This window comes from Protopterus annectens, chromosome 12.part0, assembly GCF_019279795.1.
Source record: "Protopterus annectens isolate FY-2018-M chromosome 12.part0, PAN1.0, whole genome shotgun sequence".
Lineage (NCBI taxonomy): Eukaryota > Metazoa > Chordata > Ceratodontiformes > Protopteridae > Protopterus > Protopterus annectens.
Window position 1 is genome coordinate 1,209,788,270 of NC_056746.1, and position 72,089 is coordinate 1,209,860,358.

Below are 72,089 nucleotides of genomic sequence, written 5' to 3' on the forward strand. Positions count from 1 at the left end.
AAAAAACATTAGTAGGTCATGGGTTTATATTTGACACTGCTGCCCTTCAAGAATCATAGCAAATGCAGTAGAGACCTAGTTTCCTTCTATGGATGTTACTTCCCAGATAAATTCTGTCTTAAAGGAGATGCTACTTACTTAAGTTTGGACATGAATGAACTGAAGACAAATACTTCTGGTCCATGACAAACTAACAGACAGTCCAACAAAATAAGTGTTAATATTTCAGTCTAAATAAATGTTTCTGTTGATGGACAGAAGGGAATTAGGGCAAGCTACACACGTACTTCTCCCAACATTATATCAAGATTACATAATATCAGAGGAACAGGGCAAACACTTGCCAGCCCTTATAAAAGCATATCTTCATAATGTAATGTAATGATCAGTACTTTGATATTTTCCTAATGAAATCAGTTCATTTAAATGACTTCCAGTTTAACAGTCTGTCTGTTGAATCACCTTCTACCAGACTTCTGTATCAAGTGTATATACAATCAGAAACTACGGACTGAGGGGTGCAGAGGAGAAGCTGGGATGGGGCAAAGGGGCAGCTGCCCTGGGCGTAAGCACTTCAGCCATGTTGACACATAATAAATACAGTATCTGTTGAAGTGCTGAAGTTCATTTTTTGTTTTTTCTTTTCTGTTTTTGCTCTTTACTTTACAGCTAAGAATGTTGGTTCCAGATCGGTGTCAGATAACATAACTGCAGCTCTGGAAGGGTGTTAGTCCTCATGATGAATCCATAAGCAGTTAATAAAAAAAAAAACTGAGTCAAATTAGAAGACCTGAAGGGCCATTACAATTATAATGACATTGTATTGCATGAAGAATTGCAATTTTGCTCTGAAACTGGCAACAAAGGCTTGTAGTGAATAGAGTACCATGGTTGCACTCCAAATCTGGTGATAAAATATAAACTTGTTAAGCACTTCTCTCTAGTGAGACCCAGTTTTGTCACTGCATGAGGGTGCCTAACTAAAGCTTTTTAAGGATACCTGAAGACAGTTAAGATCAGGTCTTGCACTAGGGACTAAGCGTATACACTCCTAGCTGGCAAAGGACAACAGCAAAAGGTAAAACAATGTAAAAGCTGTCAGATACTCCCCTATGCCATACTTATGAACAAAAATTGTGGCAGAATATAGTGTCTCACAGCTTTTAAAGCCATTAGGTCTTCAGGGGCGCTTGGTTCTGCCTGCTTTCCATATTTCTCAGCTCTCCCTGATTTGGAAGAATGCCCATGATTTTTGTTTCGTACTAATGCCTTGTCTGCCATAAAATGTATGATTTTCTGGTAAATCACTGAGGATTACAGTCAGTCAATAATGTCAGACATTAGAGTTTCGTATATGTTATTGTTTGGAAAATGCATGTTGATGTAAAACATGCTTAACTTTTTTTAAAGTGAATTAGAGTAATATTTAAAAACTGTCCCTGATTTTGATCCTTTCTTTTCTTTCTGGATTTGTCAAGAATTCCTAAGCAAAGAAGTTAAAGATACATTGCTGGCTATTTGACAACACTAAGTGCTTCACAGGCTTTCAAAGCTGGTAAAACACTTTGTGATCCTTCACTTTTCTTTCTTACTTTTTCATTATTTCTTTCTTTCCCTGCCACTGGTAGTATATGGAGCACTAAAAGCACCTTGCTCTACAAATAATTATGAGCAGCTCTTGATCATAAACAGCTTTACTCTTTCATGACATGGATGCCACGATTCACCTCTCAAGCTTCACTCTCTAGGTGAATTTCTTGGCATCTATGTCTTGAACATATACCAGCTAGTTATAATTAACTTTGTTTTCTTTAATTTGTAGTTCATGAAGTGGATAAAGCTCCATGCACTAGAAAAAAAAGATGAGGTTTGTCTAATCATAGTTCAGTTTTTATGCGACACAGATATCAAAAATTCACCTCTCGAGAGTCACTGCATTCTGTTCTCAAACTGAATTACTTGACATCCATGTCTTGTGAATACTTGACAACCTGATTATGATAAGAGACACATTCATTATCCTCTATATAGTGTTTAGAATTATACAGTGTGATGAGGGCCATTCCTCTGTCATTCATCCCAATGTTTTTGGAAAGAAAGACTGACCTTCCAAGTGAACTATTACTTTTGTAACTGAGACAGACTTCCAATCCCTTTTATCTACAAAATGGTTCAGATCCGTTATCTAATCCTCTGGTGAAAACATTATTCCATTTCCCCAGTACATCATTCCATTTCCCCAGTACGCAACATACATTTGTTATTTTTCCCAGATATATTTGCCCCTATGCCTAGTAACCATTAAGCCTTTCCTAATCAAACATGGGCCATTGATCATCCCTCAGCTCTGGAACTTTCACTAAAAGCTGAGATGAGAGCTGTTGGTGGGGTGGGGGGTTCACCATTTAGGTAGCCACAAGTGTACTTTGTTCTCTTGCCCACATCATGGAAAAAAGAGCATTTGAATGGCCAAACCCCGCCACATGGCTGAGACAACAATGATCTGATTCACCAAAGAGTCATGTAATTCCTACTACATAGTGATCCTTTTGCCTGCACACATACATTATGAACTTTACAACCCATCAGCAGTTTGGTGTGCCTAGCATCCAACCCTTGGCCATTTATTTGCATTCCAATCACATTTCCAAGGAGTATTATGTAGCGGGATGCTGGCACTGGCCAATCATCCTTCTCAGGATTGCAATGTCTGTCCACCCCTTTTAGCGCCTTCAAATGGCTGAGTGAATAATCAGACTTGGGTCACTTAGAACATCGTCAGGATTTTAGTCTTCTATGCTACCAGCAGTTTGCAACATGATTCAGCTGCAGCAAATTAATTTGGTATAAAGTGAAATAATTGAGTGATGTCCCAGCTTTGAAGTGAGAGAATAAATTGAATATTCACTGAGCTAAGATGAGTACTGCTTGATATAGATTTCATGTGCTACCTTACAAGCTTTAATCATATTTTTGTTTAAATCATAATCATTTTTTAATCAGAGTCCTTTAATTTATACTTCAGATGTTAATGCTTGGCTGATAACTGTAAGCCCAGACCTGCTCATAACAGAAAGTGCAAGTGTTTTACAGTATGAATGTTATTGGCTGTTATGCTTAGTAGGGAAAGAAGTCCTACTCAGTGTGACAACAACTGCAGTTTGTGGTTGTCTATTTGCCTCACTAAGAAAAAGTGCCTGATTTTCAGTTCTTACTTTAGCATGTTATGTTTACTGCCTTCTTACCATTGTTGAGTTATCACCTAATATTTATCTTTTCAGTTAATACTTGCCTATACTCTATGTGTCACAGCAGTAACTATCAACATTTTATGAATAATGATGTATATGTACATTTTAATTGCTTTTCTACACCTTTATTACATTTGTCTGTGGTTTTGGGTATGGGCAGTGATTGAAACTAGTTTATTATATGAATCTATTAATAGTTTCTTCTCTAACAAGGTTGCTGACAATAGATCTTCCCATGCAATCTCTAGACCCCTATGGGCATCACTATAATGTCACCCTGTGTATCTGTTACAACATGGACACTGTTTAATAATGCTGATTATGATGTGTTTAATATCTATAGTCTTACAAAGGCAGGCAACAATCTGCAGCTTGGACCCATGTCCAGCAAGACAAATTCTAACCAGTCTTGATGTTGTGGTTCATTGATTTATCAGATACTAAGTACATCCCTAAAACGTGGAATATTTCCATCAGTCTTGAAACAGGCCATGGTTGTCCCTACACTCAAGAAACCTTGGTTGTAACTTCAGAGCAGTCTAGTCTCATAGACTGCGGGCTCATGAGTCCCATTCAGTCTAGGGTTTGCACTCAAGTGATACTTGGATGACTAGAGACCAATGTTTTAATTCAGTTGTTGTCCTGAATCTTTCAGTTGCCTTTGATATTGTAGAGCGTGGCATTTTGATTGCTTATTAAAATCATGTTGTGGTCCCATATCTATGGTCTTAGACTGATTTGTATCGTATTTCCAAGATCATTTTCAAAGGGTCTGCTCAGGTTTGAACCAATAATCAAAATACCCTTTCAAATGTGAAGTACTACAGGGCTGTGTCTCCCGCCTATTATTGTTCACAGTTTACATGCTTCCATTAGGAGACTTTATTAGGAAGAGGGGACTACCATACCATAGTTATGCTAATGATAGACAACTCTGCCTCTCTTTCTCACAGGATGAAATGACAAAGTGTGTATTCCCTTTCTAACCAATTGCCACTTGAACTGATTTTTCTCAATTTGGCTTCTCAATCACAGGGGGTCCAACTCTTGCCACTTATTCTTTTGCTGTCTTACACAAAAGCTGCATGTCATATAATCTGGCAATTTATTCATAAATGGCCAACAAGACTTATTCCTAACAAGAGATAAGGCTACTAGAATATGTGCAAGTTACTATTTTATTTGTAATCTTCTGCCCAACATAAGCATGGGTGTTGTTATTTGAGAAAACTACATTTCCCTGCATGCACTGCAGTTCTGAAAGTTAGTTTGAGCTTACCTCTCAAGTCTGTGTCAGGAGGTCCTCCTTTAGCTCCTATTCAGCTTGTGAATTTACAGGTATTATTCAATACTTGTTAGGACACAATTTTTTAATTAAAAGCAAGCCTTAAGCACTTTTTAATACATAATACTCAAACTGTGGTAAATGACAGTGAAAAGTGTTTAAACTGTGCTTCTTATTGGAGCATAAACTGCTGGAAAGCTAGTTGTTGGAAAATCTGCTTTCCTCAGCTGCCATTAAATGCTTGAAAGCTGATAAATCATCTTACTTCGCCTGGTATAAGTTGTCTGAAGTTGTGGTGATATTATCAAACCATTCCTCTGTGTGATTACAGCACTGTGCATCTTAACTAAAACCTGGCAAGTCACAGTTGGACAAGTTGGACTGAGTTCACAAAACTATTAATGGAGGAAAGATTCATATCTTACTGCTGCCATCATCTTTACCCGATACATTGATGTATCAGCAAGTTAAAAAGTTGCTCACATCAGTTTATACAGCACCCTACTTCATCATGATATAAAACCTTTTATCTCCTACCTCCGAAACGTACTTCACCTTCTCTTTCTCCTTATCCCCTAACACACTGCCATGTTTAAGTATACAGTGGTACAAGGCGATCGAGTCAGACAATTATTTCATTTCCACACAACAGTACATGTTGACATCCAGTCCTAGTCAGTGTGATATAACATTTCCTATATTAAGTTGCTTAACACATTGCATTTGAGTAATATGCACAGAGGATGCAAAGCTACTGCTCACATTGAACGTTATATTTAAAGCATTGCTGAAAGATGTTGTTTCTAACAGCTGAAGGAAATTAAATCTAGGTGCTGCAAAACATATGCATGTCCTATGTCAGACACATAACTGCTCTGACCTTGGGGAGTGCATTAACAGTTACTGTGCATTGATTATGAATTCCATGTTGGGTGCAAAACTTTCATTTTGCTCATATGTAATATATGCTTGATGTTGCCAACACTTCTTAAATTTGTTCCATGTTTGCTGTTTTTCTTTCTTGTTTTCTTCTTTTTTTCCTGAATAAATACTCATTTATTTATTTATTGAGTTGTACTGTGAGTTGTCATGCAATGCAGGGCAGTGGCTAAATCTTGACCCAATACTGAGTACCAGTTTTGAAAATTAATACATAACTGTTTTGTTTTTGATATAGCAATACAGAGTATATTCTCAGATGATGCCTTATCTGAAATACTGTTAAGTCCAGCTTGGGGGGAAGGGCCAGGAAGGCAGGAAGAGCAAAGCTGGGGAGCCCAGCAAAATGGTCCAAATTGGGCCCCTCAGTTGCACAGGCTGGCTCTGACTGAAGATATGGAAACTCATGCTACTTGAGCGCCCTTCACTTCCAAATTATATTCTACATGAAGTGAATTTGCTTGAGTTTGTTGAAATGGTGCATAATCATGGTGTTATCTTCGAATGCAAGTTGGACCTGCAGCAGTTGCAGTTGTCAGCTGTTGTAAAATCTTTGTGTTTCCATATACAAAACATATATAAGACAGAGCACTTTTTGTTTCAAGATGATATTGCAGTAGTTGATCATGCCGTGGTCTCTTCAGGGCCGGATTACTGCAATGCCCTTTACCTGGAACATTAGAACACTGAGCTTATCAGTTTTCATTTGGTGCAGAACTCTGCTGCCAGGTTACAGATTGGTGCTTGATGTTGCCAACATATTTCTCCTGTTCTGCATGGCCTGCATTGGCTGCCACTTTGATTCAGGATTCTGTATAAAGTTCTGGTGCTGATGCACTTATCCTTGCATGACTTGGGTCCCTCTCACCTGAAAGCGATAGCGGCACCATATTTCTGTCAGTGGGTTCTACGATTGACTAGTCAGGGGATGCTGGTGGTTCCATAGGTGCATCATGCGACATCTCTTGTTTATGAAGCTCCTCATTTGTGGAATCTTCTACCTCAGTGGCTTTGGTTGTGCACAATGTTGGACAGCTTTCTTAGATTGCTTAAAAGATTCCTCTTTGATATTGTATATAAAGAGGTAGGGTAGTTATGATAGTCAATTTAATCCATCCATCCATCCTCAATCCCTTTTGCACATGTGGTCAGGATGTCACTTCAACAGTGACAATCAACTCAAACCAAGGTTTACACCACTGGATGGCTAGTCCAGCTGCAGTAGTTCATCCGTACCACTCACTCACATTTATGGCCATTTTAGAGTATCTAATCCACCTAAGGCATGTTTTTGGAATGTGGGAGGAAACCAGAGTACCTGGAGGAAACACAAGTGACCACAGGGAGAATATGCAGACTCCGCACAAAAGGCACCGCAGATGAGAATCAAACCAGAGAACCTTTTGCTGTGAGGCAACAATGCTAACTGCTGCACCACTGCAGGGTAGTCAATTTAATCTTTTATGTAAATTTAAATAGTATAAATTGCTAATTTTATTGTAAATCATGTTTAGTGAGAAAGCACTTAAATAAAGTGAAGTTGAACCTTATTCTGCATCACTCCATTATCCCTATAAACAAACATTACATAAATAAATTCATTCATTCACTCACTTATTTCTGCATTCATATCATATGTGTAGATACCATACTTTATCAATGGTTTCAATAAAATAAGCTAGTATGACACAATGTAGAGAAATGGTACCTAATTTACATATTGGATGGATATGAGGGGAGTGTTATTGGGGAAATACCATCCATCTGCTTCTGTTGTGATGCCTAGCGCTGCAAGCAGATTGCCTTTACACCACTTAAAGGATGTTATTTCCCCAATAACACACACCCTGGAAGGCATTATTGCATTTAGGCAATGTGGTATATGTTAACTTTTATGTGTTTCTTATTAGTTTACACATTTTTTACATTTTTGATGTAAAATAGCTCCTCCACCTAATGTTTCAAAGTTGCTGTAGCATATGTAGTTGTTGGGGAAGTGCATCCAAAATAAAAGTTATTTAAGTATTTCATATCAAAATGCATGCACAGATGGACGCACGCACACACACACACACACACACACACACACACACACACACACACACACACACACACACACACACACACACACACACATATGCATACGTGCACACACAGATACACATAGAAACATACAAACATATATATATATATAATACACACAGACACACACACACACACACACACACACACACACACACACACACATGCACACACACACAAATGTGCCAACCGATTACAACCACTTTCTTTACTAAATGCAACCCCCCCCCCCCCCAAAGATGTCCCTAATTTTGTAGAATGTCCCCCTTTTATTTTCTGGTAATTTGCTAAGGATTACAGTTATCCAATAAAATTATACATTACAGTTTCATAACTCTTATTGCTCAGATAATGTGTGTTGATGAAAAAAGTGACTTCAGATCTGAATTCGTGGACAAAGAAGTTGAGAGATATGGGCTCTTTCTCTCTCTTTCACTTGCTCTCTCACATTGTCTCACTCTCACAAATGCATACACAAGCACATACACACACTCTCCTCATACAATTTGTGGTTTTCTGGCACATTATTGAGGACTGACATGACTAAATAATGACAGACATTTGAGTTTCATACTTCATATCCTTCAGAAAATCTATAATGTAAAATATGTCACTCTAGCAGCTTTCTAAGTTTATAGGAGCAATATTTAAAATCTGTCTCTATTTTTAGGCCTTTGTCCCCCCATTATTTTTGGCTTTGTCCAGATTTCTTGCACTGAGAGGTTTAGATGTATGCTGCTGTTGCAGTTATTTTTGCTGAGTTGTTTATTTAATCTACTTTTTTATTATTTTAAGTTCAGTAAATGCAAAGTTGTGCTTGGCAAGTGTAAAAAGGGAGAGCCACTTGCTTTTGTTCGGTCCCTACTTCATTACAGCTTAATATGCCCCTTGAAGTAGTTGACTTATTGTTTAACAGGGTTTACTTATACATGAATATGTTTTACTCAATGTCAAATTAGGAGACAGCATGCTTTTTGTAAGAGTACAAGAAACTCTTGTGTTACCTAGGACTGCTATAACTACACACAAGGAAGAATAACCAGGAAGTTTACAAGAATGTCCTCTGTTTACACTTCTCTAGCTGTTCTTTGTTTTCACTATCCTGCAACAGTTAATACCTGCTTTAGGGTCTATATTACGACAACGAAGACACTGAACATCGAACTGCTTAAAGGCTGAAAATGCCAGACCTCGAAGTCGCTATTGAGGGGGGCTGTGCCCCCCACACCCCACGTTAATTATATATACCAACTCCAAGATCGCACTACAGTGAGGAAAAGGCAAATATGTCAATCTTCACTGTACTGTGATCTCACAAAAAGTACACCGTTGAAAGGCATTTCCGACACTAAAACCATCCGATGTTAAGCCTCTTTAATTTCATAACAGCTAAATAAAAGCTTTACTGCTTTAATATGTCTGAATAGGTTGTATTTTACTTGGGCTGAAGGTAGCTTTGGAATGCAGCTCCCCTAGTTATTTTGCCAGTTGCTAAAAGGAAAAGTCTGTATTTTTATAGAATGGTGAATTGCAGTGCATTCATGCTATAAACCTATTTCAGTTTGTATTTTATTATGCAGGTAGCCAAATTCATTTTGGTAACCACTGTTGCTAAAATGCAAAATTTTTATGAAATGGTGATTTGCAGTATGTTGGTCACTTTCAAGCTATTAATTCACATCAGTGAGTATTTTACTGTGGTATCAGCTGACTTCACCGCAATGAGTACTGTTGTTTAGCTGGGTGCTAACAGGAAAATCCACTATTTTTATCCAATGTAGATTTGCGGTGGGTTTGGCTCAGTAAAATGTCAGTGGGTCATTCCCCTTCCCCCAACACCAAATTGTGAGTGCCCCTCTCTGAACTTCAGTCAGTGTCTTGTGGCTGGAGACACCAAGAAGGACATTTAAAAGCTGCCTAGCCTAAAAATGTAAAGTAAAGAATCTTTCTTTACAGCTATGGACAATCCACCTTAACTAAACAGGGTAATAGTGTTTAAACTACTTGTTACTGCTTTATACAATATGCAGCCACTGCACTTGTATACAGCCCCTGTTAACTTATCACTGAAGGTCCTAGCTCACATTCCATTGCCTGTCACCCTATCTTTGCAAGCATGTTAACAAGTCAGTACCTCATCCCCACTTGTTCTGCTCACCTGCCACTGCCCCATGATGCCTGTATTTCCTGCATTCTCTAAGTACAAGTATACATTACTGTAGCAACCATTTAAAAAGGATCATGATAATTATTTTTTCATAGGATTATATTAAGCAATAAGCAAAAAAAAAAAAAAAAAAAAAACACAAAATAATAGGTTTAAGCAAAACATCAATTTAGACAAGATGTTCTGTAAAAAAAAATAAAACATTTAATCATAAACCATGATAAATATGACTTTCTTCATTTTAAATTGTAGCACATCTGTTTGCATAAAATAAGTAAATTGTATTAAAAAGTCTATGCTGCAGTATATGAGGCATGTGCCTGGTTTCATCCAGCCATCCATCCTCATCCCCTTTTCCCATTTTGCACATGGGGTTGGGGTATCACTTCCACAGTGACAATCCTCTCAAACCAAGGCTTACACCAATGGGTGGCTAGCCCTGCCACAGTAATTCATTCACACTACTAACATGCGCACACACTCTCACCTACAGTCAATTTAGAGTATCCCATCCACCTACTGCACATCTTTGGAATGTGGGAGGAAACTGGAGCACCCAGAGAAACCCCATGTGACCACAAAGAGGACCTGCAGTCTCCACACAGAAGGCACCCTCACCGAGAATCGAACTGGAGAACCTCTTGCTGTGAGGTGACAATGCTAACCTGGTTGTACCTATGCTTTTGAAGCATTACTGCAGATCTACATGTTGACATATTTACTGTATTTTACAGTGTATTAGCTTTATGCACTGGGGATTATCTGACTCACTTTATAGATGGAACATAATTAACCATGGACCATAGTATTTTCATTCTGTATTGTGCCAAATGCTCCAAGATACAGTGTCCTAGTTCAGTGATCATTGCTCCAGAAGACTCCTCATGCTAAGAGACTTCATTCAATGTTGGTATATACAGTGTATATGGATAATGAAGCCATCAGAGAATGTGTAGTTGTGAGCTTTTCACAGATAATATCAGAACCAAAAATAAGGGATTGCAAATCTGGTACTAGTGATATGTGTACTGAATACTCACCAAATTCTGAATTGTTATACTACTTCAGGAATACTAGCTATTATACAATTCCTCCTCTAAAATGTGCACACTGATTGGCCAGCCCAACCAGCGTGCCCGTTGTAAATCCCTCAATATACTAACGGAAAAAGGTCCGGTCGCCCGGACTTTTTCCGTTAGTATAAAACACTGTCTCGCTATGTTAAAAGAGTTTAACATAGCGACACAGGTTTAAAAAAAAGCAACGCAGATCTCCGTTGCTTTTTTTAAAGCTGTCTCGCTATGTTAAACTCCTTTAACATAGCGACAATGTAAAGCAACGGAGATCTTGCGATCTCCGTTGCTTTTTTTTTAAACCTGTCTCGCTATGTTAAATGAGTTTAACATAGCGAGATAGCTTTAAAATAAGCAACAGAGATCTCTGTTGCTTATTTTAAAGCTGTCTCACTATGTTAAACCCATTTAACATAGCGAGATCAGAAAGCAACGGAGATCTTGCGTTCTCCGTTGCTTTTGCCAACTCTGATGTACTGCGTAGGCAGGCACAGTACATCAGAACTGCCGCGGAACACCAGACAGCTGCGGAAGGGCAGCAAAGAGGCATTATACAATGCCATTATTTAAGAAAAGTAATTATTTCTTTTCTTAAATAATGTCATTAATATAGCAATAACCCACTTCTGGGTGTGGGTAATGCTGGATTTACCCACGGTTGTCTTTGTTTGAACCACGCCAACCGTGGGTAAATCCAGCATTACCCACACCCAGGAGTGGGTTATTGCTATAATAACTTGAGTGAATACTACCCAACTTTTGCTGTTTGGAAGCATTTCTATATGCCTTCTGCATCCAAAACCATCAATACCTAAAGTTGTAGGGTTTGTATTAACTGTCCTAAAGTGGAACTACCTGATATTGTTTCTGCACTGCAGTAGTTTAATTACCCCTTGATGTGTTGCTCAACAGGCATGCACAAGCAAGATTAGTTACAATAAGAAAATATACTTTTTCCCAGGACAAAGAAATCAGATGGAGAATGCATGACCATCATAAAAACAGACAGGTGTGAATATCTTAAGGGTGGTGGACAGAAACACACTAAACAAATACAGATTACTGAGGAGCAGATGACAAGAATTACTCAGGCATTTGTTTATTTATTAAAGGTACACAGCAGATTGTATAATCATTCAAAAGGGCATATCCCAAGTCTGTGCCTCTGCATAACCATACTACAAAACATACAGCATCTGGTACATTAATGAGCACAATTAAAAAACAGAGATCATTTGTCATCCATATGAATTATCATGCAGTTTTTATACAACACATGCCTATAAATCCTGAACAACGTGCATGTACTTAACTAATATGCAGTGTATTCAGATACAGCACAAATATAACATTCTGTCTCAAGATACTATCCTTTACCATAAGTGTACACATCTTTTATTTATGCAGCTCCCATAATTCATGCTTTTTATTGCTCTTATATACATTCTTTCACACACATATATTAGTATGACCACAGACACAATTGTACACACACGCACACATACATACACACACACAGTCTCTCTCTCACACTCTCTCTGTATCTCTCTCTCTCTCTCTCTCTCTCTCTCTCTCACTCTCTCTGTATATCTCTCTCTCTCTCTCTCTCTCTCTCTCTCTCTCTCTCTGTCTCTCTCACTCACTCTCTCCCTCTCTCCTCTTTCTCTCTCTCTCTCTCTCTACTCCATCACCTTCAGGTCTGTTTCAGGTGACAGTGAAACTGAAAAAGAATGATGTAGGCTTTAGAATCAGGATGAATCACTTCCACTTTCAGACTAAAGTTGCTGCACAGAAGGTGAGCGGTCACTCTGCCCAGTGTCTTAGCATTCCTGTGAGATGGCCAGGACAATGAAACAACCTTTTGTAGAGTATGCAGAGAATAAAAATGGGCAGCTGATTATAAAACTGCAATGAAATACAAAAAGAACAAAGAACGATGTGAGATAAGCCAAGAGTCAGAGTTTTCACGCCAACTCAAAATTCTGTTTCTTAGAAACTGACTGTTGTTCACCTGTAAGAATATTTTGGTTCAAGAACATCTGTTCCCATGAAAGATGCTGTTCTTGAGAGTAATTTAGCACATTATTCAAACTTCTGAACAAGTTATTATATATACATCTATAGGAATAACACACCGTCCTGTACAATATATATTTCACATTACTGCCTGGGCAGTCAAGCAGCATAAGTAAATCGGTGGTCATTTATAAATAGGTCATTTTTCAGTGCACTTAGTATTAGCTAAAGTGATACTCACACAGTAATGTAAAAACATGAGAGAAGTATTTAACTGTGCAGAATAAACCCTCACCAAATGGTCACTTTCGCTTATACAGTAATACTGCTAAAATCAGTGACAATTAATATTTTAAGTAGGGCATATATAATATGCCTGATCTAGTGATATGACCATACAAGTACTATACTGGAACCCATGAATTAAGATTTCTTTATAACATTGAATGATATCAGAAAAAAATAATCTAATGGTTAAAATTTGGTTATGTGACCATTTTTTCACATTTCATTTTATTTTTTCTCTTTTAGTGTTCTAAAAATAAACCAGCAGAAACAATAACATGCCACTTTATTATGTGAATTCATAAATAACCATATATTTATATTGTTGTAAGCTTATGATATCACCACTCACCTTGGAGTAATATTTTCATAATACTTCCCATCACCTTTTACAAAACTATTCAAAACACAATTCAAAACTGCTATGAATTCATTTCTTTCATACCACTTAATATTATATAAACCCACTGCAATATCACATTTGAAATAACATATCATGTTATAAGCTGCATATGCAATTGCTGTTATAAGAGAAAATGAGTTTCTTTCATACGTAGAGGTTTGCATTTGTCATAGCTTACATTGTCCTGCCCTTGCTCCTGTTTCACAAGGCCAATGCTTCAATTTAACATTTTAAGTTGGAGAGGGGGAAGAGATTCCAGGTCAATCTGAAAGTTGGCAGAAGTGAATGGAAACCAGGATCAAACAGTAGGGGAAAGTGGATGAAGCAGTAAACCTATTCAAAATATAAATAAAATACAGATCAACTGCAATGATATAACTGCAAAAGGGAAAAACACTGAATTTAACCAAAAGCTAAGAATGCAAGCACAACTAGAAAGTATACCATTCAGCTGAAAAAGCCAACAGCAAATTTGCTCAAAAGGCAAAGCATTCAATATACAAGAGACAATGGGTTCACTACCTGAATTCACATACTGCCCGTAGCTGCTTATAACGGCCCATTTTTGCCCAGAACTACTTGTTGTCTAACTTCACATAGGTCTCATTTTCTCTTTTTGCTACAACTGTTCGTTGCTGCCCGTAGCTGCCAGTAGTTGCCGAGAGCTATCCATAATTGCTCATATATGCTGAACAGGCTGTCAGCACATGTACACTTCCCACACTAAATAAGGAAATGACACATAGACCCACATATGCAGAGTTACTCACTAGTAGCTTACCAAAAGATCAGAGGCCTTCCAAATGGAAACCACTTACACACATAACAATGCAAAAAACAACTGCAATACATAACACACACACACCCCAGTGTGTCAGCAAGTAATTACATTTGGTGTAATACCACAAAACCTTATGTATTGATTACAGGTGACTTTGTGAGACACACAGATGTTCCCCTCACCACACTGGATAAAGAGCGGGTTACGGTTAGCTGCCAGTCAGGTGCCAGGATCCATCAAGTCACTCAAGCACTCATGTTACACAACTACCAGTACTGGTATGACTCCATCATAGGTCATGTGGGGGTGAATGACTTGACACATACCTCACTGGACTATATGAAAAGAGATATGACTGAACTCTCAGAGTGTGTCACAGTCAGGTATAAGCTTAGCCTTAAGCAGCATTCTACCTTCTCTAAGGTTGATGCCACAATGCAAGCAAAAATGATCAACTTTAACAATTGGCTTAGCTTCTGGTGACAGTCTAAGTGGTTCCAATATCTGTCAGCTTGGGTAGACATGCTTTGCCAGAGATGGTCTTTACCTGTCTCTCCTAGGATTTTGGATACTGGCAAAGGCATTAGCCACCTCTATTGTGCCTTTTTTATGCAGTGTGAAAATAACCAACCTCCCAACATAACAAAATCCTCACTAGATAAACTTAGGTCTATATTACCAAAGTGAAAAACCCTATTCCTGAATACCTAAATGTTCACACCTATACAGTGAACCGGAAAATCACAAATGCACTAAACTGTGAAAAAAAAAATATCGAACTGTCATAGCCGGCCAACCCCACCACCTGCTACATACTACCTACCCAAAGAAAATAAATAAACCACACACATACAATAACCAAACCCTACTTCTAACCTAAGGTAAAGAACCAAAACCCTTTCTCTAACCCTACACTAAACTCCACATACACAACTAACTATGCACTATCCTTAAGCCCTCCCTAACCCTAAGGTCCATAACTACCACACACGTCCCCTACACACATACACCCAAACAAAATAAATAATCCACATACATACATGTAACAAAACCCTACCTCCAACTCTACACTAATCTCCACACACACAACTATCTATGCACTATCCTTAACCCCTCCCTAACCCTAAAGTCCGTAACTACTGTACACTTCCCCTACAGACATATACCCAAACAAAATAAACAATACACATACATACACTTAAAATAACACTACTTCTAACACTAGACTAAACCTTACATACATTACCTATCTATACATTCTCCTTAACCCAAATCCTAACACTAAAGTCCTATCTATTGCACACTTACATTGCGGAGCTACACTACAGATGGGCCAACCAAAACAAATCGACATTTTGGAATTTGCGGTTTTGTACGTTCGGGATTTCCATACTTCGTGCAATACATGTCGACGTCTTCGTATTCGCTCATACATTTTTTCGCGTTCGTAATACAGACCCATAAACTCAAGCTACTGCTGCTTAATGATGAGTATAAGCAAGAAACAGCACTACCTGGAAGCACTCCTCTCTTTGGAAGATGCTGGCATTTGTGCAGTCACTGAGACATGGTTCAAAGACAAGGAAAGTACCCCAGCCGTGCAGGGCTACAATGCCTTCCATACATTCAGACCACAAGCTGAGCATGAAAGAACCAAAGAAGGAGGTGTATTCATCTTCATTAAGGATAAGTACATCTTAAGACTGGTCAATTAGTATGACTGTCTTGAACTATTCCATGTTCAATTAACTATAGGCAAAGCCCCCTACCACATCATAGCCAGCTATAGGTCCCCCACCATGAAACAGGAAAAGTATACAGTATACCTAAACTTACTGGACTCATTTGTCATGCAACCCAACACCTTACTCATAGGTGACATAAATTATCCTACCATCGACTGGGAAGCATACAGGACCACAAGCATGCTGGCTCAGAGGTTCTTGGACTTTGTCAATGCAAATGCTCTGGATCAGCTAGTCAGCACACCCGCAAGAGGCTCAAATGTATTGGACAATAATACTTAGTAATATGGGAATCAGCTAGTCAGCACACCCACAAGAGGCTCAAATATATTGGACATAGTACTTACTAACACAGAAGAGAAAAGCAACACCCCCCCCCCCACCATGTGATGTCCAGGTCTATATTACATCATCAAAAACTCTGTTAAATGAACGGCATTACATCAAAAATGCCATTGGTCAAATTCTGCTCTTGTGGGGGCTGCACCCCCACCACCGCTAATTATATAGACCAACTCTGAGATCGCACTACAGCGAGGAAAGGGCAAATTTTCAAATCTTCACTGTACTGCAAACTCACTACGAAGAGTTCGATGAATGGCATGTTCGATGTAAGCGCACCGAAAATGCCGTTTGATGAACTGGATTTACAGTGATCTTATAGGGACCCTGATGTCCTCCCTGGTAAGATCGGACAATAAATAAGTCTCATTCAATGTAATTATGAGACCAGATACCCCATTAAGATGAAAAATTCTTAAGAAATTTTATAAGACAAATTACCTTCTACTAAGTGATGGTCTAAGAAGATTCAAAGCCCCCTCAAATCCAGATAAGACAGACTCCTATGCAGAGTCTGTGATGCCAATGAAAGAATCATTATGGAGCTTATTAACAAGGACATAGGTAACCTCCAAACTCTGAACCCAACCCAGTTCAGATTTGTTAAAGGTAAATCATACTTGCTAAACATGTTTGACTTCTTCGAGAAAGTCACCAAGGCCTTGGATGAGGGAAAGACAGTAGATATAGTCTATCTTATCCCTAGCCAAGCCATTTGATACAATGCCCCATTCAGATATTACAGAGAAACTCTCTCTTAATTGGGAATTAACCCCTACATTACCAGATGGGTAGCCAAATGGCTCACTGACAGGACAAATACTATCAAAGTGGGTGGCTTTACCTCTCTCAAAAGATCAATCACCAGTTGCATACCACAGGGTACTGTGCTGAGCCCTTTACTGTTTCGAATTTATTTCCCAGAGGTCAAGGCAAACATGGATGGCCTCTGGCTGACCAAGTTTGCTGACATTTGCAAATTGGGAGGAATCATTGATTCCCCCAACAATGTTAATATAATGCAGACAGGGTTAATGCAGAGAACTGATTGGTGTCAAAGCCATGGAATAAAGCTAAATGCAAAAAATGCATTATTATTCCACTTGGGAAAGCTGACATCCCTGCAAATTACATTATATACAGCACTGCCCCAAATGTAGACCCAGTGGTACATGATCTGGTTACTCAGGTTGATAGCAATCTGGACTTAAAACAACGTATCCATAGTAGTAAGCAAATCCTTCTATGTGACACATCTTATAAGTAAAAGCATTGCATATAGATCTAAGGATGTTATAATTCCTTTATACTCGGCCTTCATCAGACCAGTGATTGAGTACAATGCTCTCTTTTGCATTTACTTCACTAGACACTTGCAACAATTGGACAGACCACAGAGGTTTCTCGCCAATAAATTACAGGGTACACGAAACAAATCTGACAGGGAAAGACTGAAAGCCCTAGTATTCTGTGTCTTACAGGTTGTTAAGAGGTGACCTGTGCCTGGCTTACAAGGCAGTCTCTGACCGGGCCCTGATGGAAAGCCTACACATTCATACATCAGACTTCAAGAGAGTAAATCACTCCAGGGATCTTAGCCTTTGACATGAACAGATCATGCTGATGAGATAGATACATCTCCCAGAGACTGCCACTTCTCTGGAACAATCTTCCAATTCATGTGAAACAGAGCCCCTCCCTGACCCTCTTCAAGCACAATATAGATCAATGGATGGGTGGCAATAAATTCACTCCTGGGGTGATGCCCATGTCACTCCTGGACAACTTGAAAGCATCTTTCTTACCAATTAACTACCATAGACCCTTACCTCTGTGAACTTCACTCACCTAACCTTTGACAATTGGGGCAATTTGGAATAAATATTGCTAGGCTTGTAAGGGGTCTAGGGCCGTTACCCTAGTAACCTTAGCCTAGTAACCTACTATGAACCTATGAACATATATATGCTCAGAAATACTTTTGCTTAAGCATCAAAAAGGTCTTGTTTACTTATCCTATTGTAATAACCCTTTGCTAGTCTCGTTTATTCAAGTTATTAATGGTATATCTGGTTCATTTAGACAAACTCTACTCAGACATATTGTGCCAAAATGGAAAATAAACCTGCTTTATTCTTTTGATTGCTAACCTTATAGCACTCTATTTTCTCTAAGAGTGTAGGAACTGCCATATGCTTACAGACGATGAACTTCTGCTTGATGGTAGTAGTTCAGTCAGTGAGAGGCATTAATAGCTAAGCAACTTGAAGGCATCTCTCTTACTTAATCACATAAAGCCGCCCACACCCCATCATAGTTACGCTAAGCTGCCATATGCTTAGGCTGTCAAAAAGTTAATTCTGAATCCTCCTAGGACTAAGAAGACCAGGCATTGCAAGAAACCCACTACAATGTCTGCACCATGCAAGAAACCCACTACAATGTCTGCACCATGCCCACATATAGCAAACGAACACTAGCTGGTAGACTGTAAACCATCTAATGCCACAAATTCCTTAAGTAAAATAGAATTTCCCTATTAATCTGTGACTGAATTGTTAGGCTTACTGACTCTTTAGTCATGAAGCTGGACATGGATAAGGTTACAGTTGGCTATCTTACTACTGTCAGGATCTATGATGTTATAAGGATTCTTTAGTCCTGTTCATCAGACAAATATGATTATGAGCTAATGGTAGTCCTTGTGGGTGCAAATGACTTGAGGCACACTATGCTGGAAGACATAATGATAGAGACATGTTGAGTGTCATCACACATGTATAATGTAAACAGGACTCTGGTTCCGAGTGGAATCCTTCCTTTAGTTTGATGATGAGTATATACAAAGACAGGATAGTTGGCTTCAACAGTTAACAAAGTAGTTGGTGCTGTTCAGGGGGGTGGGATTAAATATGTGTCTGTGTAGGAGCAGATGGTAGACAGTCTAACCTGCTTTACAAGAGATTACCTGCACCACATCAACCACATCTTTTACATAATGGCTAAAGCATTTGCTGTCCTCATAATGTCTTTTTAGAAACACTCCTGCCAATGGACTTCCTAATGTAGCAAATAAAAATGCAGCCATTTCCAACTCCAATTTAAATAGTGTCAGGGGTGTTCCTCTCAGTTCTAAAAACTTAATAACAAACTGCAAGATCTTGAGGATATCTTGCACCTTGAACATATCCATATTGTTGAAGTACCTTAGACTTGGTTTCAGTGTAAAGATAGAACTCCCTCCCTACCTGAGATTTGCACATATCATGCATTCAGGCCTGAAGGGAACTGAGGTAGTGTTTTCACATTTGATAGAGACTGAAGTTACTCTAGGCAGATTCCCAGATACTCTTAAACTGAACTCCTTACACTACAAATTACCTTGAAGAAAACATAATTATCAACACATAGCCTTTTATCAGACACCCTCCATGTCCCCTAATGACAACATAACATTCCTAAATGTACTTGATAAACTATCTGTTATCAAATCTTCTTTATACTGGGTGATTTCAATTACTCCTCAATTAAATGTGGAGCCTACATCTCAAAATCTGGGTATGCCCAATGATTGTTAGACTTAATAAGTAAAAATTCTCTTGAGCAGTTTAGTTAACCAGCCAACTACAGAACAAAACATTCTTAAGCCTGACCAAGGTAGCCACAGAATCAATGATTCATCTAATTTTTGTGTCCCTGGTTAAATCTGGCCAGAAACTTGTGATTTTCTCTTTTAAAGTCTCTAAAATCACTACAGTCAGTATTTCTGTATTTAAGGATTTCAGATGGGCAAAGCTTCCCAAACATTATGAAGCGCTATCAAAATTAGCTTGCAACTTCAACCGTCCTGACACTGCCTCAGCTGCTACATATACCAATGAGTTATACCCCTGCCTAGCTAAGTGCTTGGACCAATCCTTCTCTACTAAAGACAAATGTAATAGAAAGCATAAGAACAACCCAGCTAGGTGGTGCACGGCATAAACAACCTGTATAAAAAGAGAGAAAAAAAAAAACAAATTAAATTCTATAATACATCTAAATCTTCTCATGATAAGACAGCATAAAAAACATCAGCATAGAACTAAAAGCAACTATCAGGACGACCAAGGCAAATCACACGTTCAAACTAGTCCGGAGCTCTGAATTTATCCTAAATGGCACCACTCATTCTGATCCAGCAAACATAGTGAGAATATTAGCAGGCAAATTTAGTACCAATTTTACTGGCAAAAAAAAAAATATATATATATATATATATATATATATATATATATGTATGAACTCCACAAAACTTTGATTTCTTTACATTCCTCAAGATCATATTCCAGGGCAAATACCCTATAAATCCAAAACTGCTACTTCCATGGGGCCAGATAATTTACCTGGATGCTTAAACAGCATCAAACATACCCTTGTGGTACCACTCTTTAAATTATTTTACCTACGTGTAACTATTGGATTTGTTCCCAAACCATGGCAAACTGCATTTCTGATTACACTATACAAAGATGGCCCTACCATGGACCACAGAAACTATAGGCCCATTTGCCCTTGACAAATATAACTGTGAATCAAAAGGGGTTGTTTATTTGGCTTCATGTGAAAAATGCACATGTTTCTACGTGGGCAAAACAGAGCGTTCATTAAAACAATGCATTTATGAACATACTTATAACATTCATAAAAATAATTTTAATAATGCCCTAGCAAAACACATAGCTGAGAATATGAATCATTCATTTCTCTTTTTTATTTTGGAACAAGTAGTCCCTGACAAGACAGGTGGTCCTTGGTCTTTAAAATTAGAAGAAAAAGAGCTATGGTGGCAATTACATTTAGGTTAATTTAATTTTCCTGGACTGAATGACACCTGTAATGTAAAATGCTTATTGAATTTGAAAGCTTTGGATAGATAGATAACTCAGAACTGCATTTAGAATGTTTAACAATTATGGTAAAAAAAGTTTTCATTTACCCTTAATTTTGTATAGAGGAAGTGATGTCAATATTACGAATAGTATTTAAATGCCTTTTTTTACTTTTAAATTTGTATCTGATGAAGTTTGAATATTTTGTCAAACGAAAGTGCTTATATAAACTTTTATCAAGTGGACAGCCTACAATGTCTTTTTTTGTTTATACAGTTTGTTTCTTTTCTTTTTTTTGTTAGTTTGATTTGCAAAAAACATGCAACATATCACATCTGACTTCATTATCTTCAATATTAAAAAAACATACTCTGCGTGTGGTGGGTAGTTGGGGTCTATATTAATTTGCCAAAGGTTCAATTCAGTGAACCATTCTTCATTGAACCCTAACCATTGAACTTTCATTTCAGTGAACATTCTCAGTAAACAAAAATTTAAACAGGAAAACTAAGCAGTTGGCCAAAACAACACCAGAACAGACACCATAGTATTTAAAACCCATCCAGAAAGGGGGGCTTTGCCCCCACACCAACCAATGTGGGGAAAAGGGCAACATTTTGCTGCTGGCCACTTGCTTCCTTTCCCTACATAATTTTTTTGTGGATATGAACGTTCATTGAAATGAACATTTGATGGCTAGGGTTTGATGAAGGAAGGTTTGCAGAGGTGAACCTTCAGTGAATTAATATTGAGTCGGCTAACTGTTATCCTGGCCAGTGGGTGTATGCCTATCCAGCAGTGAGACGAACAGTGTCAGTGTGTCTTGGGACTGTGACACAGTGTACACATTGACTTCCTCATCAGACCCTGCCAATGGATTGATCTCAGATTATTGCTGTTTCTCAAACTCTACAGCTGTGACTGTGCAAGTGGTGTGCCCTGGAATACAAATACATACCAAACTATGTGATAATGGTCACCCACATGTGCCATGCCTCATGCTGTGCAGGCTGTTTATGGCTGCATGTCAAACATCTATGGCAGCAGCTCATTCTGTTTCTATGTCTGCAGTACCCATGAAGAACAGAGGAGATGTTTACTGCATATAATGGCATGTGAGAATGCTTACAGTGGCAGTATGTCTCCTGCAGTTTTAGTATGTACCTGGATTGTTTCTGTGATAGATGTGAGGCACAGGCTGCTCCTAAAACCTGTATCTATACCTCCAGGCATGATGCCTGTCTACTCAGCATTATCATGCAGGAATGTCAGAAACAATTCTTCCTCAGCGAATGTGGAGCTTGGCAGAGAATCACCCCCTTCATGCCTTCTGTGAGGCCCTTCACATTATGTCAGCATTGATGTATGGTGTGGTTCTGCTCAAAAAAAGCATTGGCATCATGTACTACTGTTTGCTATACACAATCACATAGACACTGGTAGGTAACATCTCTCTTGAACAGCTGTTCCCTATGTATCCTGAGTTGCAAGATGCTATTGTGTCATAGCCTGAACTGGTCCAACATCTGCCATTCATTATCATAGATTGGAAAAGCATGTATGGCTGCACAGAGGCACTGATATCACATGTAAAGTAGTCTGGCTTATTAGAACATGGCTAGATAAACTGGGATGGGTACTGTGCATGACCTTATATGTCCTTATATGTTCTGCATACTGAATAGGGCTGCATGGATGGGCACAGTGAGACTGATCAGTGTTAGAGGGCTGTCATCCCCTGCTAGGTTGTACGAAAAGGTATATGAAGTCAAAGAGTAAGAAATGTTAGGGCTTCCTTGATGCTGGGGGTGGCTATGCTGTGTAAGCTGGCTGCCAGCTCATTCTAAATAATATAAATATATATATATATATATATATATATATATATATATATATATATAAGCAAGTAGATGGATGTGATATACAGCTGTAGGTGCCTGTTGTAATATAATTATACCTACATAGTAATGTTATTCCAACAACAATTCAGTTGTATGTAACATTTGAAAAGGGGGATGATTACTTGTGTATGACAATGTACTTATAACTCTTTCCACTGTAAATTAGTCCTCTGTCTTCCTCTTCTGGGCTATCTCCTATGTCCATACTAATTCTTTTCTAGGCAGGTGTGATTCAAATTGTTAAAATAAGCGTGCTCTTCCTTCTCCCATGATTCACCTTTTGGCATCTGAAATGCAGGCATGCTTGTAATCATCACTAGTAAGGCCAAGTTTATACCTTATTTATGTTAATGAAGCTAGATTCCATGTTTCACTATAAATCACTGTGTCTTCCTTGTACACATCAATCACATAGGACGTAGATGCATTCAGCTGCATGTCATCATCATCATGTGAAGCATATCCATTCATTCATAACAGCTGTTGGTCTACATGTGTTACACACCTATGAGAAATAAGGGTGTGCTACTCACAATTCAGGGAGTCCAATGTAAGATATGAGGCAAATGCTGCCATTAGTGATGTGGAAGTGCCTGACTGGTATGTGAAGAAAGGTAAATTTATGGTTTTCCTGCTGCATGTCCAGTTCATGGGAATGGATGTTAGAGCTTTATGCAGCTCATTTCATGTAGGTGGTGCCTGGTATGACATGAAAGGTCTCTTGTCTAGGGCAGCTCTCATCTGTCTTACCAGTGTGCATTTTTCATGGGATGCAGAGAAAAGGCAAAGATGTTGCATGTGGTGCTGTTAGTATTTGTATCTGTTGTGTGCAGTACATTTTTTTAATAAATACGTCTGTTATTATTAAATGATTGCAGACCTCTCAGATTTGCCAAGAAATCACAAATGTTATGGAAACAGACCAAAATATGATGAAGGCAAAATCAGGGGCATTCTAAAAACTCAGGGACAGCTGGAAACTTCTATGTTCTTCTGCATATATATCTTCATCCATCTATATGTCTATCTATGTATCTATCTACATGTGTGTGTACTTGCGTGTGTGTGTGCGCTTGTGTGTGTGTGTGTGTGTGTGTGTGTGTGTGTGTATATACACATGTGCATATTTAGAAATATAGCTATGCATACATACATACATACATACATACATACATATTTCTATCTATCTATCTATCTATCTATCTATCTATCTATCTATCTATCTATCTATCTATCTATATATCCATATAAATGGATCTACTGAAGCTAATTGAAATTTCCATAGATTGACAATGGAAGGATTGACACAGAAAAGTAAAAATGAAAATAAATAAAAAATATCAATACACTTCATCACATGGTCAGAGACATAACCTCAGAGCCTGCAAATAAAAAAAAAACATTTTTTTTTTTTTTTTGCTGGGGGCAAGCACTCCCTGCACCTCTATATGGGGAAGTACCCCCATAAATGTACCAACTCCTAGACAGCATAAGGAAAGAGTATAGTCCCCAGCCATAGAATTATTTCAATCTTTATAAAAGTCGATAGTTGTCGACCAAACTAAGCAGGCAGTAAGGCTGTTCACTTAAAAACTAGTTGACTAAGTTAAGAACTATATATATATATATATATATATATATATATATATATATATATATATATATATATATATATATATATATATATATATATATATATACTTAAGAATACATACCTGTCAAAATGTAGGCACTGACAATGTTGACACTAAAATAATGGCAGTTCATAATATCTACACATCATAAAACCTAAGACATCGCCACAATAGTCAGGAAATCCTTCTACATGGCACACCTCATCACAAAAGGTTTCTCATCCAGGAAAAAAAAGGTCACTGTTCCCCTCTACTCATCACTCATTAGACCCATTATAGAGTACAACGTCCCTTTTTGTATGTACCTTACAAGACATCTATAACTGGAAAGGCCGCAGAAATACCTCACAAAGAGGATTACTGGCCTCAAACAGATACCCTATGCAGACCATCTCAAAAAACTGCAGCTTTACTCCATCGTATATCGCTTACTCAGAGGTGATCTCTGCCTAACATACAAAGCTATGTCAAACCCAGAGCTGTTGGACATGCTCCGCTTAAATAAATCCCAATCCCTCCAAGCTACACACTCTAAGGACCTAAACCTTGTCACCACAATAAACAGACCATACTAGTGGGATAGATTCCTGTCCCAGAGACTTCCCATACTCTGGAACAAACTACCTATCTATATCAAACAAAGCTCCTCATTAGCACTCTTTAAGAAAAATCTTGATGATTGGATGGGAGATAGGAAATTCACCCCGGGGATCACTTCTGTGGTTCTGCTCGACAAGGGCACATGAAAATAATTTTCTTAGGTGGCGAAAGCTAGAGTATCTTTTTGGCTAGACTTATATAGGCCCTAGGGCCAATAGCCTAGTATCTACCTATGAACCTATAAACAAGATGCCTTCAGTAAAATAAAGGAAAAAGGAAATACTATACTTAGTTTACATTAAAAAAGAAATAAAAAAACAGCAATATTCTAAAACATAAGACATGGTTTGTATGAATTGTTTTAGTGTTACAGAAAGGGTTTTGCAAAGGTATGGTGCAGGATTAGGGGCAGTGTTGGGGTTAGCCTGTATTAGTAAAGTGTGTGATGGGGCTTCACTACTTACTATGTTGTTAATAGGTGGTATCTCAGAACAGACTGTTTAATTCTAAACTTCTTGTACTTGTTTGAGTGCTTGTAAGATATTTGTCTCCATAAGATCCTGTGTAAGATGTATAACTCACATATTGTTATGATATGAACTTATGAACCTATTTAATAAATTCCCGATTTTGTCTGTCTACAAGTGTTAGCAAGTCATGCTTTCTTACAAAGATAAGACTGCTATATTTAGTCATTTTAACAGTCCTGTAATAGATATAATGGACATCTTTTGACATAATTTGTTTTATAATTTTAATTTGTGTATTTTTTCAAGGGTTAAACACTAATTCTATACTTGAAACAGCTATTTGGACTTCTGTGCATACTTTTACTAAGCACTACAGGTTGGATGGTATCTCCAGAGATAGAGTTGGTTTTGTTAATGCCATTCTTCATGGCTTCTTAGAGACCTCTACTCCTGCTTCTTCTCCCAAGTTTCTTCTTGAGCTTTGGCACACTCCCATATGTAATGAATACTGCAGCAGTGAATGGAAGGACATAGTACAGTTGAGTAAAATCTTACCTTAGCAGTAGATGTTCTTGCCTTCACCGCTGCAGTATTCACTCCCTTCCCCCTAGTCTTTTTCCTTCCTGGATGTGCACCTTCTCTTTGGTTTTCCTTGGACTGGTGTTCCTACTGGAGCAATCAGTTCTGAGGATGGTAAGTGAAACAACAGACTGCGGAATCCTTTCTGCAGTTTGGGACTCAAGCTTGCTCAAGAGTGAAGTCCTACTAATTTACATAGTCCTAGTACACTATAACACCCTCACTGCTTCATTAGAATAAAAAAATTGAAAGTGCAGTACCGGCCCACTCTTCAAAAGCACATCTTATGTGGTCCACCGTTTACATGTCTTTAAGCACAATCATGACAAGACACCCAGCAATGTTCCTACATAGATTTCACTTTACTGCCTGCTTATGTTTCTGACATATGAGCCATTTGTTTGAAGATATAGGCTTGATTATGAATAATAAACTTTTGTACGTAATAATTAAATAAAACAATAATATACACATGCATAATAAACTATTACCATTCGATGAAAAGCTGAAGTAGTGAACATGCTTGAGCGTATTCTACAGTTAAGTGACTGTCAGCTGAGGATTTTGTATAATAACTAATAACAAAACAACCAAGCAGATGAAGGCTGCCTTAAACCAAAAACATAATTCAACAAAAAACAAATAAGGCAGCCAAACACTGCTAAAAAGCATCTATTTATTAAACGGTGGTAAGCACTTTCATACAGACACTCTGTACATCATTAGACCATGCTAAAACTAAAACCAAATCATTTAAATAACACAGTCAATGAAACAATAATTAAGACAATAAATAAACCCCAGCTTCAATTAATCAAACTGTCCCCAATACTATCATGAACATGTCTGCACAGTGCACTTTATTCCATATATATCCTACATGTTCTAAAATTCTCTCCTTAAATGGGCATGTGGCCTTGTATTGGCACAATGATAGGAGGAATATGTGTTTGGTCCCAATAGGTTCAGTCAATTCATTCGGTTATTAAAAGGTTCGTGGATGACATTTTTCTTTTATGGGGAGGGCCTTTACGTGATTTGGATGAATTTATGATGTATTTAATTGCTACTATTTCTTTTTGTGAAGTTTACTAAGTGTGTAGCCTTTGATAAGATAGATTTTGTTGGATGTGTGAGTTGTAAAAACATCTGTAGGTGGTGTAGAACTTTGTTATATAGTAAACCCTGTTGTATGAATAATCTTCTGGACAGGACCAGTATGCATCCTGGCCATATTTTTCTTAATATAGTTAAAGGTCAAGCCTATAGAATGCCTAGGCTGCATACTGATGAGGAAATTTTCATGTAAGTTGCTGATCAGTTACAGGATGATTTTAGGGCTAGAGGACATTCAAACAAAGAGATTGTTACATGCATGAGTGACCTTGGTGATGCACTTACATGTAGATCTAAGCCTTTTTATTCAACTGGACAAGGAGATGTTAACCATAAGAGGTCAGTTGGATATAATAGGAATAGGGTTATCTTAACTTTTACAAGTGATATTAGTAAGGTATGTAGTATTGTTCGGAAGAATTGGCCAATACTGATGGCCGATGTGATATTAAGGGACTTGTTGGACCTAATCCTTCATTCAGTTTTAAGAATAGTTATACACTGAAAAGGCAGTTATGTTATGGTAATCATCAGCATAGAAATGTTAAAGTGTCTGATAGGTTAGGCACATACCCATGTAGGGGCTGTAGAGCTTGTAGCTCTATTTCAGAGGAGAACATTTTTGTACACCCCACTAGTGGTTTTAAGTTTACTCAGAGTTTTTGTGCAGATTGTACCACTTCATGTTTGTTGTATTTGGCCCGGTGCAGAGATTGTGTTTGTTTCTACCTAGGGAAGACCACACGTCTGTTTAAGGAGAGAATTTTAGAACATGTAGGATATATACGGAATAAAGATCCTACTAGTGCACTGTGCATGCATGTGTATGATAATACGGGGCACAGTTTTGTTTTCTAAGCCTTACAGTTGAACTATTTAGATAAAAGAGGGGAAGATCTAAATTATAAATTGGAAATGGCCAAGACTAAATCAATTATTAGGCTACTTGCACATAGAGCACCAGGCTTAAATGGCTGTGTACATTTAAAGCCTGTATTGAAGACTCGTAATTTGGTTAATTGAAGCTGGGGTTTTATTTATTGTCTTAATTATTGTTTCATTGACTGTGTTATTTAAATGGTTTGGTTTTAGTTTTTGTATGGTCTTATAAAGTACAGAGTGTCTGTATGAAAGCGCTTACCATTGTTTTGTAAATTTATGCTTTTTAGATGTGTTTGCTGCCATATTTGTTTTTTGTTGTATTTTGTATAATAACCTTTGCGGTGTAGTACTTCATTAGTCAGTGAACAGGACTGAATGCAATGCTATCTTTCATAGTGAAAACTGTTAGCTCAACCTGCAAATTGGGAAATGTAAACTTAGAGAATGAGGGGAACGGTGTTAATGTGGAGTATAACATTGTTCCAAAAAGTCACAGTGCTTCACCTGAAAAGCTAAAAGTCGACTCAAACCATAGCATTTACAAACAAATTAGTTACTGTACTATTGTTCTCTAAGCATACACCTAGATTTTCATTACTCTGTCTCTCCAGAGAAAACAGAGCTTCAGTGCCATTACAACTTCCTCTCCCCTTTATGACCATCATACATTAGTCCCTGGCATGCCCACTTCTGTTATAATTCCTACCTATCCTACTGTTTATAGCAGCTAACTGGTGTATATAGAAGATTATAATTAGCTCTCTGATAACTCTTCTGGTTAATGTTTGCCTGCATATCTGACAATCATTAAGCCTCAATGAATTAGACTGTCCTCAATGAATGAGGCAGTGATCTTTTGTTTATTTACTCTGGAAATCCACCTGGAGCAAATGTGGGAAATGTCTGAAGGCAGCGGTCATCTTTTAGGCAGATACAATGGTAGTTATGTTCTCACCAGCATGTTGGAATAAAAAGAACATTTGCTTAGCTTAACTCCCCCTACCACCACCAATTATGAATATGTATGTGCTGTGTTAACACTGCAGGCACCAATTCCCTTCCCTTGTGAGTGGACAGTTCTACACACACTGTGTAAGGGCTGCTGCCTATTGATGGCTTGTTGAGCCTGACTCCCTTCCCAAGAATATGCCTCTTCATTGCTACCCCTCATACAATGGATAGTAGCAGTATGTGCTACAGGCTGCACTGCTGCTTCCCTCTTAGAATGGGCCCACCTATCCTCCTTGTCAGGGCTTTCAACTGTCTGAGCCACTACTCAAACTCAGATCACCTGGGCCATAGTTAGGACTTTATTCCTGTATGTTGGTAGTGCTGATCAGATCTTTGATCATAACATAGTGGATTATTACTGGACCTCCAATTGTAACCACTATATTATGTGTTCGAGGCATAGATGCCAAGAAATGTACCTTGAGAGTGAAGCTTAAGAGATGAATCTTGACATCTATGTCGAGAACACGTAATACTGTGTTACAACTGGAGATCTATTCATAATTCTTTGTACTGCATGGAGATTTATCTGCTCCATGTACTACTTGTTTCACAAAAGGAAGAAAAAAATGTTTTGCATCAGCTTTGAAAGCTGGTAAAGTATGGCATAGTGGTTGCTATCCCTACATATTTCCTGTAATACGGTAAGTAATTTGATTCAAAATACTAGTTGTAATGGAGCAGAAAACAGCAGAAATGGGAGTTGAAATAAAGCCATTTCATGTCCTGCTGCTGTTGTTTACTGGCTAGCGCTGTCAACTTTTAGAGCCAGACATAATGTTAACAATGTCTAGGGGGTACTTAACAATTGTGAAGCACCCTTTTAAGTATTGTTAAGGTTGGGTCTTGTGTTAAAGTAGTGCTAAATGAGAAACTTATTTAACTGTTTTTAAAGTGTAATTAAGATGTTCCATATGCTACAAAGTTGTTCCAGGAAGAGATATCAAAAAATTCAACTTCAGAGCAGAGCAAAGCCAATATCAAAGGGTGATTGTTGCATTTTAAGAATATATGCCATCTTTGTTATAACTGGAGAGACATAACCATAATTCTTTGAACTACATGGAGGTTTACCTGCTCAGTGTGCTACCAGTCAAGCAGATACAGAACATAATTAAAGGAAAGACAAGCATTTCACAGCTTCAAAAGCTGTAACACACTTAATGCTACTATATAATCTTGGAACTTACCTCCCGTAATATACAATAACTTACAGAGAAAAAAAAGCATGAAGTGTTTTATGGGGTTCCTTATTGATTAGTCAACAGTCTAAATGCTGAGTGATGACAGACTGAAAAAAACAGATTGAAAATGCAGAAGAAGAATGAATCTTGAACATTTCTCTTCTTCCTTAAACATCTTTTTTGCAGGGGGGCAAGCCCCTGTACACCCCACAGTATAGGGGGAAGCCCCCAACACCCCCAAAAATTGACATATACTAATTCTTAGGCAGCCATACTTCAGAGAAAAGGGAATATTTCAAGAAATGTCCATGTTGGACTTAATCTATGTACATTAGTTTCTTTTTTTGTCATTCAGTCTCTTTGCTTTGGAACTCACTGTGGTGGGTCCTGACATTTCAAATGACTACTATGTTGTAGCTTTGAAAGCTGTTAGACACCTAGATTTATAGACACAGCTATTTTAAGGCCGCTGAGTCTTAAAGCTTGCTTTGCCAGTATCCTGTGTCAGGCCAAACATCCTTTACTCAGGTGGCCAAACCCATCCTGAGTTAATTTATTTACATTCTTCCAGTCAGCTAGGTTATGTTTAAAGGAAAATCATATTGAGTTGTAATGTGAAAGATGCAAGGGAAGTTTATTCTGTAAGTTTGGGAGGTGCTGGGTAATACACTTGTCCCACAACTGCTCTTTATTTATCTGTTGGTGATGATTTATATCCCTGGTTCTTTGAAGTTGTGAGGATGAGGAGGTCCAATTCATTTGTATTTCTAATGATGTTGTAAGTGATACAGAGATACCAACAAAAGTTGATAACACACTGAATAAAGGACCCCCCCCCCAAAAAACAAAAAGAAATATGAGAAGCTGAAATCAACATTTTATGTGAAAGATGCCTAGCAAAGATGTCCTCTTTCTGATTTTAAAGCACAATATTGGTGCACTATGCACTACATTCTTGTATAAGGTCCATATTACTTATCCTGGCTTGTAGCAAAATCCTTCAAAGATTTTTGTGGAAACACATGCCAATAAAAGCCAGGATTTGGACCATAGATCATAGCTCTCAACCTTTTATGTCCAGAATCCTGGGCAAGTCTAGAAATAGTCAGAAACACCTTTTAAAATATTAACTTGAGAATCTGACAGAATAAAAGAACACTAATTAGCATGCATATTCTGAGTCATTAACTTTAATTATTGCTATTATTTATTGTGTAATGGACTACCTTTATTCACAAAATTGCTGACATTAAGAGAGAGGCAGAGCAAAGATATATGTCATACATTAGCTCTGCACCTAAACATAAGCAAACAGCAAACTACAGAAGATGTGTTATAATGGGTAAGAAAAACAAGTCTGTATAAAATATCCAAGCTGGTATAGTTAACATGATGCATGCACCTAAACAAGAAAGATAACTGAGATGCTAGCTGCATGCTAGAGCACACCCTTCTCAGTCAGTTAACTGAAAATTATTGTTTTCTCTTGCATGGACACATTTGAGATGTGCAATATATACCTGATGCTTAAAATGCTATGAAACTGTTTATGATGCCCAAAATGCAGATAGTGAAAAAATACACACACAACCAAACATTTAGCTGCTTTGCAAGATGCCATATATAATAGTGAAACACATGCAATTCACATTGTAGTCCCTGTCACGTATATGGCCCTTTATTATTGTCATTGTCCTCTTTTGTTTTTTCCTCCTTCTGTTTGTTTCATAACAAGATGATTGGAGATACAATAAAACTGATTTTCAGAGTAGTGCTCAAAGATTTCTACAAAAAAAGAGCAGGAAAATATGATATGCTGTACATGCATTTGGAGTCAACACTGCAGTGAAACCTCGCTTTAGTGGATTGTAATACAAAAAATCTTTATCTGGAATTTTCATTTGTATTAATAATGTCATATTAAATGCTAGTCTTTTACTGGCAGGTATCCTAAAGTGAGAATCTAATGACAGTCAACATGTTCATAGAAAAATATTTATTATCAATATTATATAGCTAATGTTGTCCACTCCAAAAAAATACCTTTACCATCAAGCCACTCTCTCCTGGCTTCTCTGCCAGACTCATTTGTCCCCCTCCCCCCAAAGACAATAACCTATTGACCCATTTGTGCCCTTCATGGGTGCAAGTTGAATACCAAGAGTGATGCTGTCATCCTCGACAGAACTAGTGATTTTTCATCCCTATGCTCTTCTGTCATAGCTACAGCTTTCACATGAAAGTTTGTTCTAGAGTATGCATGTGACCTTCCATGCATTAGTCACTACTTTGCGGTGTTATGCACTGGTTATGTATGCAATGTCTTACAGTCCTCCCACACAGATAAGTAACAACCTCTCATTCTCACAAAATGATAACTACCACTCCCACTTCACCCCATGTTAGTTTTTCAGCACTTGAGACACTCGTCAAATGAGTCTTCTGAGGCAAAGCCATGATTAAGTTGTCAGTCATGCAGATTGTTGTCCATTTATTTCTCCTGATCAGGTATTATTGTTATGGTAATGTGTGTGATTGTGTGGTTTACTACCGCATTCCTTTTGAACTAATCTTTTCACCGTGACTAGAATATACTATCTCAGTGATATGATAGTATCTCAGTGGAAAGATTAATTCTTGCAGCATGAAAGTAATGAATAATCAGAATGACAGCATTCTGAAGTTACTAGTAAAGGCCTAATTTCATGTATCTTCTCAAGTTCCACAGGTTCCAGTTATGTTATAGCTGTATAAGGAACTATTTATTAGGGAGAAGGGCTGGTGTGTTCTTTTTCATTCATTATAGTTCACCAGATGCATATATTTTACAGAGAACTTAATAAGAAAGGAATCTGTTCTCTTAAACTAAATCATTTAGTATGTGTTTGGCTACATAATAGTAATTGTGGTACAAAATGTACCATTATTATAAGAGGTGCAATTTGTGTGGCTAAGCAGATATTTTATGACATAGCAAAACATAAATGAAAATAAGGGAATATAAAGGGTTTGTTTTGGTACAATGATTGTGTGGCATCAGAGATAATCACAGTAGGTAAAATCATGTAGGGATGAAGCCTCCAACATAGGGGATACAGTACACTGTGTCCTTTGAGAAAAAATGTATTCATTCATTTTCTTTTATCATTCACTGAGTTGCCCGAGGTCTCTTTAGAATTTACATCTAGAACCTCGTAATCATTTTATCATTTCAGATAACACTTAATGAGCTCATCATAATCTGGTAATCATTTTAATAATACACATTAAATCTGTAGAACTGTGGTTAAATCTGTAGAAAGTACATGTTTTGCACAATGTAATTCTGTTTTTTAGTCTTCATCTCAACCTAATTGTGTATTTCTTTTTTCTATAGCTTCCTTTTTCTCCCCCTTTTCATTATTTTCCATTTCTGTTAAAATAAAAATTCATTTGCACATGTTTTGTGTGTGAGGTGTTGCTTAGTTTTATCTGTAGCTTCATTAATATTATAATTCTGCTATTTCACAACTCCTAGTTTCCATTTCCTTGTAACTCTCAGTGTTATATATTATGAGAATAGAATAGATATGCTGCTACAAGGCAGAAGGTGCCTTTGCAGTGACTGGTCTAATCCAGCTGTCAGTCAAGCAAAGCAAAACATGTCAGTAACAATGGGTTAAGGTGACTCCCAATGGCAACTAGCCCTTGGCTATACGTCTGTTTGTACTTGTAATGTTCTTAATGAGAAATTCTGTTACACCGTGAGAATTAACAATGAACATAGCAACCTCACTGCACAAACATGTCATTCTTTCACAGTTCACCTTTATACTAATTCAGCAATTTAAACTCTAGAGAAGGGCAGCTTTGAAACAAATGTGTTGGGAGCCTTTGAATGCTGAATCTAATAGATTAGTTTGAGATGTTTCAGAGTAGATTGAAAGAAATACTCTGCAGATTTACCTAAGTCTAGCAAGGGCAGAAAAAATGCTATTGTAACTCAAAACACATTCACATTGTAACTACCTTATATTTATGAGACTCCACTGTGACTTTCCTCATGCCTCTCTCTATCCACTCAATCTCACACATTCATTCATTCAGGCTAGTAGACTAAACAAGAAACTCCACACCCTACAAGCTCTCTTTACTCTGGAGAATGTGGACATCTGTGCAGTTACCAAGACTTGATTTAAAACCACAGAAAGTTTTCTGGCAGTGCAAGGCTACTGTGCCTTTCACATATTTAGGTCAATGGCAGCACAGACAGAGGCTGAAGGTGGAGCTGTCTCAATCTACATTAGCAACAAATACGAATCCATCTTTGTTAAACAGCACGATGCCCTGAAGTTCATCCTTGACCATGTCTCCATAGACAATGTCCTTTATCATGTCCTGGACAGCTGCAGGTCACCCTCTGTGATGCACAAAGCTCACATCTCTTACCTAGATCGACTAGAGCCACTCACCATCCTACCAAATATCATATTCATGGGAGACTTTATCAACCCCCTCTATAGACTGGGAAAATAACACTGTCACTAACTCATGGGCACAATGTTTCCTAGACTTTGTCAACATGAACACCCTGGACCAGATATTGCACACTTCAACCAGAGTATCAAACATTCTGGACCTACTACTCACTAACATGGGAGAGCATTGCACTCTCCCAGTGTCACATTTTCATTAGTGAGGTCGGACCGCAAAGCTGTTTCCCTAGAAATAAAAATCAACCCAGAAAACCCAACTAAACCCATAAGAGTTAGGAACTATTCTAAAGCAAACTACATTCTATTAAGTCATAGTTTGTCAAAATTCATGGCTCTCCCAAGCCTCAAGAACAGACCTACCTATGCAGAATGATTTACAGAAATCCTTTACAAACATGTAAATGGCTGCATTTAGACTGCCATACCTACCAGAAGTAAGCCCAAATCGAATACCAAAAACAAACCCCACAAGTGGAATCCTTACCTTAACAGGGTATATAATAAAAGAAAAAAAAGTTATGGCCAGAATCATAAAGAGTAACTCTCACAGAAACAAGAGCTATCTGAGTCAAACAAAAAAGATAATAGGAGGTCTAATAAAGTCCAGCAAAGCCAACAAGGCCAATTATGAGGTCAGGATAGCCTGTCAGCTAAGGACAATCACAAGGCCTTCTTCAGCTAAGTCAGGAACCCTAAAGATAACACTCAGCATTGTGCAAAACTGGTCATAAATGGCACAACCTTCACTGACCATTGTGACGTAGCAAATCTACTGGCTGACGATGTTAACACTAACTTCACCCTCCACTCCCCCTTCCCTTTTAAAATCTTTTGTAGCACATCCCCTCCCACACAACTATCAACAAAGATCAGGTCCTGGCAGCACTCACTAAGACCAAAAATGCTGCTTCAATGGGTCCTGACAATATCTCTTGTTGTCTACGAAATAGCCTAAAACATGACCTAGCAAGACCACTTGAGGCAGTCTTCAGCTGCAACTTCAAAACAAGTTATGCATCAGGTGAATGGAGGGCCATAATTGTCATCTCTCTTCATAAAGGTGGAACATCAAAGGACACTGGAAACTACAGATCTATCTTTCTAACAAGTCTAATATGCAAAGCCATGTAATGAATAATCTTGAAAAAGATCAACAAGGTCAGTGGCAACCTACAGACACTGGACCCATCCCAGTCTGGCTTTGTTAAGGGAAGTTCTTGCCTACTCAACCTGGTAGATTTAGTTGAGAGAGTCACTGAAGCTATGGTTGAAAATGTTGCACACCACCTACCTTGTTCTGGTCAAGGCATTCGATGTAATACCCCACTCAGTATTACTGACAAACTTTCTGAACTAGGCAGAAATCCCTACATAAATTTCTGCACTGCTGTCTGGCTCACAGATAAGACCCAGCAATTCAGGATTAGTAAGACCACCTCCGCCATGAAATTGGTCACCAGTGGAGTACCCTAGGGCTTCATGTTGGGTTCACTCCAGTTTATCATCTACTTCTTGGAAGTCAAGGCTAATGTCAAAGGCCTCTGTCTCTCCAATTTGCAGATGACTGCAAATTGGGAGCTATCATAGATTTCCCCCATGACACTGGAATCATACAAGAGGGTCTAACACAAACAAGTGACTTGTATCAAAGCCATGGATTAAAATTCAAGTGAATAAATGTATTATAGTGCTCTTTAGGAAATTATCCATCTATACTAATTACTTCATTAATAAAACACCCTTAAGAGTTAACCTGGTAGTTAGGTGTCTGGGAATATATGTAGACAGTAATCTGGGGTTCGACCAACACATAGCCAAAATAGTAAGAAAAGCATTGTATGTTGCCCAACACATAAACAAAGGTATGATTAAAAGGTTCAAAGAAGTTATAGTACCACTCTACTCAGCCCTTATCCGACCCTTCATTGAGTACAATGCCCCCTTTGGCATGTAGCTAACCAGACACTTCAACAGTTGGAATGCCCTCAAAGGATCCTCACCAGAAGACTCCAGGCTATGAATACACTGTCTTACACAGATTGCTTTTAGGCTGTATTTCCACACTTATTCTCCTACAGGTTACTGAGAGGCGATCTTTGCCTGGCTTATAAGGCTTCCTTAGATCCAGCTCTGACGGATCTCTTGTGTAAAACAAACAGTACCAGACCTGAGATCTTCCTGTGACATAAATGGAACATGATGGAGAGACTGATATGTGTCTGTGGCACAAGGTGCAAATGCAGTGACTTTAGGTAAAGAACACAGGTGCTCAAGGGTTAAATTCCAGCTAAAAAGATACTTTTGCAAGGCCCCAGTAGTCTAATGGATAAGATATTAACCTCTTAAACCAGGGATTTTGAATTTGAGTCCCATCTGGGGTTGTATAATCTTGATACAAGGAGAACTTGGGTGGAGCAGTGTGGCATACTGGTTAAGGTCTTCACCTCATAGACACAAAGTTTTGATTCTGACCTTGGGTTATTATCTAGGCTTAAAATGGCCCACCAGTGTGGTTAGTGTAGTATTCAGCTATGAACTTATGAGCCTATAAAGTATCCCTGCACTATGGAATAAGTTCCCCATCCACATGAAGCAGAGTTCATCCCTGACCTTGTTCAAACTAAACCTTGATTATTGGATGGAAAATTACAAATCCCCCCCGATCTGACCTCCATGTCTGCAATGGCCAGAGGTTGACAGTAAGTAAATTAATCCCCAGCTAACATAACCCCCCAACATAAGCTTCAGCTATCTCCTTACTAATACACCCCACCATATAGATCTTTATAAATGTTCAAAAGCAATCCATAAAGCAGGACAACTGCAGCACCAGGAAAACTTCAGTTTGGAACACGAATATGTTATAAAAGAACTTGAGCAAGAGGGAGTGTATAAATATTTGGGAATTGATTAAGGATCAACAATAAAACATAAACAAATCTGAATAAAACTTGGTAAGGAATACTTTAGAATAATTAAATTAATTCTGAAAACAGCAATGACATCTAAGAACAAATCCCAAGCTATAAACCAATTTGTTCTTCCTGTCCTAACTTACAGTTTTGGAGTGACTGGCTGGCCCCCAAAATGTACTGGATAGATTTGATAGGTAAACAAGAAGGGTGCTTTATGCTCACGAAATGATTAATAAAAAAAATGCATACCAAGATTATATATTCCCCATTCTGAAGGAAGGATGGTTCTCCTTGAAACTGATTACATGTATAGATCTGCAGTCTTGGGATTCTAAGAAGCATATATGCATCAAGCAGAAATGGAAATCAAACCAGAAGCAGATAAAAATCAGGCAGTAACTGAATGTGCCAAAAAACAAAAGAAAGAACATAAGGTGAAGGACAAGATAGGAAGACAACAAATGTGGAAAATGCATAAACATAGTTGCAAGTATAGAAAACTCCTGCAAGAACCTCATGTTGATCAGGAATGAACACAGGAATGGTTAAGGAGAGGCGAATTCAAACCAAGAGAGGAAAGGTTAATACTGGCAGACGAAGATAGTGGGCTGCATACACATTGGTTTACAAAGTCCATTGAACATGTGGGAGAAACAGACAAATGTTGGTTTTGTAAAACTAAATTGGAAACAGTGGCACACCTCATTGTTGGTTGTGGCATACTAATGGCAGAAGGACTGTATACTGAAAGGCATAATAATGTGGCAAGACTATTGCACTGGAGATTGCGCAAACATTATGGTATCGAAGTGTCTGAAAAACATTGGAATCATGAATCAGAAAACATCATAGAAAATGATGAAGTTTACATCACATGGGATCACCTATTACTAACAGTTCAAAAGATATATGTTAGAAAACCAGATATAGTAGTCCATGAAAAGAAGGCAAAAGTAGCATTGATTATTGAAATCACCACACCCAGTGACTACAGTGTCTTGTGTACAGAGAGACACAAAGTCATAAAATATCAGGATCTGCAGACAGAAACAAGAGCAATGTGGAAGAAAGATACCCAGACAATTCCAATAGTAGTAGGAGCAATAAAAAAATAATCTATATTCATATTTAGATATGTTAGCAATACATGTAACCCTGTACAAATTGCAGAAGGAGTCATTACTGGGCACATTGCAGGTGATGCGAAGAGGACTTTTGGCTGACATCAAAGATTGAAACAATACTAATTTCATAAGCTTTAATCATACTTTGACTTAGGAATGGGGTCCATTCCTGTCATGGTATTAGAAACCTCAAAGATATGGAGAAATTAAAAAAAGAGAGTGACCAATGTTCTCAGGTACAAAACTGGATGAAGTTGCTTGGCTAAGCTTATACCCTGTTGGTTATTAGCCAAGTATGAATCTATGAACCTCTTCCTCTTTAGAGTGACATCTATCCTATTTTTCTCTGAACACACTGATACCCTACAGTACATTTATTCTATGATCATTTTGAGAGATGATAGATTAATTTATTCTCCTTAAAGGTAGGATTTATGTATCAGGAGTAGGTTCTCATTCATCTGAGGAGATGCACTACATAAAGATACTCGCCCTACCACAGTGGCCTGTAGCTCCTGTAGACACTGCATGAGGGATGTCCCACGCACACTCATGCATGTTTACAACACTCTAGCTTACATCCAGCATGTCTTTAGACCAAGCAAGGTTGTGTCAAGTAGCCATGTGTTGGTGGCTATAAGGAATCCATTTTAAAGGACTAGTACACCAAGCACTAAAAACAGCTGAAAGAAATAATGTATAAGAAAGAACTTTTATGCCGCTTGCCTATTAATAATATTGTAAAAAGGAATGAAAATGAACTTTAGAAAGCAAAAGTAAGCAATATTATCTAGTCAGAAAACAACACAAAACACAGGAAAGGAAGAAAATAGCTAAAGTCTAATGAACACTTCAGTGATGACCAGGGAGGCTGGCTTAAAAAGGCCCTATATGTTTCATTTACTGATTTTGAAACTATTAGTTTACTATGCACATTGGAGCAACATACGTGTTACTTGTATGATGTAGGACGGAGCCTTGAACATAAGCCCTTGTAGCAGATATTAATAATGATTAAATATCTCAAGAAATGTTTTTGATTTTAAAGAATATAGGAATGCTGTTGGTATCTTAAACATTACAAACTTTATGTATCCACTGTCAGTAGCGAAGAAATGCCATCACATTCCTTACATAATTAAAGATAATAATAATACTTCCTGTTATATTAAGAGAAGACTTCTTATGCTATAGACAGACTTACAGTCTAAAATAAACATTAATCTGCATTTGCTTTAGAACATTATTTCTCTTGTTTTGTCTAGTACTTGGCAATGAAATGTTGCACACAGTGTAAGAGTTATTTTCTGACTTGCTTAAAATGTAACTGTCTCCCTTTCTTGATCACCGCATAATTCCTTTTTATGACATTGCAGTCTGTTGTCATGGTGAACATTACAGGGCACTGTGAGGTTAACAGGGAAGAGGCTTGTCCTCTCATATTTTCTAAACAAACTGTCTAGAAGGAGTTTCTTGATGAAATAAATGTCCAGCAAAGGACTGCTGAATTAAAGAAAAAAGTAACATCTAATAAAATGTAACAACACAAGAAACCATTTTAATTAAAAGGCATGGTAAAGTGCATACCTATCTTTAACATGGTGATTATTTAGCATGTGTTATTTAAAAAGATTATGAAGGATATAAGTAAATGGTTAGTGCTTGAGCAGAAAGGCTTTCTTATCAAGCTACAAAGCACTGGAAATGTAAATGTATGTGAAATCCTCATTATAGTAAGTACTATATCATCATATACATTATGAATTGATTGACATACATTTCTCTAACAAATATATTTCCTGTATGACTTTTTTGTACTATTGTTTGACTATTACTTGCCACCTAATCCAGTGGTAAAAGTATATCAGGCTTTTTGTAATCTGAGTGTTTTAACATAGCTAAACTTTCTACACATGATATGCAGAGAAGCCTGTGCAAAAGCAAAATTTGTCTTCAGCTACTGCTGTGTGTCTTGCAGACTTGATTGCATCATAAAGGCCTGTGTGCCATTCTACGCGCAAGAGCTAAAGTGTTGATGCGTTTTGTTGTTGTTTCCATTCCTTTAACCACACCAGGCTTCCTTTCCACTGTTTCCGTTGTCCTTTTCATTCTCACAAGCAAGAGCCCCAAGTTCATTTTTCCCTGAGTGGGCTTTGAATGGTAAGAGCAATGCTGTTGGTCACTGGGGAAGAGGACAGGTGATCTTAAGCCCTGTTATTCCACAGTATGCATGCACTCCGAGGCTCAAGGGAGCATCTTCTAAACTGCCCTTCCCCCTGAAATGCAAACTGCATTAATCTCCAACCACCAATGAAAAGTTTAACTGGACATTGGACTCCAGACATTTGTTCCGGCATATCTCTCAACTGTCCAGATTTTCACAGAATGTCCATGGTTTTCTGACAAATCATTTACAAATTATTGAGGAGTGAAGTCAGAAAATAATGACAGATATTTGAGTTTCAGACCTCACATCTTTCCAAAATTACTGCAAATGAAAAATCTGCTATTCTATCAACTTTCAAAGTTTATATGAGCAATATTTAAAAACTGTGCCTATTTTGGGGTCTTTGTCACCCCATTATTTATGGGTTTGCCCAGATTTCTTGCTTTAAGAAGTTGAGAGGTATGTTTGCCCCTCAGATTCTTTTCAAGAGAAAGCGCACACTCACTGCCACATTACAACCCCCCCAGCCCCAGCCAACTCTTCCACAGCTGTACCTGAAGTGCAACTCAGAGTCAGGACTTCTGAAACATAGAGTTTTCCTCCTGTGTGTTCCATTTGATGAAACATTTATTTTCCAGAGAAACTTAATATATCTCCATGATGCCTACGGCAACATACACTGGGCACTATTTATCTTAGAAAACTCCTCTTCACATGCTTTTAGTCATTGCATTGCACTCTGGGAATATGTATCATGCAGTAGAAGACGTACTTTACTTATTTATTTATTTGTTTTTTTGTTTATTTCACATTTGTTAACCAGGTTGGTCCAACTGAGCACAGACCCATTTTCAGTGGAGACCTGAGGAGAAAAGCTCCAAAAAAACCCCAAAAAAAACATAAAGACAATTTTTAACATTACAGTAATATGTTTCACAAAAAGTAAACAAATGCAATTTCACAGTATACATGCATAGTAAGATTGCACAGCATGAAAAAAAAAAAGTAACATAGTAATATACAAGTGATTCTTATTATATAAGCATGATATATTCATGATGCATTCATACAGATTAAGTAGTTAAATAGGACTGAGGACAGAATCAGAAAAACGTACTACTTAAAGGAGGGTGAGACAGGTGATAGAATAAGAGTTAGGAAGGTTCTTGACAGGGTCATAACCGTGTTTTCTGGAGAAAGGTTTTCAATTCTTTTTTGAAGCTGTTAATTTCAGTGATGCTATGTAGATTAGCAGGGAGATTGTTCCAAAATTTTGTTATGGAGGATTTATATAAAAGATTACCAATATCAATTTTGGACTTGTAAGTTTGGAGGAGTTTGTCAGTACTGCATAAGGGACTGGAAGGGATATAGTAGTTTAAAACATTGAAAAGAGAGGGACAAGCAGTGGGTTTATTAAGAAGAAAGCAGATTATGTGGACTTGAGATAATTTGAGATGATGGGGAAATTCAATCCAGTGTAGCTTGTTGAGAGCAAGGCAATGGTGGGTTGAACTGGGCAAGTTGGCTGCAAATTTTGTGAGTTTATTGTAGGTTTGTTTCCAGTTTGGAAAGCAAGCAAGACTGAAGGTTAGTAAGAACTGGAGCTCCATAGAGGAGGCTATGAAGTACATAGGCTTGGACCAGGGAGAGTCTGGAATCAGAGGATATAAATTTCTTATTGTTATATAACAGTCAACGTTTTTGATTTGTTTTCCTAATTGATTGCTGGATGTGTAAGTTAAATTTTAGCTGGCCATCAATTGTTATTCCTAGTAATTTTGTCTGTCTGAGTTTCAATGTTAATGATGGTATTGCTTAGGGAAAATATGGAGAAGGAGACCTTCAGATGGTCATAGTCGTTGGGATGAAAGAGAAGCAGTTTTTGTCTTTTTAGGATTCAAAATGAGATGGTTTTCATTTAGCCAGTTTTCATCTGAAAATAAAGATTGTTGTGTATGAGTCTGAAGTTGTGAAATTGAGTTTGAGCATGTGATCAGAGTAGAGTCATCTGTGTATTGTATGAGGGTAGAGTGGGTGGTGGAAGAATGTAGGTTATTGGTAAAGATGTTAAAAATAAGGGGTCCCAAGATAGAGCCTTGTGGTATGTCAATGTGTATGGATAGAAAAGTAGAACAAGAAGATTGCCATTTGACTGATCGTAGTCTGTCTGTGAGAGAGTTGAGGTGGAAATATTTAAGTTAGACAGTTTGTACAATAGTACTTTTGAAAGGTCTAGGAACAGACATGAGACCAGTTTATTGCTATCTCTAGCTTCAGCAATAGTGTGAATAAAGGATAGAAGGGCTGCCGAGATACTGTAAATGGTCTAAATCCATGTTGGGTAGGTGTCAGGAGGTTATTGTGGATGAGGAATTTCAGTAACTAGTTATGTAGGCATTTTTCAAGAATTTTGGATAGTGGGGGAAAGTATAACTGTGAGGATGCCAGCCCAGCTATCTGTACATTTTTAAATAATTGTAAGTCATTTGTGAATATTAATATTTTCCATAGGCTTGTCTTACAAATGTAAGAGAACTATATGTTATGTGGATATTAAACTACTGGTGCAGAGGTGTGTGTTGAACTGTATGTTATGTACTGAGCTTCAAGAATGTAACCACGTTCTACCCTGCTGGAAAAGAGCAGAAATGTGTATAAACTATATACCTATGCAGATTTGTGTTTTAATGGCATAAGTTGGAACATACATAGTTATCTTGCAAAACTTCAAGAAAATAAGTTAAAAGTGTTTTATGATGTGCTATAAATAGCTCCAAGGCAGCAAGGAGACAGGATGTCTAGAGCTAGGAGTTTATTTCTAATGTCTTGAAACAGAAATAATTACTAGGTTTAAAATGTAAAAGTGTTAAACTGTTTTACCACTTCCAGTTCTAGGCAAACTTATATGCACTTCTCAAACAGATATACTAGAAATTCTGTTGGTATCTGTTAGCCTGGGAACTGAAAGCAGGTGACAAATAGTGATGTTATCCAGCTGACCCAGCAGTAATGTTTTGATATTAATTTGGGAACTCTGAGAGACTGTGCATTTTGTAGTTGTCTTTGGACCAGAACACATCCTCTCATCAGCACTTGCCTTGCTTATAGTAAGTAACCAGGGTACTATATTCTATCTTAGATATAAATAGGAATATAGTAAAAATTAGTTTAGATGTTTTCTGTATTTATGTGAGACTGCCCTGCAATGCTGTTTTAAAATATTTCTTGTGATTCTGAACTCTGTGGTTACTGTGCTTGTTTGAGTATTGTTTTGTTCTTTTATTATTTATTATCAAATATATTTAAACCTTTTAATTGTGGTTGGTTTGTTTAGAGATATTTAAGCTCTTAGGGTACTTGCATATATATCTGGTGACACTGTACAGGCCTCTCTTAAATAGCCTTGAAAGTCTTGGTCACACTTACCATTTGGATAATAGTAACATTACACAGTAAGATTGGGCATCCTTTGGTAAGGGCCTTATAGTAGCTGATAAGTAAAGGTAGCTGGTGGTAGCTGATGCTACCTTATAGTCTGGGCAGAAGGGGGCATAGCTAGTAAACCTGTGCCAGCCTTTCACAGTTGTGTGTTTCTGTTTGTATATAAATCAAATTGCAAAGTGTGTGTGTGTGTGTGTGTGTGTGTGTGTGTGTGTGTGTGTGTGTGTGTGTGTGTGTGTGTGTGTGTCAGCTACTTGGACAGGGACATGAAGCAGTGGTTCAACAGAGAGGATGCTGGAGGTCTTAGCTTGGCCACTCAGCTGAGTTCTTAACCCTAAAGCTGTGCCAGTGGGGAGTCTTATTGGGGATCTGGAGAAAGAGGCAGAAAACAGCCCCAGACTGACTTTGATCTTTGTCTGCTCTTAAAGGAAATTGTACTTTACTGTGTGTGTACTTGTCATCCTCCCAATGTGTACTTCCCTGACTAGTGCTAGTGGTGAGGATTGAGGGTCCTTGATTACTGGGCCAGTGCAGGGGCATCCCATATTAATTGTTTGGCAGTGGTGGGATAGCCACATCACACATTAAGTGGTTGACTGTGGTGAGATAGCCACATCACATATTAATTAGCTTGTAGTGGTGTGGATATTGAATTCCTGTAGCCTGTGTACAGTGGTCACTGAAGGTGATTTTACTTCCAATCAGCCATGCAGTGAACAGAGTTCATATCACAATTGTTTTATGTTTTTGTTAGCTTAGTTTGTTAGGGAGAGCAGGCAAGCATGTCAGCAGAGGAGTATGGCAAGCTGACAAGGAGCCAGTTGGGTGAAATATGTGCCAAGCTAAAGGACTGGTACATGCCAACCTGACTAAAGCAGACATAACTGCAGCTTTAGTCATAGCTGCATCACAGGATAGCAACCAGGAGGACAATAAGATTGGCCTTGGAGATGTACCACTCTCAGAAAATGGACAGCTCAACCTTTCCACAGAGGACTTAAAAGTCCATCTGGAGTTAAAGAGACTTGAGCTATAGGCCAATCATTTGAAAACAGAATTAACAGAGAAACTAAAACATCCTGAGACTGATGAAAATGAGAAACTGCAATTCCTGGAAGCTGAGGAGAAGGAGAGGCAGAGGCAACATGAAAAGGAGATGCTGACTCTGCCAGAGACATGGAGGTAATGGGGAAGGGAGTAACCAAACCCCAGAAGCAATGAAGGTCAGTAAATTTCTTCCACAATTTACAGAGAGGGATAATTTTGATATTTTCATTCATATGTTTGAAAAGGTATGTAAACAGCATAATGTTGACCATGGGCTCAGGGTATGGTTCCTGACCCCCTTCACTCCAATGGTAAAGCTGTAACTGTTATCCCCAAATTGTCTGATACTGATTGTTTAAATTATAATGTTGTAAAGAACTGTTTGCTAGAATTTTTTACGTTAACACCTGAAACTTATAGAAAAAAGTTTCATGAGCATAGATGCAAGGCAGATGAAATTGTGTGTGAATATTTTGCTGAACTAAGCACTTATTTTCATAGGTGGGTTACTGGATGTCAGGTCACCACTTTTGAAAGGCTGGCAGACCTTTTGGTGAGGGAACAAGCCCTTACCACTTTGCCTGAGGATATGAGAATCTGGTTAGCTGATAGACAATGCACTACTGTAGATGAGTGGGGGAAGAAGGGAGACCTATACCTAACAAGCAGGGCATCATTGTACAGGAAAGAGACACCCAGTGCTGCTCATGGATCTAAGGCAACCCATGGTGGGCAGCCCAGACTGCCCCAACAGAGTCTGCTAGTAGCAGGGGAAGCCACTAGTTCAGGTACATGTCCAGGACCAAGGGTTAAATGTTTTAAATGCAACCAGTGGGACCATATACCATGTAGATGTCCACAGAGGCAAGGTGGGGAACAAAAGGTGTGGGAGCCAGTAAGTTGGAATGAGAAAATGCCAACAGTAGGTCGTCTTGAGACGAGGGTGCCAAACTAACACAAGAGCCACGGCTAAGAAAGAAAGAGCCTCTGACCTAACCATTGTGAAGCCTGCAGTGATTACAGAGGAATGCTACTTGTTGGGCAGCCTACTCCAGTCATAGCTTTAGGAGGGACCCCATTCCAAATACCTTTGTCTAGGGTTCACCTTGACTGGGAGGTTGGAGAAGGAAGCAAGCAAGTAGATATGTTTGAGGATATCCCTGCAGATGTCCTGATAGGGAATGATTTTGATAATGCAGTACCATGTGTGCATGCAGTTGCATGCAGTCAGGTTTGGAGACAAGCATGTCGGTCTAGTAGCCTGGAGGAGATCTAGACAGACTGCACACTTGCAGCCAGGACTGGTGAGGTGGTTACTTCAGGGATGTAGCTACCATGTAGCAGTCAGACTAAAGGTGAGCCACAGCTGCTTGTGGGTACTGATGTTCCCTTGGACAGACTGACTGCAAGCGCAGAGATGGCTAGTAGTACCCAGCCTGACAGTGAGGCACCACTGTCAGAGGATGCCAGATGTCCTGTGTAACAGGAGCTGGGAAGGATTATAAAGAGAAAGTTGAGACAGGCTCAGCTCTCATACCCTACATTACAAGGTCTGATGGAGGTAGCTTGTGAGGCACCTGATTCTCCAGAGAAGGGGGAATCTGTATACTGTGACAAAAGGTTACTGTATAGAGAGTAGACCCCTGAGGGTGGGCTAGATGGTCAGAGAATACAGCAGTTGGTTGTGACAAAAGCCTACTGTATGTCACTTCTAGCCATAGCCTATGATATTCCTATTGTAGGTCATATATGCATAAAGTGTACAAAGAGAGGTATTATGCAGAACTGCTATTGGCCTGGGAATTCCAGAGATGTAAGAGGGTACTGCAGGACCTGTGAGCAGTGCCAAAAGGTAGGCAAGGCAGGAGACAAGGTGAAGCTCCTTTGATGCCTTTGCCTGTGATTGAGGAGCCATTTCAGAGGGTAGCTATGGATATTGTGGGGCCTCTGAGCACCCCAAGTTCCACAGGGAAAAAGTATATCCTAGTGATAGTAGATTATGCCACCAGATACCATGAGGCATTGGCTTTGTCCTCCATTAAGGCAGAAAAGGTAGCAAATGCTTTGTTAGAGATTTTCAGCAGGATATGTTTCCCAAAAGAAATACTGACTGACAGAGGTGCCAATTTAATTTCAGACCTGCTGGCTTGTCTGTGGAAGTAAATGGTGCAGCACCATGTAGATACAGAACCCCAAATGCCTATCAAGCAGGCCCCTTATAGGGTGCCTGAGAGAGTGTCAAACAGACTCTGAGGGAGGTGATACAGGAAATGCTGGAACTAGGGGTAATTCAGGAGTTCAGCCATCCCTGGGCCACCCAGTGGTGCTGGTTCCAAAGAAGGATGGCATCACCAGGTTCTATGTGGACTACAGGAAATTAAATAGTCACACAGAGTCAAATGCTTACCCCATGCCTAGGACAGATGAAGTCCTAGAGCAGCTGGGTGGGCTAAGTGTCTTACCACCGTTAATCTTACCAAGGGTAACTTGCAGGTGCCATTGACTCACAGTGCTAGACAGAAGTCGGCCTTTATGGCTCCTTTTGGCTTGTATAAGTTCACAAAGATGTCCTTTGGAATGAAAAATGCCCCAGTGACTTTCCAGAGGCTGGTAGATCATATCATAGCAGGAGCAGGAGATTTTGCCCTTGCTTACCTAGATGATATTGCCATCTACAGCCATTCCTGGCAAAAGTACCTTCAGCATGTTAGGGAGGTGCTGGGCAGATTACAGATGGCAGGGTTGACCATTAAGTCCAGCAAATGTCAGGTGGGTATGGCAGAGGTCTCCTAGCTGGGACATAGATTGGGGAGTGGTAAGATCAGAACAGAACATGTCAAAGTGGAAGCCAGTCAGGCATGGTCTGCGCCTGTTACCAAAAAGCAGGTGAGGGCATTTTTAGGAACAGCAGGGTACTACAGAAAGTCCATCCAAAGTTATAGTACTATTACTACAGAAAGTTCATCCACAGTTATAGTACTATAGCTGCTCCCCTCACAGACCTAATGAGGAAAAACAGGCCACATAAAGTAGTGTGAATCCCAGCATGTGAGCTGCCATTCAGGAAGCTTAAAAGATGTTTGGTAGAACCCTCTGTGTTAGCCAGTCCAAATTACAGCAAATAATTTGTTGTGCAGGTGGATGCTTCATACCATGGCATAGGAGCTGTATTTAGCCAGGTTTCTTCAGAGGGAGAAGAGCACCCAGTGTTTTATCTCAGTCATAGGCTACAGTCCAGAGAGGAATGCTATGCAGCTGTAGAAAAGGAATGCCTAGCCATAGTGTGGGTACTGCAGAAACTTCAGCCTTATCTGTATAGAAGGAAATTCACTGTAGTTACAGACCACAGTCCCTTAACATGGCTACATTGAGCCAGCCAGAAAAATGCCTAGTTACTAAGGTGGAGCCCAGGGTTGTAAGCATATGATATGAAAGTGCAGCACTGCAGTAGGGTTAGCAATTCCAATGCAGATGGGCTCTCAAGACAACGAATGGGGTGAGGTATTCCCAGATAGGCTCAACCCTCTCAAGCAACATTTCTCTAGGGTCACTTGAAAAACTAGCTTGAGTTTTCAGGGGTGGGGATTGTTACGCTGCCAGCCCAGCTATCTGGAATTTTGTAAATAATCATGTCATTTGTGAATATTAATATGATCCATAGGCTTGTCTTACAAATGTAACTATATGTTATGTGGATATTAAACTACTGGTGCAGAAGTGTGTTTTGAACTGTTATGTTATGTACTGAGTTTCAAGAATGCAGCCACATTGAACCCTGCTGGAAAAGAGCAGAAATGTGTATAAACTCTATTTATTTATTTATTTATTTATTGAAATTTGTTAACCGGGAAAGTCCACTGGGTAAGGTACCCATTTTCAGTGGAGGCCCAGGGAGAAAAGCTCTACACATATTAAATTAAAACATACAAGTAACATAATTAAATACATTTCCAAATTGATATGTCATAGTTGCATACAATTTTATAATCATACAGTAAATAAATTGACTTTTGGCTTTTCCTGGTTAGGGAGCGCCACAATGGAACTCCGGTTCGCTCATGATTGGCAGTAGATTTTTATGGTGCCAAGTTGCCAGCCCGATGCCCATCTTTCAAACAAGGCATGACCAGTCATGCTCGCACCTACCTGCATGTCTTTAACACAGAAGGCGCTCCAGCCGAGAATCAAACGGGAGAACCTCTTACTGTGAGGCGACAACACTAACCGCTGCACCACCATGGCTTACTATAATCATATAGTAGAGTTCAATATTAAATAATAGCAGTATTGCACAACTGGAATTACCAAGAAGTTGCCAAGATGGCTTAAGATTGTATTTATGGAAACTGTATTTATGGAATTATACATAAGATGATTGTTAATGGAGCAAAGTATCTGATTATAAGTATCAGGTTATATACCTGTGCAGATGTGTGTTTTAAAGGTAGAATTTGGAACATACAGAATTAATTTGCAAAACTTCAAGAAAATAAATTAAAAGTGTTTTACGATGTGCTATAAAAGTTAGTTTCAAGGCAGCAAGGAGACAGGATGTCTAGAGCTAGGAGTTTTTTCTATTGTCATGAAACAGAAATAATGACTAGGTTTAAAATGTAAAAGTGTTTAACAGCTTTACCACTTCCAGTTCTAGGCAAATGTCTGAGATATATGCACTTCTCACATAGAGATGCTAAAAATTCTGTTGGTATCTGTTAGCCTGGGAACTGAAAGCAGGTGACAGATAGTGATGTCATCCAGCTGACCCAGCAGTAATGTTTTGATATTAATTTGGGAACTCTTTCAGAGACAGTGCATTTTGTATTTCTCTTTGGACTTGAAACACCCTCTCATCAGCACTTGCCTTGCTAATAGTAAGTAATCAGTGTACAGTAATCTCTCTTAGATATAGATAAAACAAAGGGTGAGAAGATCACACAGAAAAAACAACCAGTAAAAACTAAATGAAAATCCCAGCCATGCTAGAACTTCCATTGAGTAACCACTCAAACCTCTTGTAACAGAGGCACATGGGATATATGCAAATGACCCTTATGAACATCAGGTGTTTCAGCTATATGGTGATTCTGAATGCCCATGACTTATTGTTTTTTAAGCCATTTTAATGGACAATTTCAGGCCAATAAAGCCAAAATCCACTAGCTGCGGATATGCATATTTCAGCCAAACCTCACCAGCTGAGGATATACATATTTTGGCCTTGTTATTACCTCATCAGCACAGCACAAGCAGAGTGTTTGACTAAGCATAAGAAACACAGGGCTATTATACTTAACTGATGAGATTTCATTTAGTTGTTATTGATTGTTTTTTCTGTGTACCTTCTCACTCTTTGTTTTAGTTTGTTAGTTGGGATATTTTGCAGTCACGCCAATGGAAATGGACATCAGCTGGGTATAACAGCCCTGTGTTTCTTATACTTACTCAAACACTGTGCTTGTGCTGTGCTGATAAGGTAATAACAAGGCTGAAATATGCATATCCACAGCTAGTGGGGTTTAGCTTTATTGGCCTAAAATCGTCGATTAAAACAGCTTAAAAAGCAATAAGTCATGGACATTCAGAATCGCCATATAGCTGACACAGCTGATGTTCATAAGGGCCATTTGTATATATCCACACAAAAAGGACTGAAATCAGGAGCCAGCAGGAATAAATAGTTGAATAGGTATACAGTTACTCAAAAATAAAGAGAATCCTTGATGTTAGAGTCCATACTTCTTTATTGCAATACAGTAAATGCAAGCGTTTTCATCTCTGTCAGTTCAGAGACTTTATCAAGATACAGAAAGAAACAGGAAACACCCCATATATAACCCTGACCCAATTAACACCTTAACAAATCATCACATAGTTAATTTCCTTCACCTTCAACCTACAAGACTTTTTTAAAAACTTCCCTAAAACAAAAATATATTATAATCAATAAAACCAAGTCAAAATGCAAGTTCAAGATAAATAAAACACACATATAAATATATATATGCATACATAAAAGACCAAAACTTCCTTAAGAATAAATACATACATGCTAAAAATGTATTAAAAAACTTCCATGGTAGAAACATTCATATAAAGGGAAGAACATTAATACACTTGAAAGGCACTCACCTTTCAAGTGCCTTTAATTTCAAAAAACAAACCAGGGAAAACATAATTTAGTCCTGGTCAAAAAGTTGGATTCATTCTAAGCTACCAGTATGATTTCAACCTTTCTAACTGCAAAGGTCATGGACCCCACCCCCTTGGATCCCTTTTTAGCACATTAATAACAACAAACTTAAAATAATGCCCCTCACATACCATACAATGCCTAGCTAAGGCATTCACTTTATTCTTCAGTCTAATGTCCCTGACATGCTCATAGATTCGATTCCTAAGTTTCCTCTCAGTTTTGCCTACATAGAAGCAGGGCCATTGCACACATAAAGCACAATAAACAACCCTCTCTGATTGGCAAGTGCACTTGTCCCTGAAACAGAAAGTCTGCCCATTGATGATTGCTGATGAACCCTCCATAATAAAACCATATTGGTTACATATCCCAGATTTTTTCAAGAGACCTTCAGTAGGGTCACTTCTAGGGTTCTCAAGTAGGCTTTTCAAACATTTACCCTTCCTATAGACCAAAACTGGGCATTGTTAATACATATCCTGACTCCGTCACAAGAGGACAAAATCACCCAATTCTTGTGCAAAATATCAGAAATTAATCTACTATATGCACTAAATGTTGTAATAAATGCCAGCTTAAAGTTTCTGTCAGCCCTAAAGTTGAACTCTCCTCTGTGTTAGCACATAATGCCATAACAGGGTACCCTATATTTCCAATATCCATTTCTGATGCATCATTAATTGCCCCATTCCCTACTTGGGATAAAATAGCCTTGAAATGACCCCTTTCCCTTTTGTTAATAACCTCAATCATTACCTCATGGATCAATAAGGGGGGATAACCTCTCCTCAAAAACATGTCCCTCAAAACATCACATTCATTCAAGAATGATTCAAAAAGGGACACCATGCAGGCTCCCCTCACAAAATGTCCCTTAATGACCACTTTTTTCTGCTTGAAAGGATGTGCACTGCTGAAGTGTAACAAACTATTTGAATAGGTCTCTTTTCTAAATATTTCAGCAGTAAAGGACCAGGAACCCATGTCTTTGAATAATTTCACATCCAGGTATGAAATTTCATTCCTTTCAACAGTATGTGTGAACTTCAAAAGGAGGGCAGAACTATTAATGTAAGATAAAAAATCAGATATTAGGTCAAAGTGACCATCCCAGAAGATAAAAATATCATTCAGGTATCAGACATACAGCTTAAAATAAGAAAAAAATGGGTACTCGCATAGGAATTTCTTCTCCCATTCAATCATGACAATGTTAGCAAATAAGCCCCCAAATGGTGAACCCATGGCCACACCATCAGTTTGAAGGAAAAAGTCATTCTCAAATAAAATACAATTGTTCTTAAATACAAGCTCAAAAAGCTTTTCATACACATTAATCCTGTACTGAGGCACACTTTTAGATATCATAAAATCACAGGCCCACGCTAAACCAATGCCATGGGGTATCACCGTGTAGAGGTCTTTCGCATCCACAGTGATAAACACACCTGATTCACAAAAATCAAGGTTGTTAATTCTATCCAAAAAAATCCTAAGAGTCCTTACACATGTAATTCTCACCTGTTAACAAAGATTTCAGCTTCATATCCAAAAATGTGGCTATCGGGTATGTAACAGACTCCTGCCCGTACATAATAGGCTGCATAGGGGAATTACTCAAACTCTTGTGGATTTTAGGCAAGCCAAAAATGGTGGGGATTCTTGGGTGTGTCACTACCATATAAATTAGTTCTTCTATAGTCAGTGACCCTTCAATAATCAAGTCATTCAACCGCTCCATCACATTACAATATGAGTCATTCAACTCATTTAGTGAGATTTTTTTTATAATGAACACTCTCTAACATTCACCTCATTCTTGTATTATAATCATCCAGATCCATGACAACCATGACCCCACCTTTATCAGGCTTAATAAACCTCACATCCGCATTGCTTCTAAGTTTTCCAAGGCTTCTCTCCTTGGCTACACTCAAGTTCAAAGGGGGGTTTCACCTAGGAATGCTCCTCATATCTATAACACATACCCTTTCAAAAAGATGTAAAGAGGGGTGCAAAGGGGGATTAAAAGTGCTTGATATATATAAAGGGTCATCGATATATTCAACTGAATGAAAATATAGTTTTAAATTCAATTTCCTAACATTTTGCTTCAGATCTACCAAAGTTCTTACCATGTCATGATTATTGACTGGTACAAAAGTCATGCACCTAGCCAATAAGCAACAATCTGTGACCTCAATCTGCTACGATGAATAATTGAACACCTTAAAATCACCAGTGGTGTTCTGAAGAATTCTACAGTTAATCTCTCCAACATTGTCATTAACGGATGCAGTTACTGAAATCCCCATGTCATACTCCCCTCCTGCACTGGGGCCTGTAACCGCCCTGGCCCCTGTTCGCTTGAGGGTGTTCTTCCCTGTTGTAATGTTCCCTTAGCCTTTCTGACCTCAGAGGTGGGAAGTCCCCTTCTAAAAAAGGTGTGGGAATGTCTTCATTTCCTTCCAAGATATTGTTGTCATTCCCAGAATTAATGCTAGAAACATTGTACCCGCCTCTGCCCCAAACCTGGGATTTGAGAGGTTCAGGGTAGGCCAAACCAACCCTATACTGTTGTCTATCACATTCAAATTTCTTCACCTTCCTTTCCCTAAAAAGTATAGAACATCAGGTTATTTCAATAAGGGAAAGGAAGGTGAAGAAAACTGAATGTGATAGACAACAGTATAGGGATGGTTTGCCCTATCCTGAACCTCCCAAATCCTAGGTTTGGGGCAGAGAAGGGAACAATTTTTCTAACATTAATTCTGGGAATGGCAACAATGGCTTGGAGGGAAAAGAAGACATTCCCACATCTTTTTTAGAAAGGGACTTCCCACCTCTGAGGAAGTTGGAGAGGTTAAGGGAATGTTACAACAGGGAAGAACACCCTCAAGCGAACAGGGGCCGGGGCAGTCACAGGCCCCAGCGGAGGAGGGAGGTATGGAGGGGAGATTTCAGTAACTGCATCCATTAATGACAATGTTGGAGAGATTAACTGTAGAATTCTTCAGAACACCACTAGTGATTTTAAGTTGTTCAATTATTCATCATTGTGGATTGACGTCGCAAATTGTGACTTATTGGTTAGGGGTACAGTACCAGTCAATAATCATGACATGGTCAGAACTTTGGTAGATCTGAAGAAATATGTTAGGAAATTGAACTTAAACCTATATTTTCATTCAGTTGAATATGTCGGTGACTCCTTACATATATCAGCACTTTTAATCCCCCTTTGCACCCCTCTTTACATCTTTTCGAAAGGGTGTGTGTTACAGATATGAGGAGTATTATTAGGTGAAAACCCCCTTTGAACTTGAATGTAGCCGAGGAGAGAAGCCTTGGAAAACTTAGAAGTAATGTGGATGTGAGGTTTATTAAGCCTGATAAAGGTGGGGCATGGTTGTCATGGATCTGGATGATTATAATACAAAAATGAGGGGAATGTTAGAGAGTGTTCATTATAAATAAAATCTCACTAAATGAGTTGAATGGCTCATACTGTAACGTGAGGGAGCAGTTGAATGACTTGTTTATTGAAGGGTCACTGACTATAGAAGAACTAATTTATATGGTAGTGACGCACCCAAGAATCCCTACCATTTATGGCTTGCCTAAAATCCACAAGAGTTTGAGTAATTCCCCTATGCGGCCTATCATGGATGGGCGGGGGTCCATTACATACCCGATAGTCACATTTTTGGATATGAAGCTGAAATCTTTGTTAACAGATGAGAATTACATGTGTAGGAACTCTTGGGATTTATTGGATAGAATTAACAACTTTGATTTTTGTGAATCAGGTGTGTTTATCACTGTGGATGTGAAAGACCTCTACACGGTGAAACCTCATGACATTGGTTTAGAGTGGGCCTGTGATTTTTTGATATCTAAAGTTGTGCCTCATTACAGGATTAATGTGTATGAACAGTTTTTGGAGCTTGTATTGAAAAACAGTTGCATTTTACTTGAGAATGAATTTTACCTTCATACTGATGGCGTGGCCATGAGTTCACTGTGTGGGGGCTTATTTGTTAACATTGTCATAATTGAATGGGAGAAGAAATTCCTATATGCGTCTCCATTTTTTTTCTTATTGTAAACTGTATGTCTGATACCTGGATGATATTTTTCTTTTTTGGGATGGTCACTTTGACCTAATATCTGATCTTTTATCTTGCATTAATTGTTCTGCCCCCTTTTTGAAGTTCACACATATTGTTGAAAGGAATTAAATTTCATACCTGGATGTGAAATTATTCAAAGACATGGGTTCCTGGTCCGTTACTGCTGAAATATTTACAAAAGAGACCTATTCAAATAGTTTGTTACACTTCATCAGTGCACATCCTTTCATGCAGAAAAAAGCAGTCATTAAGGGACAGTTTGTGAGGGCAGCCCACAAAGTGTCCCTTTTTGAATCATTCTTGAATGAATGTGATGTTTTGAGGGACATGTTTTTGAGGAGAGGTTATGTCCCCTTATTGGTCCATGAGGTAATGACTGAGGTTATTAACAAAAGGGAAAGAGGTCATTTCAAGGCTATCTTATCCGAAGTAGGGAATGGGGCAATTAATGATACATTGGAAATGAATATTGAAAATATAGGGTACCCTATTATGGCATTGTGTGCTAACACTGAGGGAGTGTTCGACTTTAGGGCTGACAGAAACTTTAAGTCAGCTTTTATTACAACATTTAGTGCAGATAATAGATTAATTTCTGATATTTTGCACAAGAATTGGATGATTTTTGTCCTCTTGCGATGAGGTCAGGAAATGTATTAGTAATGCCCCAGTGGTGGTCAATAGGAAGGGTAGATGTTTGAAAAGCCTACTTGAGACCCTAGAAGTGACCATAGTGAAGGTCTCGTGAAAAAATGTGTGATATGTAACCAATGTGGTTTTATTATGGAGGGTTCATCAGCAACCATCAATGGGCAGACCTTCAGTTTCAGGGACAAGTGCACTTGCAGATCAGAGAGGGTTGTTTATTGTGGTTTATATGTGCAATGGCCCTGCATTTATGTAGGCAAAACTGAGAGGAAACTTAGGAATTAAATCTATGAGCATATCAGGGACATTAGACTGAAGAATAAAGTGAATGCCTTAGCTAGGCATTGTATGGAATATGAGGGACATTCTTTTGAGCTTGTTGTTATTGATGTGCTGAAAAGAGATCGGGTGGGGGGGTTCATGGCCTTTGAAGTTAGAAATGTTGGAAGCATACTGGCAGCTTAGAATGAATGCAGCTGTTTGGCCAGGATTAAATTATATGTTTTCCCTGGCTTGGTTTTCGAAATTAAAGGCACTTGAAAGGTGAGTGCCTTTCAAGTGTATTAATTTTCTTCCTTTTTATATGAATGTTTCTACCATGGAAGTTTCTTAATACATTTTTAGCATGTATGTATTTATTCTTAAGATTTTGGTCTTTTATGTATGTATATATATATATATATATATATATATATATATATATATTTATTTATTTATATGTGTGTTTTATTTATCTTGAACTTACATTGAGACTTAGTTTTATAGATTATGATATATTTTTGTTTTAGGGAAGTTTAAAAAAAAAGTCTTGTAGGTTGAAGGTGTAGGAAATTAATTGTGTGATGATTTGTTAAGGTGTTAATTGGGTCAGGGTTATATCCTGTTTCTTTCTGTATCTTGATAAAGTCTCTGAACTGACAGAGACGAAAGCACTTTCATTTACTGTGTTGCAATAAAAAAGTGTGGACTCTGACATCAAGGATTTTCTTTGTTTTGGAGTAATTGTATACCTATTCATCTATTTATTCCTGCTGGCTCCTGGTTTCAGTCCTTTTTGTGTGGATTTAGTTTATTTAATTTGTGTTCCATTTGCATATATCATATGTGCTTCTGTTACAAGAGGTTTGAAAGGTCACTCAGTAGAATTTCTAGCTTGGTTGGAGTTTTCATTTAGTTTTTACTGATTGTTTTTATTTTGTGTGACCTTCTCACTCTTTGTTTTAGTTTGTTAGTTCGGATATTTTGCAGTCACCCTAATGGTAATGGTCATCAGCTGGGTATAACAGCCCTGTGTTTCTTATGCTTAGTCAAACAGTCTTCTTTTGCTGTGCTGATGCAGTCATAACAAGGCCAATATGTGCATATCCATAGCTAGTGGGTTTGGCTTTATTGGCCTGAAATTTTCCCTTAAAATGGCTTAAAAAGCAATAAGTCATGGGCATTCAGAATCACCATATAGCTGAAACACCTGATGTTCCAAAGGGTCATTTACATATATCCCATGTGCCTCTGTTACAAGAGGTTTGAGAGGTCACTCAGTGCAAGTTCTAGCCTTGTTGTGGTTTTCATTTAGTATTTACTCTTAGATATAGAAAGGAATATAGTAAATATTAGTTTAGATGTTTTCTGTATTGATATGAAAATAGTAAAGATTAGTTTAGATGTTTTCTATATGTATGTGAGGCTGTCCTGCAATGCTGTTTTAAAATATTTCCTGTGATTCTAAACTCTGTAGTTACTGTGCTTGTCTGAGTATTGTGTTGCTCTTTTATTATGTATTATTAAACATATTTAAACATTTTAATTGTGGTTGGTTTGTTTAGCAATATTTAAGCTCTTAGTGTACTTGCATATGTATCTGGTGACACTGTACAGGCCACTCAAATAGCCTTGCAAGTCTTGATCACAGTTACCATTTGGATAATAGTAACATTACACAGTAAGATTGGGCACCCTTTGGTTAGGGTCTGAATAGTAGCTGATAAGTAAGGGTGGCTGGTGGCAGCTGGTACTAACTTATCATCTGGGCAGAAGGGGCATAGCTAGTAAACCTGTGCCAGCCTTTCCCAGGTGTGAGTTTGTGTTTGTATATAAATCAAATCTCAAAGTGTATGTGTGTCAGCGACTTGGTTAGAGACACAAAACACTGGTTGGACAGAGAGGATGCTGGAGGTCTTTGCTTGGCCCTGACTGTGATGTTAACCCTATAGTTGTGCCAGTGGGGAGTCTTACTGGGTATCTGGAGAAAGAGGCAGAAGCCAGCCCCAGACTGTCTGTGAATTTTGGGTGATCTTAAGGGAAATTGTACTTTACTGTGTATGTACTTGTCATCCTCCCAATGTGTATGTCTCTCACTGGTGCTAGTGGTGAGGATTGAGGCTCATTGATTACTTGGCCAGTGCAGGGGTGTCACAATAACAATCGGTCTATAATTGGAGGGGTCATTGGAGTTGCCATCTTTGTGAAGGGGAATCATACAGAAAGACTTCCAGATGTTGGGTACGGTAGATTTGTTAATAGAACTATTGATACGTATAGAGATAGGTTAGGTAATAGTGTTGGCTGCTAGTTTGCAAAAGTTGGGGGGTAGATTGTCAGTGGAGGGAGAGCAAGGGTTAAGTTTTAAAAGGAGAGACTTAATGCAGGAGGTTGGGATAGGGTTGAGAGAGAAATAGGTTTCATTATTTGTGGTATGAGGGAGTGTTATATTAGCGGGGTTGTGGCTGACATTTGTTAGGTTGCTAATAGTATCAATAAAAAACTGGCTGAGGAGAGAGTCAGTGTCTTGGTTTACAAGGTTAGGGTAAGGGCTGGGGGTTTGAGGTTTACCTGGGTGAAGGATTGAGTTGATATTTCTCCAGAAGTTTTTGGAGTTGGATTGATGAGTAGATTGTGCTTTTAGGTAGAATGCTTTCTTATCATTATATATTTGTTTTGGTGTGGTTTCTTAGTTCTTGATATACTTGGTGGTGAGTATGGGATTTGGTTTGATGGCACAACATTTACTAAAAAAAAAGCAGACCTCTCAGCTTTCACTGCTTTGGAGGGACATTCTTATTTTCAGGATGATGTACTATGTTTCTATTTTTGGAGGTATACCTCTATTTTCAAGCTTAATTTACCCTTTCACACATTTATTTCTGAATCCACCTTATCACATGTATTTTTTTGAAGCTGTCTTGTATAAAAAAAAAACACACTGCATGACCAACATACTAATGGCATCAATAATTTAAAGAAAGAGGACACAAAACTTGCATCATCCTATTTCTGCAGCAGAAATAAATGACTTTGTGTGGCAGAAATTTTATTGTTCAGTTAATTACCATCTACAGAGTTCACATGGCTTCTTTGATAATCTGCTTACATTTGTTCACCATTTTTATCAGTCTCTGTTTTTAAATACATGTTTCAGATTAATATCCCACATTTCTACTGTAACTTGAAAGAGTTATGTGCTATGTGGCATTCAAATTTTATGCTATGTCCAGATTTATAGCTCTATGTTCTTATTTTTCAAGGGCTTTGTTCCTATTTTCAGTTACAGATGTAATAAAAAATAGCATCATCTTGAAAACTTGTTTTCAGAGTCAAGTTAACACATTTTTTTACAGTGAAGAAAATAGTTTGCGGGTAGATTTAATGAAACTTGCAGAGAGTATTTATGGTCACTGTGATGACTGTGCCCTGGCCCAGCAATCAAGGAGCCTCAATCTTCACCACTAACACCAGGGAGGTTGTCTCATAGAAGAGGAAAGGATAACTAAAACACACAGTAAAGTACAATTTCCTTTAAGTGCACATAGAGATCACAGTCAGTCTGGGACTGGTTGCTCCCTTGCTCGCCAGATCCCCAATAAGACTCACCACTGGCACAGCTATAGGATCCAGGTCTCAGCCTAACTGGGCAAGCTAAAACCTCCAGTAGCCCTCTCTGTCCAACCAGTCCTTCATGTCCCTGCCAAGTAGCTGACACAACACAAACACACTTTGAGATAAGTATTTATACAACTTCACAGACACTCTTGGGAAAGGCTAACACAGATTCTCCAAATGTGCCCCTTTACCCAGAATATATGGTAGTAATTACTGCCACCGCCCAGTTAATCATATCAGCTACTAAAAGGCCCTTAAAAGAATGTCCAGTTATTACTGTGCAATATTATTATCCAATGGTAGTATGACTAACAGTCAAGGCTTACTTTAGAGGGGCCTATTACAATAACCTCTATAAATATGCAATGTACTCTAGAGCTTATCTCTACACAAATCAGCCACATGTAGAAGGTTTTAAAAATATTTAATAATAAACAATTAAAACACAAGACAAAACTACTACACCACAGAGATATCTAAGAGTTCAGAGATCACACAGAAACTTAAAATAATACAGTAGGACAGGTCTGGTTTCAAAGAAAAATATCTAATTAATCTTTACTAGCTTCAACTATTCCTACAAGAAATCACAGTGCTAAAACTTAAATGTGAGCATAAGGCAGAGTGCTGATAAGTTAGATGTCCAAAGTCAAAATGCTTTGTAGTCTCTTGTGAGAAATAGTATTTAAACATTGCTAACAAACATGTCTCTAAGGCCCTCCGAAAATTACATCATTTTTGACATTTAGGTTTTCCCAGTATTCATATTGCATCAGCTTAACACCTGGTCTGAGTTCTCAGGCCACAGACTGCATTATTTAGCAATCTAGCACCTCCTCAGAAACTTACAAGAATATAAGACATTTCACATGTATATGCTAGCCAAAACCAGAGCAATGAAGCACCTTCTACATCTAAATTCTAGTCATAAACTTTAGCCTTAAAACAATGGGCATGAAATCTTCATCCAGCCACCCTGGAGACGAATTCTAACATTAAAGAGATTCACAAGACCTTCTCAACTTAAAAAGATACATTTGAAATAATTGGCTTGGTTTTCCTTACAGCAGATGGCAATGTCGCAACAATCTTGAAGTTCACATTTTACAGTGTTTTCTTACATTTAAAAACACAAGCCTGTATTTTACATTTATTTATACAGTTGATAGAATTATGTATCAAATTCTATTTGACTAGGCTGGCAGCCTTCGCCCATATTTCCACAATCGTCACATCTCTTCCTCCCCGGGGAACTCAAGCAAGTTTTTCAAGTGCCCCTTGAGAAACTTCGCTTGAGAGTGTCAGGTCTATCTGGGTGTACCTCACTCCATTCCCTGTCTGGAGAGCCCATCTGCATTGGCATTGCTACTCCCACTGTGGTGCTGCACTGACATATCATATGCTTGCAACCCCAGACTCCATCTTAGCAACTTGGTATTTTGCTGACTGGCTCTGTTTAACCATGTTAGGGGGCTGTGATCTGTCATCACAGTGAATTTTCTTCCATACAGATAAGGCTGAAGTTTTTGTAGTGCCCACACTATGGCTAGACATTCCTTTTCTACTGCTGCATAGCATTCCTCCCTGGGTTGGAGCCTACAAATGAGATAAACCACTGGGTGCTCTTCTCCCTCTGAAGAAATATGACTAAGTATAGCCCCCACCCCATAGTTTGAAGCAACCACCTGCACAACAAAGTCTTTGCTGTAGTCTGGACTGGCTAACACAGGGGTCCTCCCAAAGCTTCCTTAACCTTCTGAAATGCCTGCTCACATGCTGGGGTCCACACTACATTATCTGGCCTGTTCTTCCTTGTCAGGTCTGTAAGGGGAGCAGCTATGCTACTATAATTGGTAACAAACTTTCTGTAGTACCCTGCTGTCCCCAAGAATGCCCTCAATTGCTTTTTGGTAACAGGTGCAGGCCATGCCTGAATAGCTTCCAATTTGACAGGTTTTGGCCTTATCTTAGCACTCCCCACTTTATGTCCTAGGTAGGAGACCTCTGCCATACCCACCTGACATTTGCATGGCTTAATGGTCAACCCTGCCCTCTGTAGTCTGCCCAGCACCTCCCTGACATGCTGAAGGTGTTCTTGCCAGGAATGGCTGTAGATAGCAATATAATCCATGCAAGCATGGGCAAACCCTCCTGCTCCTGCTAAGATATGATCTACCAGCCTCTGGAAAGTCGCTGGGGCATTCTTCATCCCAAAGGGCATCTTTGTGAACTCATACAAGCCAAAAGGAGTCACAAAGGCTGACTTCTCTCTAGCACTGGGAGTCAAGGGCACCTGCCAGTAACCCTTGGTAAGATCAATGGTTGTAAGATACTTAGCCCCACCCAGCTGCTCTAGGGCCTCATCTGTCCTTGGCATGGGGTAAGCATCTGACTCTGTGTGACTATTTAATTTCCTGTAATCCACACAGAACATGTTGCTGCCATCTATCTTTGGTACCAACACCACTGTTGAAGCCCAGGGACTGTTGGACTCTTGAATTACCCCTAGTTCTAACATCATATGTACCTCTTCCCTCAGAGTCTGTTTGACTCTCTCAGGTACTCTATAAGGGGCCTGCCTGATAGGCCTTTGGGGTCCTGTATCCACCTGGTGCTGCACTTGATGGGTGCTCCCTGATCTCCCAGTGAACATGCCCTTAAACTCCTGCAACACAGCTAGGATTTCTTGAACCTGGGTAGGAGATAGCAGCTGGGACATTGCTACCCCTTCCAATGAGGTGTCAGCCCAAGCCTCACTGAGGAGATCAGTCCCCAGATCTCCGTCAGACTCCTCCTGCAATCCCCTGCAAATGCTCAGCACAAGGGCCTCCTTATCATGGTAAGGTTTCATCATGTTAACATGGTGCAATTTGTGCCCCTGCCATCTGTCTAGCACTTCCACCATGTAGTTAACATCGCTTACCTTTATTACCACCTTGTAGGGTCCCTCCCAAGCTGCCTCCAACTTGTTGTGTCTGACAGGAATGAGAACCATCACCTGCTGCCCTATAGCATACTCTCTAGCTCGAGCATTCCTGTCATACCACACTTTTTTTCTGTTGTTGGGCTTCTGCCAGGTTCTCCTGGTCCAGGCCCATGAGTTCCCTGACCCTTGTCCTGAGGTTCAGGACATATGCCACAACAGACTCCTTGTGAGACTCACACTCACCTTCCCACACATCTCGAATTAAATCTAGAGGTCACCTCGCCCAATGCCCATAAAGCAACTCAAAGGGTGAAAAACCTGTAGATTTCTGGGGAACCTCTCTGTAAGCAAACAACAGATGGTGCAAATATTTGTCGCACTCCCTCTTAAACTGATCTACAAATGCCCGTAGCATGGACTTGACTGTAAAGTTTAACCTCTCAACAAGACCATTAGTATGGGGATGGTAGGGGGTGGTCTTCATGTGCTTCACCCCACAGGACTTCCACAGACAAGCCAGCAGGTCTGACATACAATTGGTACCTCTGTCAGACAGTAGATCCTTTGAGAAGCCTACCCTGCTGAAAATCTGCAGCAAAGCTTTTGCCACCTTCTCTGCCTCAACGGAGGAAAAAGCCACTGCTTCATGGTATCGTGTAGCATAATCTACAATCACTAGGATATACTTTTTCCCTGTGGAACTTGGGATACTCAGAGGACCCACAATATCCATAGCTACCCTCTGAAATGCCTCCTCAATCACAGGCAAAGGCATCAAAGGAGTTCTCACCATGTCTCCTGCCTTGCCTACCTTTTGGCACTGCTCACAGTTTCTGCAGTACCCTGTTACAGCTCTGGAAATTCCAGGCCAATAGAAGTTTTGCATAATAAACCTCTTTGTATGTTTTATGCCCACATGACATGCAAAGGGAATGTCATGGGCGATGGCTAGAAGAGCCAGATGGTAAGCTCTAGGCACTACCAACTACTGTACTCTTTCAACTTCTAGCCCTCCCTCAGGGGTCCACTCTCTTTACAGTAACCTTTGTTTCTGTATACAGATTCTCCCTTCCCTTGAGAATCAGGTGCCTCCCTAGCTATCTGACTCAAACCTTGCAATGTAGGGGTCTGAGAGCTGAGCCTGTCTCAAGTCTCTCCTTGTAACCCTTCCCAGCTCCTCTTCCACAGGAAGTCTGGCATCCTCTGACAGTGGTGCCTCACTGTCAGCCTGGGTACTACTTCTCACCTCTACCTTTGCAGTTACCCTGTTCAAGGGAACATCAGTACCCACAAGCAGCTGTGGCTCACATCCAGTCTCACTGCTACAGAGCAGCTCCCTCCCTGAAGTAACCACCTCAGCAATCCTGGCTGCAAGTGTGCAGTCTGCCTGGGTCTCCCCAGGCTACTAGACTCACATGCTTGTCTCCTAGTCTCACTGCATGTAACTGCATAAGTACATAGTACTGCCTCATCCAAATCCTTCCCTCTCAGGACATATGCAGGATGGTAGTTCCATACCCCTGTTGTCTCAAGACAACCTACTATTGGCATTTTGTCATTCCCACTTACTGGCTCCCTCAGCTTTGGTTTCCCAACTTGCCTCCATGGACATCTGTATGCCACATGGCCCCACTGGTTACATTCAAAACATTTAACCCTAGCTCCTGGATGTGTACCTGGACTAGTGTCTTACCCCTGCTACTGGAGGATTCTGTTGGGGCAGTCTGTGCTGCCCACCATGGGTTACTTTAGACCCATGAGCAGTACTGGGGGGTCCCTTTCCTGTGAAGGGCTGCCCTGCTTGTTAGGTATAGGTCTCCCTTCTTCCCAAACTCCTCTGAAGTAGCACACTGTCTATCAGCTAACCCAACCAGATCCTCATGTCTTCTGGCAAAGTGCTAAGGGCTTGTTCCCTTAACAAAAGGTCTGCCAGCCCTTCAAAGTGGTGACCTGACATCCACTCACACAGCTAAGTGCTCAGTTCAGCAACATATTCACATACATTTTCATCTGCCTTGCGTCTCTGCTCACAAAACTTTTTCCTATACATTTCATGTGTTAGCTTAAAACATTCTAATAAATGTCTTTTTACAGCAGTATAATCAAAACAGTCAGTGTCATGTATTTTTGTTAAAGAAGATACAGCTTTACCATGGAGTAAGGGGGTCAGGAAGCATACTCAGAGCCTTTGGTCAACTTCATACAGTTTACATACCTGCTCAAACATATGAATGACGCTATCAAAATTATCACCCTCTTTAAACTGTGGAAGAAATTTACTGACCTTTTGTGCTTCTGGGGTCCGGTTACTCTCTTCCCCATTACCTCCATGACTCTGGCAGAGAGTCAGCATTTCCTTCTCATGCCTCCTCGGCCATTTATTTTTATCAGGTTGTAGACTCCTCATTTTCTTGGTTGCTTCTAGTTCTATAAGCCTGGCCTCTAACTCAAGTCTCTTTAGCTCCAGCTGGATTTTTAAGTCCACTGCAGAAAGGTTGAGCTGTCCATTCTCCCAGGATATTCTATCTCCACTGTCAGTCTGATTGTCCGCCAGGGTGCTGTTTTCTGATGCAGCTGTAACCAAGGCTGCAATCAGGTCTGCTTTAGTTAGGTTTCCATGCACCCGTCCCCTAGCCTGGCACATCTCCGCCAGCTGGCTCCTTGTCAGCTTTCCATACTCTTCTGCTGACATGCTGTCTGCTCACCCTGACTAATACTAAGCTAACAAAAGAAAAAAAAACAATTGTGAACTGAACTCAGTATACACTGCGTGGCTGTTTTAGAGTAGAAAACACTTTTAGAGATCATTGTACATAAGCTACAGGAATTCGCTCTACCCACACCACTACAAGCCAATTAGTATGTGAAGTAGATCCCACCACTGCCAAACACTTGTGATGACCATGCCCTGGCCCAACAATCAAGGAGCCCCAATCCTCACCACTAACACCAGGGAGGTTGTCTTGTAAAAGAGGAAAGGATAACTAATACACACAGTAAAGTACAATTTCCCTTAAGTGCACACTGAGATCACAGTCAGTCTGGGGATGGTTGCTCCCTTGCTTTCCAGGTCCCCAATAAGAGTCTCCACTAGCACAGCTATAGGGTCCAGGTCTCAGCCTAACTGGGCAAGCTAAAACCTCCAGTACCCTCTCTGTCCAACCAGTGCTTCGTGTCCCTGCAAGTAGCTGACACAACACATACACACTTTGAGATAAGTATTTACACAACTTCACAGACACTCCTGGGAAAGGCTGACACAGAATCTCCAACTGTGCCCCTTTACCCAGACTATACGGTAGTAATTACTGCTACCACCCATTTAATAATATCAGCTACTAAAAGGTGCTTAAAAGGGTGTCCAATTATTACTGTGTGATCTGAAGAAGTCTGTGTCTCAGACGAAAGCACTCATTTATTAGCTTTTCAAGTTATTAAAATTGATTGTTGCACTTTATTCGTGGTACTGGACTCCTGTTCATTTTTGGATTTGGTATTACTATGCAATATTATCATCCAATGGTAGTATGACTAACAGTCAAGGCTTACTTTAGAGTGGCCTATTACAATAACCTCTATAAATATGCAATGTACTCTAGAGCTTATCTCTACACAAATCAGCCACAGGTAGAATGTTTTAAAATATTTAATAATAAATAATTAAAACACAAGACAAAACTACTGCACCACAGTGATATCTAAGAGTTCAGAGATCACACAGAAACATAAAATAATACAGTAGGACAGGTCTAATTTCAAAGAAAAATACCTAATTAATTTTTACTAGCTTTAGCTATTCCTACAAGAAATCACAGTGCTAAAACTTACATGTGAGCATAAGGCAGAGTGCTGATAAGTTAGATGTCCAAAATCAAAATGCTTTGTAGTCTCTTGTGAGAAATAGTATTGAAACATTACTAACAAACATGTCTCTAAGGCCCTCCCAAAATACCATCATTTTTGACACTTAGGTTTTCCTAATATTCATATTGCATCATCTTAACACCTGGTCTGAGTTCTCAGTCCACAAACTGCATTATTTAGCAATCTAACACCTCCTCAGAAACTTACAACAATACAAGACATTTCACATGTATATGTTAGCAGAAACCAGAGCAATAAAGTACCTACCACGTCTAAATTCTAGTCATAAACTTTAGCCTTAAAACAATGGGCATGAAATTTTCATCCAGCTGCCATGGAGCCAAATTCTAACATTAAAAAGATTCATAAGATCTTTTCAACTTAAAAAGACACATTTGAAATACTTGGCTTGGTTTTCCTTACAGCAGATGGCAATGTTGCAACAATCTTGAAGTTCACATTTTACAGTGTTTTCTTACATTTAAAAACACAAGCCTGTATTTTACATTTATTTATACAGTTGATAGAATTATGTATCAAATTCTATTTGACTAGGCTGGCAGCCTTCGCCCATCTCTCCCCAATCATCACAGTCACATCAACAAAAATATAGCAATAATTTATGGCTGAGTGTGGGTAAATCCAGCATTACCCTCACCCAGCCATGGGTTATTGCTATTATCCAATAACATTATTTAATTAAAATGTTTCTTGCTTTTCTTAAATAATGTCTTAGTATAACTGCACTATGGTACTCTTCCCCATTTTCCCTGGTATCCTGGGGCTTTCCTGATGTACTGCACACTCAAAAGCATCCTGGCCAGGTAAAAAAAATAACACTGTGGCATAACAATATATATGTTCCCATGCATACACAGTACATCAGTGCTGTGTCAAGGAAGTAACAAAGAAAGGAAGATCTCCATTTTTAATATAAAACAATGAAATCCAGAGATTTTAAATGAATGGACAGAAGAGAGAAAATATAAGGATAATCAGGTACATTTTTCTAGTTTTGTATAACGTACCTGATTCTCTTTGTATTTGTCTCTGTCCTGTCGCTCTTGTTCATTTTAAATCTCCAGTTTTTGCAAGTTTATTTAAAAAAAAATGAAAGAAAAGTAACATTTTAATTGCATATATTAACATATATTAATGGAAGAAAGTCCAGGCGACTAGTATTTTTCCATTGGTATATGATAGGTTTACAACAGGCACGCTGGTTGGGCTGACCAACAGCGTGCTTGTTCTGGAATGTAAATGGCCAGTCATTGTATAATAAACATGTTATAAATAATCATAGCTGGCTTAAATGAGGTGCACAAAATTAATTAATTCATTCATTCATTCATTCATTTACTCATTCTGTGATACCTGATTTATCCAGTTCCAGCAAAGAAAAGGCAGATAATATCCCAGAACTCAAGGAGTGCAAGTGAAAAACTCTAGTGCTGCATAGAAGAGCAGTATATTGCAGGTCCTAATGTCTTTCTAATGGTGGGGAAACAGGCAACACTCACTGAAAAACATTGCAGACACATGGAGAGCATCTAGACTGCACTCAAAATGCATCCCAGCAAGGAAACAAACAAACAAAAAAAAATAGCACTGTGACATAACAATGTTAACCACTAGACCACTTGGCCAAATTTTACATTTCATATAGGCTGTGTGTTTTGCCTTAAGCAAGGCTTTAATGACCTTCTATTCAGATATGTAGGGTTGGGATGGTTGGGGGAAGGTTTGTGATAAGTATGGAGGGGATAAGCGAGTGAAATTTTCACCAAATCTGTCCACTAGAAGATTTGCTATCTCTGCAGGATCAGTGTGTGTGTGTGATACCATAGTCACTAGTTCAACACATGCTTGGGTCCTACCTTTTAAGCTACGTATATAGTTGTAAAAGGCCTTATGATTATCCTTGGCTGTGATTGCTAAGTTTTTCTCAGTTACCTTTAGAGGATTTGACATGTTGTCTTATTTGCCTGTTGAGGCTGAGAAGGGTACTTTTCCATTGTTGGGACCTCACCTTAGTTTTCTTAGACAGCAACATTTTGTGTTTGCTGTAAAGTATGTTGATGCTGGATGTCCTCCAGGGTGGCGTTTTTTACTTGGGGCTCTGGCTTTGATTACATCTGAAACAGCTGTCTCTATACACTTAAGCAAGTGATTGTACAAGGTTTTAATGTAAGCTTTGGTGTAGTTACTACTTCAAGCTGGAGCTGGGGCTTGGAATGAATTTATAACTTTTCCTAGGAGGGTATAGTTTGCTTTTGTGAAGTTTTTTAGTCTGACTTCACCCTTTATGAGTTTTGGTGTTAGTGTCAGTTCAAAGGCAACTGATTTGTGGTCAGATTTAACTAATGAGGATTCGACAGTTGCGGTGGTGCATCTGTTTGTCATGTTAGCGAGGAGCAGGTCTAGTATGTTTGTTCCTCTTGTTGGGGGTTGAACAATTTGTTCCAGGGCATGTGAGTTAACAAGGTCAAGGAACTTTTGCACTAGTGAGTTAGGACTAGAGTAGGTTTCCCAGCTGATGGTGGGATAATTAAAATCCCCCATGACCAGAGTGTTTGGCAATATTTGGATTGACTCCAGTTTGGTCAAGTAGGGCTCGTGTCTTCTCAATTTTTCCCCATAATCTAAGACTTTGGTCTTTATGATAAAGATTCCATCCTTTTATGTGATCTGTACCTCTCAACTGTCCAAACATTTGCAGAACATCCAGAGTTACGCCTCATATTTTTGGTATGTTCCTCATAAAATTTTGGTTTTCTGGCAAATCATTGAGCATTGAAGTCAGAAAATAATGGCAGATGTTTGAGTTGCAGACTTCATTCTCTTCAGAAAATTCATGGTAATATAAAATCTCTTATTCTATCAACTTTTTGAGTTTGTAAGAGCAATATTTAAAAATGATCCCTATTTTTGGGACTTTGCCCCTCATTATATATGACTTTGTTTAGATTTCTTGGTCTTTGAGGTTGAGAGGTACATGGTCATTGTGAATGACACCAGTCTGACAGTGAAGTCATTTTTTTGTGGATCCATATTTTTATATTTACTGTAGGGAACTAAACTGAATAATGCAACTCCATCATTTGAACCATTTTCTGTTTAACCCTTTCTTTATTATTTATCTCAGTCAGTCTGTTTTGTCTACCTAACTAGAAGATGGAGTATACCAAACTACCACAAATAGACAGAGGTCTCCCAAGTCTATCCTGTAAACATTTCCTTAACCGTCTGAAGCAGCAGTGCTTGGCAGCCTCTTGGTGGCTTCAATATGCAATCTCATAATTTTCCTGTACAATGTTCCTGCTAGAAACAGGTATTTACCCATTTTCCACTCTTTGCTCTCATCCTGCTTTCCAGCCCTTATTTCCCAATTTCAGATTTGATAGGCTTGAGGACAGACAAGATGTTTTGGTCATTGAATCATAATGAGGACTAGGAATGCAATTGTGTAGAATGTTATTTCTATTTTTCTAGGACCTAACCTTCTAATCATGTTTCTGCTCTCACACCTGATTATTCCTAAACTCCCTCTTCCCATCCACTCCTGCTTTTGAACCATGTCTCCACAGTTATAGCCAAACCTGCTTCATTTTTTCTGCTAAGGCCTTCTACATCAAGCATAAGTCTGACTAGATGTCTGGAAACGCAGAGTATCACCCTTACTTAGTCACCATCAATATCTTTCTTTCATGTCCACATTAACTATACCATATTTTCTTGTCTCTTTTCTCCCACTTTCTTTCTGAGTTATTCTCTGCATCTCCCTGGTTTCCTTACCTATCATGGTGTTTTTTTTTTCCTTTGGGCATCAGAACATAGGAATAATACTTCACAAGTAAACATGGGACCACACGATGCCTAGCTGAATATACCTTAAAGTAGACAAGCTCTGACATTCTTACCATCCATTTCAAGACCATAATATTGTTCACCTTCCAAATCAATCAAGGCCTTACACGATAACCCTTATGTAAAATAAGTGTCTTCCCATCCAGTCAAGATCAGCCTTAAAGGTAGCAAAGGTAGTACTTTATTTGAACTGTAGTCATAGCTTATTGCATAGGCTGGGATTTAGTTGCATTAGGAACCTATCCCTTAAGCAAGTCTTGTTAATTTGTCTGTATAGACTTAAATTCCTAGTGCAGGTATTAAAAAGCTGCTGGTTTACTGAAGAAATATTATATCATATAGTACTGGATCTTTATGGATCAAAAATTGAGACATAGGCAGAGCTGAGATCATGGTAAAGTGGGCCCCTAGGCAGGGTAATGGATCAGGGCCTTCCCTACAGCAGGATCTCCCAGCAGCAATTCCCAGCCATTGGTTAGTTCTCCCCAGTTACCATAAACACTGTTCAACCCTGTCAGTGTGCATACTATTTTAATTTTTACTTCTATAATGATTAGAGATATTTAAAACTTTAATTTCAAATGTTATAGCACAAACACTGATAGCCATTTGCTAAGCAAAAAAAAAAAATACAGTCTCACAGTGAAAACAGACTTAATATGAACAGTAAACTTCTCTGTCCTTGAAACTCACATTCATTGACATGGCACTGAAGCCCAGATTCAAAGAAAATGCATCTGGTCAGTGTTGGAGTAAGTTTAACTTTGGTCTGTTTTCAAACCATAGGCCCCTT